Genomic DNA, 72,089 nt, shown 5'->3' on the forward strand with positions numbered 1-72,089 from the left:
TAAGTCTGGATGTGATTCACATTACTTTTAATTGGTAGCGTGTCCTTTGGAAACAGCATGACGAAAAGAAAAGATATGGAGTCTGGGGACTAGATTCTAACTTCTAGAATTACTTGCTAAGTACCCTTAGGCAGATCACTCTACACCCATCTCAGTATCCTGGAAAATCTAAGAATTGTTCGGCATTGGTATTTTCTGAGCTGTGTTCTAAAAACTGGTGTTCTAAAAACTGCTCAGTAGTTAGTGGCCGATTGTATACCAAGATGGCCACAATAATTCCTTCCTGCATTCCAAGAGCCTCTCTGCAGGTGACTTTATTTGTCCTTTCCACAGAGGGACATAAATTTATATACACTCTAAATCTAGCCTAGCCTTGTAACTTCTTCATCTAATATTATATAACCAAGTGATGTTGTTTGACTTTCTCGGCTAAGCTCAATCGTGCCTGTTGTTTGCCCTGTTGGGTACAACACTGTCTCAAGCCCACCTTTTGAGAAAGGCTTTTGGTGGATGAGAAACCATGCAGAAGAGGAGTGAGGCTCCCTAGACAACACCAACTGCCAGACAATCTTCCCCTTCTAGCACAGATAGCCACAGTATTATAAAAAATCATCCATCATTGTTTTTTCAGTTACTAAATTTGGGGGTAATCTGTTATGTGGCAATTGATAAATGAAATGGTGCTCAGTAAGATATATGATTGTATTGTCAAGTAACGTTGGGTTAAGTTTGCCTGAACAATGTAAAGAGATGTCTCAAACTGTGGAATTTCAGAGCTTTTACTATGCCAATAATTAATGTAAGACTCCAAAGTGTGAGAGATATTTGTATGCCTCATCTGCCAGATTTATTTCGTCACAGAATGCTGTTTTCCCTAGAAAACAGTTTAACCAGTTGTGGCTCACAACTTGGCTGTAGTAGTGACTATATATGCTGATGTAGTTGAATTCCAATGGCTCTGTCACTTCGTGCATTACAGAAATCTGCAAATGGAACAAGGAGTGTTTTGGTCACTATTTCTTCTTGATTATCTTAAAGACAAAAAAACTCCTTCCATAGTTGGCTGCTACCAAACTTCATTATTCACTTTCACTGAAACTGTTTTTTAATCAATTAACAGAGGAAAGCAGTATTGGAATTACTAATGAGCAATTAAATAGAGATTAAGGAGCTATTAACCTGCAGCTTGGTGGTGGAGACTTGCCTGTCAGGTGGCGTGGGAACCTGATGGATGTAGACCCATGAGAGGCTGTCACAATGATGAAACAGGCAAAGAGCAGACTAATAGATTTATCTATTTCATCTTGGCAGATTGTAATAGGATACGGAATTGTCCTGCTGATCCAGGGATCTAGAGAAAGCTCCTCATAAAAAGAATGTGATTAAAACAAGCAGAATTGTCTATTTGTACTATATATACTCCACAGACCTGCAGGATAGTCACATGATCAAACTGTGTGTTTCATGTTTGTGTGTGTCTGTGTGACAGTGGGTATGGATGAGTGTTTGCAAATACTGTTTTATATATATATAATGTGGCCACATGGTATTTATGTTTACCAGAGTATGTCTCATCTAACCTATGCATATTTGTGTGAATGCCTGTAAATGCATCTTTGTGTATTCATGTGATTGTGTGTGGAGGCAAATGTACGTGCACATACATGCGACTGGGGCAATATGCCATTGATATGAGCTATGATTCTCTTTGTGCCTAAAAGACAAAATACAGGGTGACAGAAATAAGTCCTAGCCAGAGGGAATGGAAGGTAGTCATTAGGGCACAATAGTTTTGTAGGTCAGTATACCTGCTTAATTTGTTCTATTCAGGAGAAGCTATGCCTCGTCTGGGGGCAAGTGAACTGCTTCTCTGTCATGGTGAATTCGTCCTCCATCATGGTGGGGGAAATCAGGAAGACAGTAAATGGAAATGATTCAACAAGAAAATGCAAACCTGAGAATCGCCAGTAAATCCAATCAACCTCTACTTTCCTGGCTATGACTGGCCCAACGTCTAATTGAGATAAAATGTTAAAGATTATAATAAATAAAGCTCTAATGTAGCTTAAACAAGAAGAGAAAATGCTTTGTTGTTCTCCCTACTTAAATTAACATTTGCCCCAGGTAAACTATTATCTTTTTTTTTTTTTTGATAAATTTATCCAATTCAAACTGCTTTGGATTATTGTCATTCAGTAATTTCTAAACTCTTGAATGCATAATGTGGCTTGAAGGTCTTCACTGTGAAGTACTTTGCATGTTCTAAATCAGGCATCCCCAAACTACGGCCCCCTGAGGCCATTTATCCGGCCCCCCGCCGCACTTCAGGTAGGAGCACCTCTTTCATTGGTGGTCAGTGAGAGGAGCACAGTATGTGGCGGCCCTCCAACGGTCCCTCAGACCGTGAACTGGCCCCCTGTGTAAAAAGTTTGGGGACGCCTGCTATATAGAATAGTGTCAAATACTAAATACACATTTTACATTAATTGTCTTATTTAATCCCCCTAACAGTGTGAATTGAGTAGTGTTATAATCATTGCACAGGGGAGGCAAGTGGGGCATGGAGAAATTCAGGACCTGGACCATGGTCACACATCTGTGCAGATTTCAGACTCATAGTGGTAGCAATTAACTCCAAACCCATGCTTTCAATAACTTTAGTGCACTGGCTGTCTTAGGAGGACTGCCCAAGTCTCCCTCCCATCATCTCTTGGGGTGGGCATGGAAAGGCTTCAGTTTAACTCCCTGAGACTTGTGAAAAATCTTCTAGCTATACTTCTTCACCCCATTTCTCAAGAACTTTTTGGGAAAAACTATGGGTACCCAATACATCTAGAAGAGAGGGGAGTGGGGATCTTTCTGACTTGACATGTTCATTCCATTCTGCTTCATGCCCAACTTCCAGAGAAGCAGCAGATGATACCCTGCTCCAGGAGTAATGTCTGGGAGGGTCAGAGAAAGAGTGGCTGGGAGCAGGTGACTGGTCTTATTGATCCCAAGCAACAATGTGTTGAGTTCCTGACAGCTAGGACAGGTCATGATGATGACAACGACACCATCTTAACCAAAGACAGTGATGCTTATTTCTTATGGAACAGTAATGTCCATGGTTTTCCACAGGCAAAAATCAACTGCTGAGATCTGAACAGCTTGGAGCAGAAACCACAAAGTTTAATCTACCTTAAGCAAATTTGTTAAACATGCAAATACTAAATAGGCTAGGATGGTTCTAAAGCACTAGGTGGGTATAAAAAAAATTCATTTCTGCAGAAAGTTTGGAATTATCCCTAGATTGTGCTCTTTTCTTTGATAGAATGTGATGAGGTCACAAAATGAGTGCAAGCTTCTGGTTCTGACTTCCCACTTGCCCCTCATAAGAAGCTGACTACTTATAGTCAAATGAGAAAAGGATCTTGTTGGTTAACTTTAAAGAGAGGAAAGAAAGGTGCCAACATGTATTAAACACTTATTTCATGTTAAATTACTGTGATAGAATCTTCACACACATGATCTTATTTGATGTTGAAACAGCCCTAGATGGTAAACATGATCATCTTTATTTACAACTAAATCTTAGAGGCATTAGGAAACCTTCCCAAGATGTTACTGTTGGTAGAAGGAAATACTTGACACCAACATCAGCATATTTTTTTCCACTATGCATCTGTCTAATTCAGATCGTGATGTTATTCAAATAATTTAAAAATTATTTTTTTAAACCCAATCTGCCCCAAATACATGTAAGCATACTACTTTCCTACCAAGGTGAGGTATTAAAATGACTGGAAGATAAAATAGTGCACTCCAGAACATGCAGTTAGTCCAACAGGCAGGTCCAGCAGGGTAGGAATTTTTTAGGGGAAATGAAACATACATAAACAGAACTAACTTCAGAAAAACCCTCCAGTGAGGGGCTTTGTCTTTGACATCCAGTCAGTAGGGTAGAACTTGTGATTGTCTTTTGCTCTGGACTTCGTAAGACCAAGTGGGAGCCAGGAAAGGGCTCTGAAAAAATATCTGTGCAGCAAGCCTCTGAAGCCTCCCATTGAGGGTAACTCTTAGACCAAGAATATAGCTACTCTGTTTAGTGAGCACAAGGGCCAATCAAGTCACCAGAGTAGGGGCCATGGGAGCTAGATTCCCTGCTAGAAATCAAGACTATGTCTTCAGCGCTGCCCTGTACATAAATCCTTCTTACTAACCATCTCCCGTATGGGATGTGTCAAAACAGAAATCAAGTATTCGGACATCCAGATTCTGGCATTATCTCTCATCAAGCATTTATAATCCTGCTTTACATGTGAGGAAATTGAGGGTTCTTAGAGATAAGTAGCATAAAATCAGTAAGCAAGCAATTGTACCCCCACTCTCTGGCTTCAGCCCAAAAAGTTGTTTGAAAAGGGTGTGGCAGTAGGTTCTCATTGCAGTCCCAAAATATGAAGTGAGACAGTGTGTGCAGGCTGACACGTGATTGGCACTGCAGGATACAACATAAGGATTGCCCCTGCCCTCCATGAGCTCCTGTTCTAGTGGGAAAGACAGAGCAAAAACTAACAGAGGGAAGGGGTATAATAAAAGTTTATTGCAGAGATTTACGAGCATGAAAGGTTTATATTCTCCTGGGAGGTATAAAAGAAAGTTTTATGGTGAAAGCTGGCCTCTGAAGGAAGGGCAATTTCAAGAAACAGCAATATATAGGACCTTTCAAGCAGTGAGAACAATATGAACAACAAGAGGCGTGAAGCCTGAAGGACACACTGAGCGATAAGTGAGTATTTGGGAGTCACTGCAGCAGAGGAGAAAGAGATTGGACAGGAGCTGAGACTAGAAAAATAGATTTGAATTTGAAATCAACATTAACTGATAATAGAGAGGCCTATATTGCAAGATAGTCTTGGAGTGTATTCTTTGCTTAGGACTGGATTCTTTGCATACCAGTGAGCCCCAGAAGGACTCTGAAAGAGGCTTCAGGAGCCTGATCTGGTGTCCACATAGAAAGCAGAGAACTAGAGCCTGAGAATTCAGGCAGAAGTGTGTTCACTCACTTATTTAAGCATGAGTATGACAGGTCTGTTTCTGTCTTGCTCTGATCTTTGTGTCTAATTGCCACTACATGAGATGCAGACTCAAAGGCCTAGTGTGTGCCTTTTATTGCCAATGGTCCACAACTGGGAAGTAGTGCTTTTTGTAAGCATCCCACAGGAAGTGTCTCTGTCAAAGCAGAAGGACTGACTCTCCTCCCTTAGAACCCCAAAGAGAGTCTTGACCATGTTGCAGAAAAGGAACATGACTATCAGAATAGTTGGCTAACCAGGGTCAAAACCTGCAAGGAAATACTCACCTCTGCTTCAGAAAGGTTCAGGTACTGGCTGGACACAGTGGCTCAGGCCTGTAATCCCAGCACTTTAGGAGGCTGAGGTGGGTGGATCACAAGGTCAAGAGTTCAAGATCAGCCTGGCCAACATGATAAAACCTTGTTTCTACTAAAAATACAAAAATTAGCTGGGTGTGGTGGCATGTGCCTATAGTCCCAGCTACTCAGGAAGATGAGGCAGAATTGCTTGAACCTGGGAGGCAGAAGCTGTAGTGAGATGAAATCACACCACTGCACTCCAGGCTGGCAAAAGAGCAAGACTCCATCTAAAAAAAAAATTGTTCAGCTACTGGTATTTGTACTCAACCCCAGCTGGTTCCAATGCCAGGACGAAAGTTCAAGTTGAGTTGAAAATGTTCCTAAGCCTTTCTAAGCAACACAGTTTGGGCTATAGTCCTGGCTTACCATAGGATTTCATCCTACTGTTAGCCCCATTAGTACTGGCATATTCCCTTCACCTGCAATGTAGCCATTGGTAGGCGGTGTGACTTTGAGTAAGTTAACAAATTGCTCTCTGTCTCAATTTCTTTATCAGTAAAACAGGGACAAATTTCAACTCCTTCAGAGCACCGTCGGGAAGATTAAATGATATTAAGTCTGTGAAACTGCTGAACATAATGTCTCAGCATTATGACACTTCAACAATGCAATCCTCAGATAATGAGGAATAGAACGGAGAGTGGCATTGCTTGGGGATGGACTCAGAAGGTTTGGGTGAGGGTAGAAAATATGATGATCACTTTTCTCTCCCTAGGGTTGATCTCCCTGCAAAATATTTAGCTTCCAGGCTCTGGGTCATGATCCACTTTCAAGACTGTGTTGTTCAAGGTGGATTACAGCACGTGGCTGCTCAGGGGCCTGCCCAGCCCTGGATGAAGGATGATGACATCTTTCCTGATACCCTTTCATTCTTCCCTGTGTTCTAGAGTGAAACAGTTGCAAAAAGTGAGGATGGGAGCCATCTCACCAAGCATATATATCAATAGTTCAGGCTGTGTCAGGCACCTTTCCTATGTGCTCCTATAAGACCCTGTATTTGCCTCACCAGAAGGCTTATATTGCTCAGTAGATTCTCATAATATAAATTCCTGTGAGTATGATCTCCATGAGAACAAGGAATATGTTGTTTTCCATGTTGTATCACCTAAGAGATTCTGGCACATAGGAGGGGCTGGATGAGTCCTTGCAGAAATGAATGCATGACTAAACCAGAAAGAAAGGATCCAAAGCATTCCACAGGCAGGGAACTCAAAAACAGATGGAGGGCAGGTGCGATGCCTAGTGTATTCCCTTGAGGTTAGGGTTTAGAGAAGACACATTTTCTCAGTGTTTTCCGCACAGGAAATTCTGAGGTCTTCTTATGCTGCTATGATGCTTTGAGAGTGACACGGTTTAGATGTTTTGTCCCCTCCAAATCTCATGTTGAAATGTGGCCTCCACTATTGGAGGTGGGCCTTGTGGGAGGTGTTTGGGTTATGAAGGCAGATCCCTTGTGAATGTCTTGGTGCTGTCCTTGAGGTAACAAGAATGAATTCTCACTCTGTAAGTTCACATGAGACCCGGTTGTTTAAAAGAGCCTGGCATTGCCTCCTCTCCCTCAATCTTGCTCCATCTCCTTCCAAGTGACACACTGGCTCCCCTTCACCTTCTGTCATGACTGTAAGCTTCCCGGGACCCTCACCAGAAGCAGATGCCAGCACTATGCTTCATGTACAGCCTGCAGAACTGTGAGACAAATAAGCCTCTTTTTTAAACTACCCAGTCTCAAAGTATTCCTTTATAGCAATGCCAATGGAGAAAAACAGAGGACAACACTGATTTTGTCCCCATTACTTCAGCTCCGGCTCGACTCTACCTCTCAATTTGTGTGACCATCACAAGATATCTTAACCTCAATCTCATTGCTGCAAAATGCAGCTGTGTTCCTGCACCTGGCCCCATGGCCCTTGTGGAGTAAGATTATGTCCTGGTGTGCTGGATGACGGTAGGGACAGACAACAAATGGGGCTGAGGAAAGCACACATTGTATTCTTTCTCCATCTGCCTGAGTTAATTTTTAATAAGGCAAACAATGAATGTTTGAGCTTCCTTCCTAAAATATTTTGACTAGCAATTTCATGAGTGGGAAGGTTTTAACCAGGCTGTCTTCAAAATAGTAAGAAAAACAAACTGAAACATGCTAATTTCGAAGAAAATTAAATTACGACATGGCTGACATCAAGCAATTTGGTAAAATATTAAAATACGAGAAATGAAGAAGAAACAGCTTCCAAGAATTGTCCTGCTGGTGTCCTATCTTACCACCTAGGATTTGGCCTCCTTTGACAATCTGGGGTATTATTGTATCATGCCGCATAACTGTTTCATCAACATCTTTTCAAAATGAGGACAAACAGCCCCAAAGCCAAAAGGACCTGGACACATTGAGTCTCAAACCTCATATCCATCAGGTCCTCTGTCTCTTTCCCATGTTCATTTCAGTCTTTTTCTTTTGCCTCATTGCACAAGGTACAAGCCATAAACTTTTCTTTACCCCAAGTCTGGAGCTTAGAGACTCTGATGACCCTTCTGGGTTCTGACTGCTGAAGGAAACAGGCGGTTTTTAAGGTTTGTGTCTTCTCTCTTCAAGCTTGAAAGGCCATGTACACTTTTGCGGAGTGCTGCATGTGGCTAAATACATTTCAAGCTCTTCCTAAGTAAAGCAAGCTACTGTCTTTTAAAGTTCTTTTGTTCTATATTTGAAGGTTTCAGTATATATGCAAAGATGTTGATCTTACAGTTAACCTTCTGGCCCAGACTTTTCTATGAGCATTGAAGTATTAAAATGCAAACCCTTGAGAATCGCACATATGGTGACACTGCCCAGTTCTAAGTTCCCCACTTCCTAAGAAACCTTAGGTGTTTCCATGAACTCTCTGGGAACTCTTACCCCTGGAGGACAAGCCCAAGCCAGCATACTGAAAAACAACAGATGTGTGGCCCAGTCACCCTGTCATTCTGCCCAATTGCCAGCTAATGCCAGAAAGGAGAGGAAAGCCACCCAAGACCAGCCAGCCGTCTACCACCTACCCACTGACAAAGACCTAAGCAAATCGGAAGGCATTAGTGGTGTCCAGCACAAATCAACAGAACTGCCTGTTTATAAATTTGTGATCTGTAATAAACACCTGCTGTTTTAGCCCTCTAAGTGCTGGGGTAGCTTATCATGCAGCAACAGATAACCACAGGCTAAAATATGCAGCTATCTTCTCTGTTCTTTTCCCTTGCTTCTCTGTCTGCCTCAAACATTTTTCTTTAAATCCATGAATGTCTCTACTCCAGCCCAGTGGAGTCGGAGAGAGTGGCTGGGCAAGTTCAGAGGGAACAGCTTTGCAGCACAGATGGTAGCTTCACACAGATTTTTTTTTTTTGGTCAGTTTTTCTGCCTCCACCTACTTGTTAAAATTGTCATAGAGACCCACAAATCCCCTTCTCAATTTTTGGGATAAATATGCAATCATTTCTAATGGTCTTTTCCCATCTATCATCTTAACTTCAGGAAATGTAGTAGTTAGGAAGAATAATGAGAAAGACTTCTTGGAAGATGTAAAATAGGTGCCTACATTCTGAGAATTGGCTAGATTTAGTTAGGTATTAAGAAGAAATTTCCTCTCCAGGGAAGGGATAATGAAGCAAGGAAGGCATTGATTGATTTATCCGAGAAATATAATTGAGCTGTTGCCTCAGGTCTAAGTCCACTCTAGGAAATGCAGGTAAATTAGTAAACAAAACAGATAAAATTCCTGCAGAAGGAACAGAAAATGAGTGAAAAAATAAGCGAAATTGTGTCAGATGATGAACAGAGCTATGGGGAAAAATAAAATCCATATTTCTTGGAGTTAGGGAGTAGGTTACAATTTTAAATAGTAGAGTCAGAGAAGTTGACATTTCATCTGTGTTCTAAGAGAGGTGATATCATAAGTCCTGCAAATGTACGTGGAAATAGGCTTCTGAGTAGAAGGGACAGCAAGTAGCACACAGGATCCTTGGAATAAACACGTGTGGGGATTACTAGGAAAAGTAAGGAGGCAGTGTAGCTAGAGTGAGTTGATGGTGGAGGGGTCAGTAGGCGAAGACATCAGAGAAGAAATAAAAGGGGCCTTTGAACATAGGATAACATGATCTAGGCTACATTCCAGAAGGATCAACTGGCTGCTGTGTTGACCACAGACTATTGGGGAGCAATGGTGGAAGTAGGGAACCTATCGGGAGATCCTTAACATGATCTGACAGGTAATAGTGGCTTGCACTCAGAACTAAGGAAAATTTTGGAGGTAATACTGAAAGAATTTGCTGATAGATTGGATGTACTTTGTGAGCTAAAGAGAAGGGTGAGGATAAATCTGTTGTCTCTTAACTTGCCACTTACAGGGAGGGACAATCGGGTTTTGGTGAGATGAGGGAGTTTGGTTTGGGACAGGAAACCATGTTTCCAATTACGTCATCTAGATATCACAGCTTAGTCAATTTGCTGATAGATTGGATGTACTTTGTGAGCTAAAGAGAGGGGTGAGGATAAATCTGTTGTCTCTTAACTTGCCACTTACAAGGAGGGACAATCGGGTTTTGGTGAGATGAGGGAGTTTGGTTTGGGACAGGAAACCATGTTTCCAATTACATCATCTAGATATCACAGCTTAGTCAATTTGCTTTGAAAAGATGCAATAGGCATACAGGCCTGTCATATAGGGAATGAGAGTGGTGGGATATAAGGTGAGGGATTTAGAGGCAAGATAATGAAAATTTCTCAGTGTTTTAAATACCAAAAAGAAGAGTTTGAACATTTATCTGACTGTGGAGATGGAGTCATAGAGGGCAAGTAAAATTCTTAGAAACCGGTTATTCACTAGAGGCCCTTGGAGTGTGGTTATGATGGGAGAAGTTTCCAGAAATCAGGGGCTACCCATGCAGAGGTTGACAACAGCTAGGCAGGGAATATAAATGAGTGAAGCAGAATATAAGAAAAGCAAACACACAAGCACTTTGGTAAATGCGCGGACACTCAGTGGCAGAGGAACAATTTAGAGGGTGATGGGGTTGTGCTCAAAGGAAGTCCATGCCTCATCCATAGGGAAATTTGCTACTCACCTCCCAGGTAACGCAGCCGTGTGTAAAGGCAGTCTCCGCATTATCATCAGATTTTTAAAACAGAAGCTAGAAATGTGGATTTTTATATGAATGCTGTAGATTTGTATACGTTGCAAGTTATTTATTTATATACATACTTTCTCTCTCTCTCTGCCAAACAAAATGCAACTCTAGAAATCTGAGGCCCATGGTCTGCTAGTTGAAATCTCTCCTACAGAGGGTGTACATTCCTTGCTCTCCAGGAGATCTGGATTTAGACTTCCTCCAGTCCTGAGGTCAGATTCTCAGGCTCCTTAAGTGCATCCTGCTTTTCTTTGCCTTGCCTTTCCCATCAGCCACCTTCAGAAGACTGGTTTATGGTCCTGGCAACTCTAAAAGAATGATACAGTCCAAGTTCTGATGAGATCATCAGCTCCTTCTTCTCCTCCCTTGAGGGCTCACACTTGTAGCAAGGGTGGTGTCCTCCATATACCCTCAGTACACAGCAGTGCTCTATTCCACAAGCACTTCTCTGTTGTGTTGCAAAGCTTTCTCTGCATGCAGAAGAGTTCTGGGGAATGTGAACCCCTAGGCAAAACCCTGTGCCAATAACAAATGGAATTTGGTAGATATCCACTGTAGCTCCCTTGTTTCTTCAGTGGGACAACTTTGAGGCATGCTCCACACTGTCCCCGAGAGATCCCCAGTCAGACTGAGCCCCAGTTGCCTATAGACACAACCTGTTCATTAACACAGCCTGTATTGACTTCGTTGCTTATCTGTTTCCTCACTCGCGAACCGGTGCATTCTGGGATAACGACTTGCATTCAAGTCACCGTCTTGGGGTCTGTTGCAACAAAGCTTTATACAAGTCCTTCCCACTGAGCGGCCAGAGCAGGAGTGTTACTGGGATGAGTACCGACATTTGCAAGCCCTTCTGCTGGGGTTGGATTCTTAAGCATGCAGGGACTTTGTGACAAGCAGGCTGATTTTTGCCCTTTCCAAGCCTGGTTTTATTGACAAATGCATAAAAGTCAGCTTGAAACAAAATGTTTTTTAGCTCTGTCGTAAACAAGCTAATCCACAGACAAAGCACTCCCTCTGCTTTCTCTCCCCTCAACCCTGGCACAATTTGTTTAGGATCCTTGGTTGACCTTTTAATTGTATTTCAGTGGAGGATGGTCAGAAAAAAACAAAGTCTCACATTTGCATCTGTACAAGCAAATGGCTGCAAACTTAGGAGAAAATCTATGATCAAAGAAGGGGTAGGATGCTGGACCAGCTGCCTGAATAAGCCAGGGAGCTATAGAGCCCTGCATACCCACTGCCTCACCCCCCTGCATCATGGAGCTTTTAGGGGATTTCATTAGCTGGGCTAACTGGGGGCTACTTGCATCTTGTTCATTCTACTTAAGAAGAAAGAGAAGGAAATATGAGAAATAACACCTGAGACAAGCACTAGACTCAGACTAGACTCTTGTCCTGATTTCTGGGACATTGAGAGTGGCTTCCCCAGAGGGCATTCTCGTTTAGCCCTGCCTTGCCCAGTTACTCTTTCTCTGGGTGTTCTAATGCTGGATTTTGTCTCAGTACTGTAGCAGGTGCAGTCATTAGTTTAGCAAGCTAGACTATAAACATTGTAAAAGCAAAGATCATGTGTGTCTTATTCTCTGTTGTGTCCTCAGTGCTTCATGCAGGGTCCGCAAAATAGTAAGCAGTTAATCAATATGTACTGAATCAGTCTATAAATCAATCTATCAATAAATCTTAGGGAAATGGAGTTGCTATATAAAAAGAACATATATAGTTTAGAATAACAAAACAAACTAGTGCTTATGCTGTTAATCCTTGATACATTTAAACAAGGCTGGGTGCAGTGGCTCATGTCTGTAATTTCAGCACTTTGGAAGGCCAAAGTGGGCAGGTTACCTGAGGTCAGGAGTTCAAGACCAGCCTGGCTAACATAGTGAAACCCCGTTTCTACTAAAAACATAAAAGATTAGCCGGGCATGGTGGCATGCTTCTGTAATCCCAGCTATTCGGGAGGCCGAGGCAGGAGAATCACTTGAACCCCAGAGGTGGAGGTTGCAGTGAGCCAAGATCAGGCTATTGCACTGCAGCTTGGACAAGAGCAAAACTCTTTCTCAAAAAATAAATAAAAATAAATAAATTTAAACAAACAACACACAGCCAGGCACTCACACACAGACATATGCAACACATACACACTCTGGTTCTGGATGTGAGAAACACAGCAATATTTCAGGTACTGAAGGAAGGTTCAGCAAGTATCTTCTCAGTCAGACAGGGATATTGTTGCTTCATGTGTCTCTTCTTCAGCATATTTCCAACAGTTATAAACAAGTTTCTAGCATTTGAGGATCATGCTATAATCATTTTTTCCTATTTGCTAAATTGTTAAGCCATGTTTGCCTCTGATTACCCAGCTCAGTGATTACTCAAACTCCCTCTCACTCTGTTTTCTCACCTATAAAAGTAGTTATAATAGTAACACCCACTTCAAAAGATTTTAGGGAGATTAAGTGGCTTATTTCAGAAGAAATGCAGAGAACAGGATCTGATACATGGTAAACTCTTTAAAAATCTCCTAGCTATTGTAGCTACCTGACTTCTGAGCAATGGCAGAATGAACAAGATGACATGAATTTTTCTCCACTCTAAATCCCATCAAAATATTCTTAAAACCCTCCAAAAATGTCATTTCTCTGCAACAGGTGTGACTAAAACTGGTGACAATAACTTTACACATTTCAGCTCTACAATTCTTCACACCAGAGGACCCACATTATAAGCACCTCTCCTCCACTCACTAGCCCACCTCCATTCTATCTGTCACCTCGGCAGTGCCTGTTTCAAAAACAAACTCTCAGTGCAGCATAGTTGTACAGGTCTTTAGTCCCAGCTATGCAGGAGGATTGCCTGAAGCCAGGAGCTCAAGACTCTGATGTACCATGATCAAGCAAGTGAATTCCAACTGCACCCCACCTATGGGCAACATAGTGAGGCTAGGGAAGGGCGAAGGGAAGGTGAAGGGAAGGAAAGGAAGCAAAGGGAAAGGGAAGGGAGGAAAAGGAAGGGAAGAGGGAAGGGAAGGGGGAAGGAAGGAAGGAAGGAAAAGGAGCGGGAAGGGGAGAGGGGAGCAGGACTCTCTGAGTAAGACCAAAGGCAAAGCAGCCCTTGCAGGCAGCCCCCACTGCAGTTCCACCGTGCGTCTGGCTGGCAGAAGTGCATGGTCCATGGACCGATCTCTCATTCCACAAGTTGGGGAGAGAGAGCTGCTCAGAGCACGCCCTTTCAGACAATCTCCCTAGGGTCTCAGAAATTTCTTAGAGGGCAGCCTCCTATCCTCAGACTGAGAGGACATCCATCTGATAAGAAAGAGGCCTGGGAACAGAAAGATGCAGGCAAATATGCATGACTCTCAAGAGCAATCCCTCATCTCGACCCTTCAGCCTCTGTGGAACTAGCTGTATTCAGGACCGCTGAGAGGTAAAAGCTTCAGTCTGTCTTCTGTCTCTTTCTGACCACAAAAAGTGAAATAACACTCAGCAGGCCAGGAGGCTTAACCCAAATCAAAGGAGTCCACTCTGCCACTACAATTGAAAACCTATACATTGGTTCTGGGTTTTGTAAACATAGGTGGGTGGGAATGAAGAGCTTTCCAACTCTGTGACTAGTCTTCTGTGATCTTCAGATTATCTGATGAGCTCTGCTCGAATTCAGTCATGAAAGAAGCTTTACTGATAGCCAATGCCAATCTACTTTTGTTAAAAGGCAACCCTGTGTGTGCCACGTTCCATGAAATAGATTTATTGTTATAGTGCTTTAAAAGAGAGAGAGACTAAAAAACAGAGAAGCATAGAAAGAGACAGAGAAACTTGACTAGATTTCTTAGCAAGGCAACTTGCCAAACTAAACATAGAATTAGCTACTTATGAATTCATACACTTAAAATTTAAGCATAAACTTAAATAAAACAAATTCCAGGGAGAAGTCTTGGCCTTATCCTTCAGGACGGATAATTAAGAGGACCTAAGAATGTTGCTGCCCATGGTGTGGCTTTGGTTAGGGGGAAATGAGGCACTGTAATGCACAAATTCTCTTTGAATTTGTATTCAAGCTGTGTATTAGTTTCCCAGGGCTCACCAGAACAAAGTACCACAGACTGGGTGGCCCAAACAGCGGAAAAGTATCGTCTCACAGTTCTGAAAGCTAGAAGCGTAAAGTCAATGTGGACTGGGAGAGGCAGACCCACCCTCAATCTGGGCAGACACCATCTAATCAGCTGCCAGCATGGCTAGAATAAAGCAGGCAGAGGAACATGGAAGGACTAGACTTGCTGAATCCTCTGGTCTTCAGCTTTCTCTAGTGCTGGATGCTTCCTGCCCTCCTACATCAGACTCCAAGTTCTTCAGCTTTTGAACTCTTGTACTTACTTACACAGTGATTAGCCAGGGGCTCTCAGGTCTTTGGTCACAGACTGAAGGCTGCACTGTCAGCTTCCCTACTTTTGAGGTTTGGGGACTTGAACTGGCTTCCTTGCTCCTCAGCTTGCAGATGACCTATTGTGGGACCTCACCTTGTGATCATGTTAGTCAATACTTCTTAATAAACTCCACTTCATATATACATATATCCTAATAGTCTTGTCCCTCTAGAGAACCCTGACTAATACACCAGATAAAGTCACATTCACAAGTCCTTGAGGTTAGGATGTCAACATCTTCTTGGTGGGTGCAATTCAACCCGTAACAAACTGAAGGCCTCCTTCCCACTTCAAACCAATGTCCACAAATGAGTAGTACAGTGAGCCACTCTTACCTTACAGAAACTCATTTAATCAAATATTGTACATTAAACAAGATTGTGTGGTTTTTACTTTTGCAGAGCAGAGTATTCTAATATGTTGGTCAATTTAGAAACTTTGCAAACTTTCTCAGGGACCATCTGTATTAGTTTCCTATGGCTGCTGTAACAAGTTATCACAAAGTTGGTTACTTAAAGCAATATATATTTATTCTCTTACAGTTCTGGTGGCCAGGGTCAGCAGCGGGTTTCAATGGACTGAAATCAAGATGTTGGCAGGGACACACATCCTCTGGAGGTTTCAGTGGAGAATCCACTTCTTTGCCTTTTGCAGCTTCTAGTGGTTGCCTGGATTCCTTGGCTCGTGGCCCCTTTCTCCATCTTCAAAGTGTATTACTTCTATCTCTGCTTCCTTTATCACAATGTCTTCACTTCCTAGCAAAATCTCCCTCTGCCTCCCCCTGGTAAGGACATTTGAGATTACATTTAGGGCCCACCCACATAATCCAGAATAAACTCTCATCTCAAGAACCTTAATTTATTCGCACTGGTGAAGTTCCTTTTTCCATATATGAATGACAGCATTCGTAGGTTCTGTCTACTACAACCTGAATCTATTTGGACGTTGTTATTCAGCCTACCAAACCATCCGTCCTAGATCAACCCAAATTACAGTCTACCTCATTTTCACAAAGGAAAACCTTTCCATTAAAAGAGCATTGGTTTCCGAGATATTTCTTCAACTTCCTCTGTTTTCTCATGTACTCCATCGTCAATACCTTCTCAAAGAAGCATCTGGTTTTAAGTATAGCCGTGCCTATTGATCAGTGCATGGAGACATTTGAACTTTAAGAATACTTGAAACTACTAACAATCTTTTTTTTTTTCATTCTGAAGACATAGCTTAATTTCTGATGTGTTACCAGTTTTATAAAATATGCACCGTATGTTTTCCACTAGACTTGGGGAATGCAGCGAAGTCCTCTTGGCAAATCAAATAATTTTGAGCATTACAAATTAGGGGTTTTAAGCACCTCTTCTTTTAAATTTACCTCTTAACTATTTAAAGTGATTTTTACATAAACTCTGAGCATGTCCCTGCCATAACGAATAAAAGGATAAATTGCCACATTGCCGCTTTAGAAAACATTCCCTCCTCTCTTCATCCCAGCCCCCGTGGAGAGTCTACCCTTGGACGTTGAGTTTAACCCTGTGAGTGGCTTTTAACATATGAATATCAGTGGAAGTGGCAGTACATCAGTTCTGAGTTTAAGACTCTAAGAGAAATAACATGGTCCCACTAGCTCCAATGGGAGCTTTCAGACTTTAACTTGAGAATGAACTACTCTGGGAAGCCAGCACAACACCAAACCAGGCTTAGAATGAGTTGGGTGGGGCAGCTATCTTATAGACCTCTAAGCATGAGAATAAAAGTTCATTATTGTAAGCTGCTGAGCATAGATTTACACAGCATTTTATAGCAATGGTAGATTATTAAGGCCATCATTTATGATTACTATATTTTTAATCATTATTAATGAGGAGTAGCTTCAAACACCAATTGATGGCCTGTAATTCCAGCACTTTGGGAGGCCAAAGCGGGCTGATCACCTGAAGTCAGGAGTCCAAGACCAGCCTGCCAACATGGTAAAACCCTGTCTCTACTAAAAATAAAAAAATTAGCTGGGCTTGGTGGCAGCTGCCTGTAATCTCAGCTACTTGGGAGGCTGAGGCAGGAGAATCGCTTGAACCCAGAGGCAGAGATTGCTGTGAGCTGAGACAGCACTGTTGCACTCCAGCCTGGGCAACAAGAGCAAAACTCTGTCTCCAAACAGCAAAAACAAAAACAAAAAACATTTGGGCCAGTAATTAATTTTTAATTAACATATGGACAAGAAATACATCAAAAACACTCACCTTCAATCAGTATAATACCTATTATGCCTTAAATTATGTTTATATATTTTTTTATTAATGCAACTTATTTTTAAATTAAGCAAACAGATGTAAAGTTGTATATACAGTGTGATCTTGACTATGTAAAAATTATAGAAAAATAACAGTAATTTATTTGAGGTAAACTTGATTATCTGAGTACTTTGTTGTTCACTGTATATAACCTGTACTCTAGATTTTAGATATCCACTGTATATCATTCTATAGTATGTTTGTGCTACTATAAGTAATAATAGTTGAATAAAATAATTTTTTCCTGAGGAAAAAGAATTCAGAAGTTCACTTAGAAAATTGAACCTAAGTAAAATTGTGAATATGATAGTAATTACAGTGGGGAACAGAGAGGTGTGTGCATGTAATGGACAGTAATTTTGAATGTATAGATGAGGGGTTTTGTGTGTGTGTGTGTGTGTGTGTGTGTGTGTGTGTGTGTGTGTTTTGAAATAGGGTCTCAATATGTCACCCAGGCTAGAGTGCAGTGGTGCAATCCTGGCTCACTACAACCTTGATTTTCCTGGCTCGGGCAATTCTCTCACCTCAGCCTCCCAAGTAGCTGGGACTACAGGCACCCACACTACACCAGCGTATTCTTGTATTTTTGGGAGAAATGGGGTTTCACCATTTTCCCCAAGCTGCTTTCAAACTCCTGTGCTCAAACAGTCCTCCCACCTCAGCCTCCCAAAATACTGGGATTACCATCATGAATCACCGTGCCCAGATGAGGGGGATTTTTAATATCTTTTTTTTGAAATGTTGGCTAATTAAGATAAAATGGATTTTCATTTTTAAAAATCAAATATTTTCTTTTTCTAATCAGCAGAAAGATAATGATGTGCAATACATTTTCAAATACTTTCAGAAATACTGTCCTCAGAAATTAAACTATGACTTGGTTTTTATTTTTAAATAACTGACTTTTTAACACTTATTACAGCATGCCCACAGAAAGTAAAAGAACAATTTTTTCAATCTTAATTATATGAGTTTTCCCTTTTTCTTACTGAGAAGCAGGTAGTAAAACAACAACAATAACAACAAAAAAAAACTTCTGCATATTTTTATGGAGATCAAGACTCTGAAATGGTCATTTGCATTTAACACCTTTTCATTCAGAAAATGAGGGGGTGTCACACTCTGTGTTAGTATAATAAACTACTGAGACTAGGTAATTTATTAAAAAACAAATTTGTTACTCAGAGTACCAGGAGGCTGGGAAGCCCCAGTCAAGGTGTGGCAGGCTCAGTGTCTGGTGATGGCTGCTCTCTGCTTGCAGGGTGGCTTCTAGCTGCTTCATCCTCCCGAGAGGAGAGGACAAGTACTGTGTCTCACGTGGCAGAAGGGACAGAAAGAGGGGAATCAGCTCTCTCAAGCTCTTTCAAAAAAGCCCTAATCCCATCCATGAGAGCTCTGCCCTAGTGATTTAATCATCTCATGAACTCGTCACATCTTTTTATTTTCCTTAAAAAAATTCTTCAGGTCGGATGGGTAATGTGCTGATGTTGTAACAAGGTTCAAGGGTGGCACATCTCACACAAGCGTGTGAACACCCAATCATCATACTCATGAACTACAAAAGGATCTAACTCTTCACATCTTAATGCTATCACAATGGTGATTAAATCTCATCATATGAATTTTAGGGGACACATTCAGTCCACAGCAGGGGGCTTTGGTTTTCTGAATATCCAAGAGCAGGGAGCCATTAAGAGAGAAAGGCGATGGATTATCTCAAGCCACATTTCAAAATTATTTTGAAAATTATAATTTTCCTATATAAAGGCATATATATATTCATTCAACAAGAATTGATTAATTCAAAAAGAATCATTTTAAACACTGAGGACCAGAGGTAAACAAGAAATACAAGTTCCTGGGCTGGGCATAGTGGCTCATACCTGTAATCCCAGCATTTTGGGAGGCTAAGGCAGGTGGATTGATTGAGCGCAAAAGTTCGAGACCAGGCTGGGCAACATGGCAAAACCTCAGCTGGACTAAAAATATGAAAATTAAATCAACCAGGCGTGGTGGAGCATGCTTGTAATCCCAGCTACTCAGGTGGCTGAGGCAGGAGAATCACTTGAACCTGGGAGGCGGAGTTGCAGTGAGCTGAGATCACACCACTGTACACTCCAGCCTGGCAACAGTAAGCTTTTGTCTCAAAAAAAAAAAGTTTCTGCCCTTACAAAGCTTAATTTCAGTTTAAAAGCTCATTGCCTTTTTGAAGGGTGAAGATTTGACTGAGAAATAGACAGAAATTCTGATCCCAATTTTGGGATGGTCTCCCCATTTGAAAGAAAGAAAAAAAAAACTAGCTGAAACCTTTGGAAACCACTTAAAAGAAAAATGATTCAAATTGTGGAAAATTACCTTAAATTAGAATTTTTCTGAAATGTTATTAAAACTATAGATTTCTAGGTTACATCCAAGTCAACTAAAGAGGGTGGGACCCACAAATCTCTAATTTTAACACATTTGTCAATTGATTGTAAGATCGTACCAAAAAAACTTGAGAATCTGCAAATAGAAGGTTGGAGGACAGTCCAGAAAAAAAAAAAAAAATCTGAATTTACCAATTTGAAATTTGATTTTGGTAAAATTAAAAAATTTAAATGTTTAAAATTAACATCTCTTTTCATTTAAATAATGCACTAGTATTCAGGAACTGTAGGACGAAATTTGCAAAACTGCATTGAAGTAAAGTGAAAGGACATAAAAATGGTGACACATTCCTCAAAAAGGAAACGTGTATATTATAAAGAATGGAATTATCCCGATTAATCTGAACTCTTCATGTATTTCCAGTCCAATTAACATATACTTCTGAACTCCTTTTGCCAGTGTTTTTGGATTCATATATCTAGCTCACATCTATTTTATCCATTTGTTAAATTTATACCTTTCTCTCTTTCACTCTGACTTCAAGGATAATTATTCAAGGTTGCTGAATTAGTCAGTTTAGGCTACTTGTATTGCAATAAAAAAAACCCTAAAAACTTTTTAGTTTAATTAAGTCCCATCGTTTTATTTTTGCTTTTGTTGCATTTGCTTTCAGGTTCTTACTCAAGAATTCTTTGCCTAAGCCAATGTCTACAAGAGTTTTTCTGATATTCTCTCCTAGAATGTTTATGGATTTTATGGTCTTAGATTTAACTCTTTGATCCATCTTAAATTGACTTTGTATAAGGTGAGAGGTAAAAATCCAGTTTTATTCCTCTACATGTGACTTGCCAGTTTTTCCAGCACCGTTTATTGACTAGGTCCTTTCCCTGGTTTGTTTTTGTTTGCTTTGCTGAAGATCAGTTGGCTGTAAATATTCAGCTTTATTTCTGGGTTTGCTATTCTGTTCCATTGGTCTATGTGCCTATTTTTATACCACTATCATGGTGTTTTGGTAACTATAGCCTTGTCATGTAATTTGGGTAATGTGATGCCTCCAGATTTATTCTGTTTGATTAGTATTGTTTTGGCTATGCAGAATCTTTGTTGGTTTTAATATGAATTTTACGATTGTCTTTTCTAGTTTTGTGAAGAAAGATGATGGTATTCTGGTGGGAATTACATTGAATCTGTAGAGTGCTTTAGGCAGTATGTTCATTTTCACGATATTGATTCTACCATCCATGAGCATGGGATGTGCTTCCATTGTAACCTATGATTTCTTTCAGCACTGTTTTTTAGTTTTCCTTATAGAGATCTTTCACTTCCTTGGTCAAGTGTCTTCTTAAGAATTTTATTGTCTTTTGCAGCTGTTGTAAAAGGCACTGAGTTCTTGATTTGATTCTCAGCCTAGTCATTGTTGGTGTATAGCAGTGCTGCTGATTTGTGCACATTGTTTTGGTATCCTGAGACTTTACTGAATTTATCTGATCTAGGAGCTTCTTGGATGGGTCTTTAGAGTTTTCTGATATAAAATCATAACAGTGAACAGTGACAATTTGACTTACTTTTGTCCAATTTGTATGCCCTTATTTTCTTTCTCTTACCTAATTGTTCTGGCCAGGACTTCTAGTACCATGTTGAATAGAAGTGACAAAAGTGGGCATCTTTGTCTTGTTCCAGTTCTCAGGGGGAACGCTTTCAACATTTCCCCATTCAGTATGATGCTGGCCGTGTGTTTCTCATAGATGGCTTTTATTACTTTGAGGTCTCTTCTAGCCTATTTTGTTGAGAGTTTTTATCATAAAGAAATGCTGAATTTTATCAAATACCAATAAAATGTGTAAAATCAAATTTAATAAAGAAAATAAATTTAAACAAAAATATATATTTTTGAATAATGAAAACAGGTGTATTATCATTTACCTATGATAAGGATATTATATGATGTGGAGAAAATTTCTAATTCTATGTATTTCAAATATTTAATAACATTGAAAAAGATAGGAAGCATTTCAATTTGTTTAGTAGATTAGTATAACCCTGATAATAAAATTTGACAAATAGTACACTATGAAAGAATCTACAGATTAATCTTTTCACCAAATATAAAGGATACATGAAATGATTAAAATTGCAGGCTTAGAAGTTAAATAGAACCGTATTTAATTCTGTTTATGTGATGTATAACATTTGTATCTTACTCTATTACACAAAAATATTTTGACTTGACCACTTAACCATATTAAATTTTTTCTAGAGTAGGATAGTAATAGTTTTCTTAAGAATATTTGTGAGGATTAGAAAATGACGTAAATAAATTTCAAAATATTGCATGCATTCAGCTTATGTCTGATAAAGCTTGCTTATGTGTGATCATGAGGAAGAGAAGGATGGTGAAATTGCTGCAACATCAAAAACCAAATTTGACAGACCTGAATCTTGGAGCATGTTATAAAACAGAGTCAAGATGTTGTATAGGGTTTATTCCAGAAGTGCAAGGAGAATTTAACATTAGAAATATTTTTAATTCACCACATTATAGGTGAAAGGAAGAAAAAAATGCATGAACATCTCAACAGATGCTAAGAAAGGATTTTGTAAATTTGAACATTTGGTCCTAACCAAGCGGAAAAAAATTCTAGGAAAACTCAGAACTGAAAGCTACTTACTTGGTGTGATAAAGAATACCTATCAGAAGTCAATAGAAAAGACTGGCCATATCTTGAAGCATTTCTATTATAGTCAGGAAGAAAAAAGGAAGCTTTGCTCACTGTATGGGCACTACTGAAGCAAGTGTAAGTTAGTATAACCTTTCAAAGGAGTAATTTGCTAATGAGTAATTAACAAATTAAACATATGGCTGATTATGCTTTAACTTAGTAAATTAACTTCTAAATTTACACCAAGGGCATAATTGGACAAATTCACAAAAATATACATTCAAGACAAATCATAAAATTTAGCAAGTAGCAAAATAATATGTCCAATCTAAATGCCTATTAATAAAGGACTGGCTAAATAAAATGCTATCAGTCCACGGGATACTAGCTTGCATTAAAAATAATGGTTCAGAGCTCATTTTATTGAAAAATGTACTTGTGTTTTAAAAACAAAATTTGGGTGCTTTCACAATAAACATGTTCATAATATTACTTTTAGAATCATAAAAACAAAACTTACCTATGTATTTTGTACTAATTTTGGTGAAAATATAGCAAAGCAAACCCTCTCATTAGAGTGTTAATTGGTTACATCATTCTGAGGGCAAGATGCTTCACATTTATTAAAAGCCTTAAAAAATGGTCATACTTAGACAATTGCACTTCTAAGATATTGTCTTAAGGAAATAATAACACTTGAAAATTCCTAAGAGAATAGACTTTAAATGTTCCCACCACAATAAAAGTAATAAATATGTGAGGTAATGGATATATTAGCTTAATTATCAATTTCAAAATATATGCACATATCAGCACATCATGTTGTACACCATAAATACATATAATTTTTGTCAATTTAAAATCAAATTAATATATAAAAATGAAATCACTAGCAAAAGAAAAGCACAAACAAAGATGTTCATTATTTATTGAGGAAACAATTGGAAATGCCAATAACAGCCCAAGTCCAGTGAGTTCCTACAACGTAAGGCACTGTGCTAGGCACTTTGTAGTTGTGACTGTATGTCCCTTCTGTTTCCATTTACTGCAACTCCTTCAGACATGAGAGCCTTCTCTTAACTGCAGACCCCGAAGGGTTAAGGTAGACGGATGATGTGTGTTCCCAGGACCCCCTACAGTTGTTAATCAAACCAGATGATCAGATGGAGGCTAAGCAGTTTGGGATACAAAGAGTCACTTCCAGAAGAACGGCCTGTGGGTGCTTTGCTTCACGTCACCTATTGCTTATTCTCACCTACAGAAATTCAAAGGGCCCATGGTCCCTGACTCAACTTCACAGAAGTGTCTAGTACCAGAAGGAAAAGGAGACCCATGATGCCACCCTCCCCCCACCCCCGCCAACTTCCTTTTCCTTTTCAGCTCATGATTTCTCAGTTTGGGAACAGTGACAATAACTTCATAAACATACCTATATATATGCAGATTTATCTTCTGTCTGCTTAGGCCAGTAATACTGGAATTTAATTGTCAAGTATTTTCAGTCTTTGTTTTCTGGTTCCAGAGAGTAAGGTGTCAATCACTCTGAAGTAGGAGGGACCATTATAGAATGAAAATGAAGAAACGCAGTGAGAACAGAAAGCAGGGTGGAGGGAAGGCATACGAGGGACAGCTTCAATACTGCCCTGCCACACAACCATTTTTTATTGAAATTTATATTGATAGCATATAGTTAACATATGCATATAAACCATATATAGATAATGTGTATTGGTGCTGTGCTGTATTTCCATTTTGCGAATCAGGAAAATAGAGCTTAGAGAAGCCCCTTGTTCAGGGTCACACAGTCTATAAATAATAGAACCAGTCTTTCAAACTCAGGCTATCAAAACTCAAAACCAATGGATTTCATCCCTACTCTATACTAAAAGAATATAAAGGTCAAAAAATAGGTTACCAATAATCCAGTTTATAAAGAAAAAAATTTAAAGTTATTAAATCTTACCTAACCCTTCAAGGTAATTGCTTAGAAGATAATTTAATTGCATTGCATGAGGAAATGTCACAATACATAAAGTTTAAAAAATGAGATCAATAATTGTTCAAAATATGATATTCATGCACTGAAAAAATACTAAAAGCATACTGTGAAAGGTTAATATTGTTGAGATTTGGTGACTTTTATTTGATTTATATTTTTAAATTTATATAACACTTATTAATATTTGTGTATCTGAAAAACAATAATAAAAGAACTGCTCACATTTGCTTTTCTGGTAGCTACTATGAAAATGTCAGCATGAAGCAGGGTAAATAATTAGACCTCTCACTTTGGAACATGTTTTCAAATAGTAGACCTGGAGATAACTGAGCTGAAGGAAAAATATAAGAATTACTGAAAGTTAGATTTTCAAGGGATTTTAGCAATCACTGCATTCAGCATCTTAGTTTTTCAGATGAGGAAACGGGAGAAGAATAGAAGAAAGTCAGCATACGTGACCCAATAAATCATCATCCTCTTAACAGACTTGAGAGTGGACATTAATTTCTTAGAAGATTTTCTATCTCTTAAAAAAAAAGAGCCTTATAAAAATGTGATCTTTAGCTTCTGCCCTGGATACGGAATTTAACTAGCATAAAAAATAGGCATTTTGTAGAATTCACTTTCCTTTTAAAAGCTTTAAAGATTTAAAACACCAAATGTTCTCCCATCCTTGCCATCAATGCCAGGTTGTTCTTGCTTCCATTGGCAGAGAAGAAAAACACCATGGCATGTGTATACTATGTACCAAACCTGAACATTCTGCACACGTACCCCAGAACTTAAAGTATAATAAATAAATTAAAAAATAAAAATAACATCTGAGAAAAAAAAAGAACTCCTTGGAAAACTCCCTCTCTTCCACCCTGCCTTCTCTCTTTCCTTTCTTCCTTCTTTCCTTCCTTTCTTCTCTTTTTTCTCTTTCTGTTTTGTATTATTTCTGATTAAAAAAACATTAGATATCCATGGCAGATGTTGAAAATGGTATAGAAAATCCTAATTGCATATGATATTGTCATACCAAAACAATGATAGTTAATAGTTAACAGAGTTTCAGATTCTTTCCTTCTCTCTTTTCCGTTCCTCTTCTCCTTCAACGTTTTTGTTTTGTTTTGTTTTGTTTTGTTTTGTTTTGTTTTGTTTTGTTTTGTTTTGTTTTGTTTTGTTTTGTTTTGGTCAGTTCTTTGTTAGTCCACTCCGGGACACATCTACCCAGCTCTGGGCTCTCTGATTATCCCCTGACCCACTCAAGCAGGATCTTGTGGGGAGGGAGATGGTTTCCATGTTCAAAATCACTCACTGCCTCTCCCCAACCACAACCTCCATGGAGTAGGAAGTTCCAGCCCCTGGATATCAGACATAGTACATGATTTGCTTTGGCCAATAAAATGTTGGCAGATGCCATACCAACAGAAGCTTGGGATGTGCTGGCACTCGTGGCCTTTTCCTCTCCCACTTGTGCCATTTCCATGAGAAAAATTTCCTCCATTAGCTGATGCCCCTTCTGCCTGAGCCCAGAATATAAATGTCCCAGGCAACCTGCAGACCTGAACCAAGAAGGAGATTCACCCCAGCAGCCCCCAACCAGAGAGAAAGAATAAACGATTATTGTTCTCAGCCACTAGTGTTGCTAAACAGGATCCACACAAAGAAAGGTTTCTTGAAGCTGAATGCCCACCAAAGTTTCTGAACAAGGTCCCTAATGGTGGGTTTTTTCATGTGAAGAAGGAAACATTCCTCATTTAAAATCTCCTCAACTTTTTGTGGATGGGTGGTACTCATCGAAGTAGATAGCTAACTGCCTGCTTCCAGCATGGACCAGTTAGGGTTATCGTCTTCCACCAATCATATTCCGCTGTCTTTTCTAGGGTAACATAGTGGTCCAACAGATGTTTAATTCTTCATGGTAGTTATTTCTTTTAACCTGACTTTCCTCAGATTATTTATTACTTTGACTGAGACAGTTCATCTTTTTATTCCGTTTTTATTTATTGCTATAGTCTTGTGTCCATTTGAAGAAGTGAGCCTCAATTCCAACAGGCAAGGCAGACATGAAAGGAAAATGGTGGCAGAGACTGTGAGACCTGAAAGAATAGGAGTCCTGTGAATGTATGTAGTGGAGAGAACTGCAAGCTGAATCCCCAGGGTCTGTGAGAAGGCAGATGGACTCAAGACTGGGCAGTGACCATCCCACCAGAGGATACAGGCTCTGGCAGACCCTCAGCCTTTACAAGCCCATGCATGGACATCTGGTAGTTTTTTATTCTTCCCAGACTGGTTATTCCCTTCTTTTGGTGCATGCACCCCAATCCTTCTTTAGGAAAGTATTCCCTTTTTCCCTTGCATATAATCTTGGCAAGACTAAACCAGTCAACTCCAGCCTACGCTGAACAAGTGTTTTGCTTGTAACGTAAGTTTGGACAGTTGTATTCTATCACTTAAGACTTTAGTTCTTGCTCCCAGTGACCCCCAAGAGGAAAACAATCTTAGTGTATTCACCCTAAAGTACCAAGAAATTGAGCACTAATTCCCACTTTCTAGACTTCTGGGACTACTGGGACCTTTATACTTCCAAAAGACTATTGCAGAGTTTTCTCTTCAGTTCAGGCTATTCAAATTGATTATTTGATTCTTATTATTTCTCTTCCATTTTCTAGAGTTTTTCATGAAAAAATTTTAACTAATATGCCACAGATTGGCAAAAGTCCTGAGTTAATTCTTAAGCTGGAATTGCCTTAATGGCATTGTGCTTTAAAAAAAAATACCAAAAAAAGCTATAGCTTGTGTTTTTATGATCATATATTTCCTTATAGTAAACATTTTGAGTAATTTATAAAAAATAAAACAAAAACTAAATTACCCTGAAATTCCACCTGAGACCATGGGCACCAGAACATGGCTTTGGCCATCACTCCATGTGTCTTTTTACAGATCTCTACGCAATTTAACATGATTGGAATTTTATCATTTGTGCTGTTTCTATGGTGACTAACATCATAATGTAATGCCGTCTTTTTTGTTTGCTTTTGCTCATCTACCCCTGTCAATATAACTCTATTGACATCTTTTCACAGAGTTGCCTCTACCTATATAATCATATTGTATATATAGCTGCATACTGATACTTTTCTGTTATTTTAGAAAAAAAATAGAATCATATTACAGCATTTTGCTTTCTCATTGTTGAAATCTATCCAAGTTAACTTATTTCCACAGGCAGTTATTATTGAATGTTGTGGACAAGTTGACATTTATTAAGCCATTTCCACATAGAAAGGTTTTTTTTTCTTTCAGTTTTTGTTGTTTGACCATTAAATGAATAAAATAATTAACATCGCTATGGAGATGAAAAGCAAATGATTACAAATACTTTTATTGATAACATGATTGTCTAAAAGCTCTAAAAGATTCCAGTAAACAACTCACAAAATTAGTAATGGTATTTGTCAAAGTGACTGGGTACAAAGTAGATATACAAAATGAATAACATCTTTGATAGATATAAATGAAGAAAAATAATCAATTCATGGTAAAAACTGAATGATATAGATTTCTTAGGAATACATTGAACCATAAAAAGCATTTAACCTATCATAAGAAAATTATTAGACTTTAAAGAACATAAACTAATATGAAATGGAATGCTGCATGTTTTTGGATATAAGACTATCATAAAAATATTTCTCCTCTAATTAAGATAAAATTTATACATATATTTAACTCAATTCCAATTAAAATTCCAGTTTTATGATTATTCTTTGGAAACAAGATAAAATGATCTTTCAGAAAGTATAAAATAGTCTGATAGTGTTCAAGAAATGTATAAAGAAGATGAATGGGAGAGAACTTGCTTAGCAGATGCCGAAAATGCATTATGAAGTCACTGTACATGAAGCAGGATGATACTCTCATAAGCTTCCCTAATCTCACCAAGCGCAACTAAAACTTCTATACATTATATATAAAACAAACATAAGACGATTCTGAAAATTGGAGAAAAGAAGGCAGATGGGCTAAAGGTCTCAGGACCCAAAGAATAACATAGTGGCGAATTTCCTGGGTTTTCTTTTTGCTTTCTATACCACAGAATTGGAGTTGAAGAAGCCAGCAACCCAGAAATGCCCATGAGCACGGACAAGAAAAGCCCCCACAAAAGTTTGTATTCTTTATTTGAAAGACTGGCAAAGACGAAGCCTAGCAAAACAGAAAAGTATTAGAAAATAATTGTTTTAGTCCCTCAGAAACACCACAGAAAAAGCTGTACCCTCATCCTAACCCTTTCCAGGAATGGTCAAGCAGAGAGGCTTGACTTCCCCACTACCAGGCTGAGAACAGGTCCCCCCTAACATCATCCCTGCCACACTCACCTTCATGATTATCGGAAAAGGCTGAGCAGGGAGCCACGACACTCACCTCTGCTGGGCAGTAATGATCATCCCAAACCCCAACCCACTATGGTGCACACGTGGATAACCTGGACTTCCATTGACAACTGGGTAGAAGCGTTCCTCCCACTTCCTACTGGAAGCCTAAGGGAGAGTCAAGACTGTTACTACTCCTAAGTATCATTGAGGCCACCCTCTTATGCTGTCAGTGGAGGCCACGCAGGAGGATTAAGGAGGCACTCTTATCCCTCCCAGTAAAGGTGATGTGACCCATTGTAGAACCCCTGCCTCATGCAGCAGAATCACAGAATCCTCCGCCACACACACACACACTCTGAAGGTTACAGAGTCCTAGTGGGAAGCTGGGCTTCCACCCCAACTTGGTAGCAGCTACGCCATGCACTCCCGTCCCTTGCCAGAGCAGTGTCAGACAAAGCCAACTAAAAACAGAAGGTTTAGACAAGACCTAGCATCTTATAACCTAATACTCCAAATATCCAGTTCCTAATAAAAAATTACCAAGAGCCAGAAAAATTCCACTTGAATAGAAACAGGCAATTCACAGATGCCAACACCAAGATGGCGGAGGTATTAGAATTACCTGGCAAAGGCTGTAAAACAGCCATCGTAAAAGTGCTTCAGTGGGAAATTATGAAAAAACTTGAAAAAACAAAAAGCCAGAGAGTGTCAGCAAGTGCAGAGAAGATAAATAAAGAAACGTCAAGTAGAAATTTTAAAACAGAAAAATATAATAACTAAAATAAAAAACTTAATGGATGGTCTGAAGAGCAGAATGGAAGGGACAGATGAAGAAATGAATGCAATGTATAAAACACTAGAAATTACCCAATCTGAACAATAGGGAAAAAAGTGGGTGGGAGGGGGCAAACATCACCTAAGAGATCCCTGGGACTATAACCAAAGATCTAATTTTCACATGATAATAGTCCCAGAAGAAGAGAGAAAGAGGGCAGGGCTGAAAAAGAACTTGAAAATATAATGGCCAAAAAATTCTTAAATTTGACGAAAGACATAAATTTATAGACTTAAGTAGCTGAGCAAATAGGATAAACAAAAAGCCCACACCAAGATAAATTATACCAAATAGTTTAAAACTAAAGACAAGGGGCAAAAAAATCTTTAAAACAGCAGGAGATCAAATATCTTATCTATAAGGGGAAAATAATTTGAGCACAATGGATTTATCATCAGAAAACATGCAGGTCAGACAGAAGTGGCAGAGCATTTTTCAAGTGCAGAAAAAACAACAACAACAATTAACCCAGATTCCTGCAAATGTTGAAACTATCCTACTGAAATGAAGGGGAAATAAGAACATTCTCATATGAAGGAAAACTAAGAGAATTTGTTACCAGCTGACCTACCCAAAAGAATGACTAAACAAAGTTCTTTAAGAAGGAGAAGTGATCAAAGAAAGAATATTGAAAGATCAACAAAGACAGAACATGATAAACAAAAGATATGGATAAATAAAATAAACTTTCCTTCCCCCTTGAGTTTTCTAAATTATGTTTGACAGTGGAAGCAAAAATTACACTTTCTAATGTGGTTCTAAACATACACACACGACATACTTAAGACAATTATGTTCTAAACAGAGGCAAATAAAAAGACAAAGGTAGGTAAAATTTCTAGATCACATTGGGGAAAGGATGAAACAAGCAGACTGTGATGTTAAGTACATAAGGTAATATGGAGAGTAGTCACTAAAAAAGCTATTCAAGATGTTTACTCAAAGTCACGATAAATAAAAATGGAATGCTAAGAAATGTTAATACAATTCACAAGTCAGATAGCACATGAAAGTCCAACATAATTAGCCATTAGAGTAATGAAAATTAAAATCACTACAAAACATAATTGCATACTATAATGGCTAAAACAAAGAACAGTGATGCCAGGCACAGTGGCTCACACCTGTAATTCCAGAACTTTGGGAGGCCATGGCCAGCAGATCACCCAAGGTCGGGAGTTCGAGACCAGCCTGACCAACATGGAAAAACCCTATGTCTACTAAAAATACAAAATTAGCTGGACATGATGGTGTATGCCTGTAAAGCCAGCTACTCAGGAGGCTGAGGCAGAAGAATCACTTGAACGTGGGAGGCAGCAGTTACAGTGAGGCGAGATCATGCCACTGTACTCCAGCCTGGGCAACAAGAGTGAAACATCATCTCAAAAAAAAAAAAAAAAAAAAAAGGCAGAAAAAAAACACAAAACAGTAGCAACACCAACTACCAGCAAGGATGCCGAGAAACTGGACCTCTTGTGATGGGAATGTAAAATGGTACACTCACTCTGGAAAAAGATTTGGCAGTTAAAAAAACAAAAACAAAAAACTAAAGATGTGACTACTAAACAACTCAGCAATAACACTCTTGGGCATTTTTTTTTTTTCCGGTGGAATGAAAACCTACAATCACACAAAATCCTGAACATGAATGTTTATGGAAGCTTTATGCATAATAGCCAAAACCTGGAAACGATTAATTTCTTCAGAGGGTGAATTGTTAAAGGTATGCACCATTGATATACACAAGAATCTGGATGAATCTCCAGATATTTATGCTAAGTGAAAAAAAAAAGCCAATCCCAAAAGGGTACATACTTTATATTTCCACTTATAGAATCTTCTTGAAACAACACAATTATAGAAATGGAGAACATATTAGCGATGACCAGGGATTAAGGAAGCAGTGGGTGCAGGGGAGTGGAAGGGAAGTGAGTATGGCTGTAAAAGAACAGGAGGAATTCTTGTGATGGAAATGCTCTTATCTTGACTATATCAGTGTCAGTTATCCTGATTGTGACATTGTACTCTAATGTTGCAAGACGGAAGAAATTGGAAGAAGCTGCATGAAGCATACAGGGACTGTCTCTGTATTTCTCACAACTGCTTGTGAATCTATCTTTATCTCAAAATAAAAATTTTAATTAAAAAAACTTAAAAGGAAACAGTCTTCCCCTTTGAATGTTCTTGACTTCTGAAATGGACAACATCCTGTAAGATGATGACCACCAATGGGCTTACTGCAGAAGAGAGTCATTTTCCTGAACAAAGTGGGTACTGAGAAGATAATGATATGCCAAACTGAGCATCTCTTTCCTGGTACTGTCTTCTTCACACTCCCACCATCCCTACTATGGTCAAATCATTTGCTTTTGCTTTTAATATTGTCCACATGATAGGAAATCCATGGTCCCAGGCTGTTGCTTGAACTTGCATTTTCCCTATCACTGCTAAATTTGACTTAAAAAAAAAAAAAAAAAAAAAGTAGATTAGCTATTTGTATTTCGTTTGCTTGAATAACCAGTTTATCTTTTATCTTTTATTTTTGTTATCTATTTTGCACTGATTCATAAAAGCATATTGTATATTAGGGTTATTAATCCTATGTCTAGCATTTTGATGGCAAACATTTTCTTTTAAATATTTAACTTTGTTTTTAGTAATTTTTGCCCTTCAATGGTTCAAATCATATATATTCAGATCTGCATATGTTTTTTTCTTATAGCTTTTGAATTCTGTGCTATATTAAGAATACCTTGCCTACCACCAAACCGTTGAAGTATTTTAATAGATTTTTTTATTATTGACTATTTTTTATTTAGTCATTTTATTCTTTATATATAATTAAATAATCTGTGAGATTGAATTATGCCTTTATTTTGACCTTCCAAAAATGTCTAATGCAATTTATTTTAAAATAGTTCATTTAGCCACCTATTTTAAATGCCATCTTTTCCCAAATTAATGTAACCTTAATAGCTTCATTGACCAATGCACACGGCAAGTCAATACACTGAGACACTGGATTGCAACAGAGAAGGAGGTTTCATTGTAGGGCCACTAAATGAGGAGACTGGAGGAAACCTCAACTTCATCTCCTTAAGGAGTTTGGGGCTAGAGTTTTTCAGGGGTTAAAAGTGGGCCCAAATATGGGGGTCATTTATTGGTCAAAGAGGGCAGGGTAGTGTCATGAGACAGAGAGATAAAAAATATTCTCATGCTGATTCAGTTTCTCTATGGGGGTCTTCAAACTGGTTGGTGTCAGCTGTCCCACTGGACTTCAGGATCTGAGAAACATCATAAGCAATTCTTAATTGAAAGATTTATGATTCTAATGTCAGAGATCTTATCTATACGAACAATAGGAATGCAAATTAATTCTTAAAGAAAAGCCTTACAATTCTAACAACAGAAATCTATCTACTGGAACAACAGTAATGCAAATGGTCAGTATCTGGTTGTAAGGGACTTTCTGTTTAAAGGAAGTGGGCCAAAGTGTAGCCTGATGAATGCTTAGTTATATTTCTATCCCGAATTATTCTTAACCCTGTGAAGACAGCTTTGCTGACATCTCATGTATCTAGGAGTCTCTGGACTCCCTTCCATTCCATTGATTTATCTTTCTGTTCCTAGGCTAGCACAAAAACTGTTCCTTTCTTGTCGCTTTAGGGGTCATGATGATTCCTTGGAGGGCAACAGTGGAACTCATTCTGTATTCACTGTCTTCAAGGTGTTTGCATCAGCTTTTGCATTTCCCTGTGGTGCTAAATCTACATTTCCAAACACTCTCCTCCCTTTAGTGCAGCTCAAATGCTGCCTTCTTGAGGAAACAACTCAGTGACCATTGTTTAGTTTAAGGTACTCAGGTGTGGATTCTTGCTTGGACATTTCCTTCCTGTTTGTGTTGAGAAACTCACTCCACCTCAAGGTGTTTTGGTTTTTGTTATGTTTGCCTTGATGATATGAAACATAAGGAAACATAAAGGAAAACAAAAGCAGTTAAGGCTGGGCACGATGGCTCATTCCTGTAATCCCAGCACTTTGGGAGGCTGAGGCAGGCAGATCATCTGAGGTCAAGAGTTCGAGACCGGCCTGGCCAACATGGTGAAACCCCATCTCTACTAAAAAATACAAAAATTAGCTGGGCATGGTGGCAGGCTACCTTGTAATTCCAGCTACTTGGGAGGCTAAGGCAGGAGAATCACTTGAACCTGAGAGGCAAAGGTTGCAGTGAGCCGAGATGGTGCTACTGCACTCCAGCCTGGGTGACAGAGCGAGACTCTGTCTCAAAAAATAAAATAAAGCACTTAAATCACACACGTTGGTCATGAAAATTAAGAGAATGCATTTAAAGTGCTTAGCACAATGCATGGCACATGATAAACACTCAATAAATATTGACTCTACTATTTCTACTATTACATGTAATAGTATTTTTTCCTTTGTTATTGTTAATCTCTTCTTACTTCTGTTCCCATAGTCCTTAATGCTTCTACTTGTACACTAGTAATATTCTACCCTGAGGTATTTTTGAACGCATCTTTCTCTCACTATACTTTGGGCCTTGTGTTTTGCCCAAAGACAATACTCGTTATAATCTTCAATACCTAATCAGAATAAGAGCTTAATAAATGATAAACACATTGACAGTATGACTATAAATTTTCTTATATGGCTCAGGGGTAAAACATGTATTTAAAAATTTTTTTTCTACTCTCACACATCACACAATATTCAACTCAAGTCACTTACTTCTGGTCACCAAAATGTGTGTGGTTTTTTTCCTCCAAACACCAAGTAATACTCCAGTTGGACACTAGTCAGATATGCTATAATTCAATTCAGTTCTGACACTTTCTACCTAAAGATAGAGTCAGACCCCCCAGGTTAAGAACTCAGTCCCAAATATTGCCCTCATTTCAGATGCCAATCTCAGATTTGATCTCCAGAACTTCTAATCGACTGGCTATGAATTGGGGGGTTCCATGACACCTTCCTCAGGTTTGAGTAATTTGCTAGATCAGCTCACAGCACTCAGGGAAACACATTACTTATGTTTACTCATTTATTGTAAAAGACATTATGAACAATACAGATGAACAGCCAGATGGAGGATAGGCAAAGAGCGAGGCATAGGGAAGGTGACAGAGCTTCCACACGCTGTCTGGGTGTGCCACCCTTTGAGGCCTCGCCACGTGATCAGCACTTCCAAAGCTCTGTGAACCTCATCCTTTTGGGCTCTTACGGAGGCTTCATTACTCGGGCACGATTGATTACATCATTGGCCATTGTTAATCAACTCAACCTTCAGCACCTCTCCCCTTCTTGGAAGTCAGGAACTGGGATTGAAATTTCCAATTCTCTAATCACATGGTTGGTTCCATTGGCAACCAGCCCCTATTCTGAGGCTCTCCAGGAGTCCACCAAGCATTTCCTCTTTACAACAAAAGATGCTCTTGTCATGCAGGAAATTCCAAGGGATTTAGAAGCTCTGTGCCAAATGATCCTATCATTCAGGAAATTGCAAAGATCTTAGGAGATCTCTGTCAGGAACTGGGGTCAAAGATCCCGTATCTGAACAACAGATTCTCCTAGTATTCCCTATCTACAAAGGTTTTAGGAGCTTTATCGTACACAGAGGGAGGTGGTGGTGCTAGAACTGTGTTTTCTGGGGGAAGCTCTGGCTTTTTATTGGAGCATCTGCCTCAGAAGAAGACCTCAGTGTTGTCCACGAACTTCTTGTCCTCAAATCTGCCAATACAAAGGGGAATTTCTGCCTGCAGAAGGAGCTAGGGGCCTTGGGAGACCACACAGGAGCTGAGCTCTGTCCTGGGCAGTACCAAGGCAGTACCAAGGTCCTCTGGTCATCCCTGAATCTAATGCCCATGAGGCCTGGAGTCAAGGAAGTAACAGAAGATAAAGCAAGAACTTTAGGACATGAGAAAAGGAGGAAGAGGAAAGGAGAGAAAAGAATGAAGTGAAATGAGAGGCTAAGAGGAAAGGAGAAAGAGGAAGGCTGTGAAGGGACCAGGAAGGAAGTGGAGTCATGCACTGGGATCCTTTCAGCCAAGACCTTTCTCAAAGGCCCCAAGTACTAACCCTCTGTGCTTTGCCTCTGATAAACTACACTTACCAGATTACACACAACGAGGCCTGCTGTCCTGCCTTGTGTCATGGTTACCCTTTGAATTTTCTCTTTATCAAAAGCCCAGAAACAAGCAAAAAATAATTGCTTCTCAGTTACCATACTGGTCCATATATGGCTCAAGCCAAAATCCTCTTTCATGTTTTTTTTTTTTTCTTTCCTCATTTCCACTAGTATACTCTGAGTAGCTCCTTAGACTTGAGGTGGAACTGGGATCTTCTCGCTGATCAAAAGCCCTTTAGGAACTTCCAGACTGAGCAAGGGGAAAGTGGTCATAAGGTATTAGGGATATTATTAAAACAAAGGCAAGAGTCCAATTGTCTTATATGCTAAAAAAATATTACTAAATACTTTAAAACTTAGTATTTAGATTACTAAATACTTGAGAAAATTACTAAATATTTTAGTGGAATGTTATAGCATTAGTAAAATCAATAGATAAAATGTTTGGAAAATATTTACAACACAGATACATGATAAAGGAGTAATATCTATAATATGTCAAATAAAAGATATGAAGAAATTTATAGAAGATAAAAATTAAACAATAAACATGTCACGATATTTGACCTCACTAGGAAAAAAGGAAATGCAAGTTAAAATAACAATATCTCTCTATGTTCATCTGGGATGGAACAATCACAGAACAAGTTTGGCTAAACTTGAGTTTCTTTGTCAGGAAACCTGTTTTTAAGGCTCTGTGGAATTATGGTCTATTTGCTTCCAACCAGTCCATGAAGCAGCAGTCTCAGCCAGAGAGCTTGACAAATATCCTTCAGCTGAGATGGGTCTGGGGCAATTAGGCTCTTGGTGTTAGATGTTGGCTATTGGTCCATCCCTCTCCATCATAATACTCATGATCCACCTCACACTCTGCCTCAGCAAAGTTTGAAGCTCAAGCCAAGGAAGGGAAGGCACCTCACATTTCCTGCTTGACAGAAAGCAGTGTTGCAGGGTGTCTTCAGTGTGCCAGGCAGAGAATGCAGAATTGGAGGCAGTTTTAAAAGACTTGTATGAAGTTGTATTTTTGTGGATGTAGAGGAGGCAATCGGGATCATCCTGCATGTCAATAGTGTCCTCTTTCCTATGTCAAGTCTGGCCTGTCTGTAACTTGAGGTCAGCTCTTTCACTGTTACAAGGTGGTGGGTTATTTCATACCCAGTTGATTTGTACTGCAGGCATCATACTGAAAGAGTCTCTGTTAGTTCTTCCTGCCTGGGGCCTCTCTGTTCCTCCTCAGGCCAAATGCAGAGTAAACTTCTTTTTCTTGTAGGACTGAGAAAAAGCAGGTCTCCAAAGCACTCTCATGAAGCTGGTATCCAAACTGATTTTTCAATAAGTCATACCTCCTGGTATTCTTGTCCGGTGTGGTCCTCCAACACTGAGTTATAAGCAGTCTTCCAGTTTACAATTGGACCTCTTGAAATATTAGGAATACTCTTTCTTAAAACCCTGCTGTTGTGCTTTGGTTATATCATGGGAAGACACTCCAGTCAACAGCCTAACAGAGCTCCCAGAAAACAACCAGCATCAGCTTCCAGCCCTGTGAATGAGCTGTCTGGATGTACAACCCAGCTGAGCTCTCACAACCCAGCAACATGGCAGACCCCAAGCAAGAACCACCAAAGTGAGCACAGCAGAGGAAAGGAAAATCTATGTTCCAACTTTCCCAAAAGTTCCTTAACTCCTTTTAAGTTCCCTGAATGCATTAAAGGGCCCCCAAGGTGGATATGCTAATTGGCTCAAAGTGCCTGGAATCTGCTCCTAAAACTGGGATGGGTCAGTCCTACAAGGTTGGGAAATGTGGAGCTCTATCAGGAAGGAGAAAAAGGGGAATAAATTTTGGACAGGCAATTAACATCTATTTCTCAGCAGAGAAATTTTTAGTGCTCAGCCCTCACTGCCATACTATTGTGCCCGTGGTGGGGACAGACACCTCCTCTTCTTCCTCGCAAAGGCCACTCAAGAAAAGACAGTATTTGTTGGCCATGCTTGGAACAGGATACTTTCTCATACTGTTCTGAGCATCTCTTCTTGATCACACTGTGCTCTTAGCAAAAACAGACCATCTGTGTACAGCAAGGGAGTCCCTTGCTTCTGCCTCCTTTCACTGATTCCTTCTTCTGACATCAGAACCTTTACATTACCCTGTGCTAGCTGGTGGGGGGCTCTGCATCCTGAAGTCCCTGCTCAGATCCATACACACCACTTGGCTAAGACCTTCCTCCCAGAGAATGAATGGAACATGCCTAAGTGCTAAATCCTCCTGGCACCAAACCCAGAGTCTTTCTGACTCCAGGTTGTGATTCTGATTGTGAGTTCAGGTAGATATGTATTTTCCAGAGTAAAATCGGTTCACACAATCTGTAGCCCATAAATCCCTTCCCTGCTGTTTGAGGAGAAAATCCCACACTACAAATGATACATGCTGTTTCTTGGTCTCAATAAAACATTTGTCTCTCTTGTACATAATTAATTGTTAATTGAAAGTATGATGAATTGTAGCTGCTTATAATTAATTTAGGAAGAGACTACAGTGAAATACGACTCTGAGTTTCTCTCCAGACTTATTTTGTTTTAGAAAGCAGAGGCAGAATTAGATCATGTGCAAATTCTTCCATGGCCTGCTGTGTTGTAAACCTTACCGATTGTTAGGATGGGGCAAGTTGGGGGTAAAGGCGTGGATGGTGGCATAATGTAAGCCTGGACTCACTGCGGACAGCATCTAGTGTTCGTGCTATCCATCTCTTGCTGCACAAGGGCAAGTGGCTTAAGGGGCAGAGAACTTACCTTGGACCCTAGATGGGAGCCTTCAACTGGGATACTTTTAAGCCACAGAAAGAGGTGTCCTATGAAGGCAGAATAAACCTGATCTTTTATGGATATCGGTTTGTAATGAGAAGGTAGTACATGAGTGAGCTAAAGCAGCTCTACATTGGTCCAGACAGACTGCAGAGATTTGAACAAATGTCCCTAAAGACAAATTCCCCAGTGTGTGGGATTGATCTGTAAGGTCTCATGAGTTTATTAGATAACATGCCACAAAAGCCCCTCAGAGGGATGATCAACTCAGTATTCTTAGGATGTCCTGGCCCAATAGCTGCCTGGCTCTGCTTGGACAGCCTCCAGTGGCAAAGGGCTGACTCCCTCCTCTAGAAGCCTAGTTTATCCTCAGAACTTCCAAGCAAAGAACAGCATCAGGAAGCAGCCAGAGAGCTACTTTTCATCATATTTTATCAATCACAGTATAATTAAATTTTCCCTTGATCTTTCAAGCCATGAATCCCTTTTTATCTCCCCATGTTGCCTGTGTATTGATTATGTCTTTAATTTATGAAGCTTCCTTGTGGTCAGTTCTGTTCATAAGTCTCCTTCTCTCCAGGCTCCCCCTCCATTCTCACACATCCTCCTCTCTATCCTGAGGTCCCTTCCAGTCTTCCCACCCATTTTCCATGAATACAAGCTCCTCCCTACACCTAGCTCTCACTCCATTCTCCACCACTGCATGTCCTTTTCCCCATCTTCACTGTCTATTTCCCATCTTCTCTTCACCTCCTACCACACTGCTATGATAGCCTTTCCCAACCTTACGTGGGCATCTGAGCATTAAGGGGGAAAACCTGAATGATACGTGCTTTTCCAAACCCCATCTCTTCACGGGACTCTTGTGATATTTGGGGGGCAGATAAAGACTCATGTCATTCTTCAGTATCATTACAGTTCTCAGAACAGCGCTAGATGGAAAATGCACTGCATAATCCTTACTGGTGAAGAAAGACCCTGACAATCCTTCATTTTGTCTTGTTTTTGAGAGGATCTCACTCTACCTTTACTACCTTCCTAAGCATAGAAACACTTAAATCACTAATTATCACAGTTCACATAAACTGCAAAAATTATGCTATTTCCACCATGCCAAAGTCAGGCATGCTTTCTCTCCAGCAAAGCAGGTGAAAGAGAGAAGCAAAAAGCATTTGAAGCAGGTGGTTTAAAATAAGGAGAAGTGATAAACAGCCCTGAAGACTTCTGGTATAAAATGATGACTTGCAGCAGCTCCCACTTCAGCTTCTTTCAATCTCTCACTAAAATATAGATGAGAGCATGGGGAAAACATGAAAATACAGCAATCTAAATAAAGTCACATAGACCAATGCTAGACTCTGGGAATAATAGATTCTAATTTTGAGGTAGAGAAAACTGACTTGAGAAAATCCTACCAAGGCTTCTATCAAAGGAAAACCCCACTTTAACTTTATGAAAAACAGACCAACTTCAAAACTGTACGGGGAAAAAAAATGAGTGCCTTCTTCTCCATTTGTTGCTTGATTCAGAGACATGAGTCCAACAAGAAAACTGGGAAACAATCCAACCCTTTTTACAGAAAATGGTGCCTCATAAAATAGGCTGAACACGGATCTAATTTTCCTTCTTCCAGACAGGTATTTTTAACATACGGGTAAAAAATGCAAATTAAAAAAATATCGAAGGAAAATAGTGGGGTAAAGGAAATTGTTGCTGCTGGTGCTTTCTGGGAAGTGTAGTGCCTATAAATGAAGTGTTTTAAATAAAGGCTAGTATTCAAATGTGATTATTATCAAAGTAATATCCAACTATAATTTCTGGAATTGTGGTTTTTATTACCTCATTGTACAAGGTTCTGGGACTTGGAGAAAGGAATTCACTTAGTAGAGAAAAGAAATGCCAGATGAAAATATTCACACTAGCTTCTCAATCTCGTTCTAGCCCTATATCTAAATAGGGATTCAGGAATCCACTCACCCTGGAAGTGCAATCAACTTGGCTAGCCAGCATATCATTCTGTTCTACAAAGCTTGCTACCAATAAATGTCACTAGAGAGATTCTCAGAAGCTGATGAATTACATGGAAATGTTGCAATTTCAGGATTTACTACTACCTGTCTTCCCTCAGACTCTGCTCCTGGGAATATAACATTCATTACTTGTTATGTCTGTATCTCCCTACATACAATGCACCTTTAGAAGACTGTTTCCTTACTCCACAGTGGAATTTGTCTCTGACCTATTACAGCTGTGAGATGTGAGTTGTTGGGCACACTGAGGGCAATGACATTGTTGCCATCTCAAAGATTATCTCCTACTGTGTAAACTACAGAAGAGTAAAAGTATTAGAACAGCAATGGACCCACTCAGTCTGGGCTTGGTTTCTAAAAGGAATACTGTTGGATGCAGGATCCCACATTGTCTTTTCTGGTCTCAGGCCCAGTTGAACTTGTGCTAGTGAGGAAGATAGATTAAAATAAACTGAAATAACAAAATAAATAGGAAAATTGAAGGGCTGTTATATAAAAGAGGATTCCTTTTGAGATTCTCATTAAGGTTTGTAAACTTGTTCCAGGAGCACAGCCTGCTCCAGAGGATACCTGCAACATGTGATCAGTGATGATTATATGCCCAAGTCATGATACAAACACCAAACTCTCTTCAAATCTGGGAGCAGGGCTCGGCTCTTACAACCAGGACAAGAAGAAATAACACCAGTAGAGAGATCATTTGGCCAGCAGCAGGGTTGAAAGAGCCTCAAACCCTGGAGGAACAGCATGGCTCTTGAGCAGAAAGGCTTCTGGCATTGAAGAAGCCAAACAGGATCCCTGAGATGGAAAAAGCCAGGAGCTTAGGGGACTATCTTAACCATGATATTTACAATCAGTCTACCCCTTTACACTTACTCCCATAATGGCACACCCGTAGGAGCCTCAATTGCAGTAAGAAGGGGTTTCTATCTTCTGGAAATGAATACAAGGTGCTCCAGGACCTAGGCCCCTTTGAAGTAGAAATCAATTTTGATCTTTTGGCCTGAGTCCTGAGACCCAGTCTCTATCTTATGGACAGGCAAGACAGTAGGAATGCCAGAACGACAGAAGAGTTCAGCCTAAGGTTTTTGCACCTTGGAACCCCAGCCTCACTTGACTCTTCTGCTCTATCCCTGCCCTTGAAAACCCCCTGTTTGGGTGCCTGGTCACAGGGATTTTCAGAACTGTCACTAGTATAATGGAGGTTAATAAGATGCAATGACTGTCAATCCTGACTGCATATTAGAATTACCTGGGGAGCTATTTAAAAAAATCCTCCAGACCAATTAAATCAGAGTCTCTGAGGTTGGGATCCATGCATCGTATTTTCATAAAGGTCCCTAGTTTGTCCTACTGTGCAGCTGGCATGGAGGAACCCTTACCTAGTGTTACCCTCTCCCAGTCTGTCTCACGTGGTCTCCAGCCTGCACCATCCCGGTGTTTCTCAGACTCACTTTCACCTAACAAAATGCCCATAAGAGTGATTTCTGGAGTTTGAATGCTAAGAGCTATTTAACCTAGAGGCCCATATTATTCTGTCGCTTATAATTCCATGGTATTGTCCCACATTATCGCTTCATGTTCATGTTATTATTGTAGTTTAATACAGTACACTTCATCTTTCTGTGCCTTATGAATTCAGCCAAAAAGCACAGCATGAATAAAAATAAAATTAAAAAAAAAAAACAGCTGTTCTTTCTGTTTTGCCTCAATTTTCTTGGGAGAGCAACTAAACTCAGAGCCACTAGAAAAATATGGAAGAAAAAGAAAAAACTCAGGCAATCTGAGTGAATTGGAGATATGACAAAATTAATTAAGGTTGTGTAGGTTGTAATTTACCAACCTGTCAAAAATTCCTTAAAGGATAATTTAGACTGTAGTTAGCAGGACCTGTAACTAGGTACTAGAAAGTCTGCTCTTTTTTTCTTCTGCCTTTTAAATATCTTAATCTGTTACATGCTACAGCCTCTTTATTTGCTACAGTTTTTTTTTTTCCAGGAATATTCCAGGCACATATAGTAAAATCAAAATATCTCAGAGACTTCAGTTTGCTTTCTTCACTTGTCCAAGTCTGTCTAGAGGTGTAGTACGCAGATTTATGACCCCCAAATATATCTACATCCTAAGTCCAGGAATCTGAGTATGCTACCTTACATGCAAGAGCGACTTTGCAGAACTGATTAATACCTTGAGATGGGAATATTATTCTGGATTATCTGGGTGGGTCAGATATAATATCACAATTCCTTAAAAGTGAAAGACAGGAAAGAAGCAGGGCGATTCTGAGCAACTTGAGAAGAATGTGCTGACTTTGAAGAACGAGGAAGCAGATCATGAGCCAAAGACTGCAGTAGCCTGTAGAACCTGGGGACTGCCGGCAGCTTACAGCCAGTAAGAACACAGGGACCCAGGGCTGCGACAGCTAAGAATGGATTTCTGCCAAGACCAGAAGAGCAAGGAAACGACGCTTTCTTGGAGCATCCCAAAACAAATGCAGCCCCATGGACACCTTTATTTTAGCTCAGGAATACCGGTGTCAGACTTCTGACCCACAGAACTGTAAGACACTAAGTTTGTCTTATATTAGCAGCTAAAATTGTTGCATTTTATTACAGTAGCAATGGAAAACTAATACAACAGAGTAAGCTAAGCTGGTTTGCAAATTTGTAAATGCACTGACTGAATGCCAACAACTGATAAACCAAAGTTCATAAAATTCTGGGACTTTTATCAAAACCGAGGCAAAGAGGAGAGCATGAGCTAAAAATGCTAATTGGGTGTTAAAACATCCTACACTTTACCTTCAGTCTTATTTGTCTTTACTGAAACATAGTAAGGGAAGATGGGCAGGTCTGTGCAAGGACAGTGGCCCAGTCACTCGGGAGAAACAGTGCTTACATACCTGTGGGACTTACACAGGGTCTCACTCAGAGTTTGGAGCAAATATCAGAAAAGGTCATCCTTAAAATTTAAGAAAAAGAAAGGAATTAATTATCACATTTATTCCACAAAGGTGCAGATACTCTACAAGGTGTTTTATGAATGTCATCTTATTTAATCTTCACAGAAATACAAAAAAAAAAAAAAAAAAAAACAGGACTACTGTGTCCATTCTACTGCAGAGAAACTAAGGCTCAGGAAGATCTAGTAACTTTCCAGAGGCTATAGAGAAAATAAGATCTGCCTGATTTCAAAGTGGTCAAGGGTGAAATTAATGGATTTAGCAAACAAAACAAACAAACAAACAGATTATCCTTAAGGGGCATCCAGAAATCTTTATCCTGAATTTGTAAGCACAAAACACCTTTCTAGGATGTAATTTTACCTGCTTGAGCAAACTGATGCCCTGCCAGGTTTACCATTAATGTAAGTGAATAAACTATTTAGTGGTACCTAATGCGTGCCAAGCAGAGATTTGTGTTTGACCTATTATTCCTCATTCTCACAATAATTATATGAAGTAGGCAATCTCTGCATTTTCCAAATGAGGAAACTAAAATTCATAAAGATTAAGGCCTTTCCCAAAATTAATAAACTAATAAATGGCAATGCCAATATTTCAATTCTTGACTGTCTGATACAAACATATGCTACCTTTAGGTAGGGCCCTATGAGTCTGGCTAAAGTGAACTTCCTCCATACAACCTCTGAACTCTGGAAGAACTGACAGATTCAACTGACAAATTCAACAACTGTCACTCACATCTGCTGCGATGACCACACACCAGAGTTCATTCAGCCATTCTCTAAAGTCACATTCGAAAGAATCAAGCCATCGAGATTCCTGCCACCTCACCTTCCACAAGATGGGGGAAAATGTGGTGTCCTTGAGATTCCATGGAGAGCTGTGGCGAGAAAAGCAAATGGACCAATCTATTAGGTAATTCAATTAGTCATTTCATTCACCAGATTTAAAGGATAGAAGGGCAAACTCAGTTGATGCAAACATTAACACGGTAATTCGAGCTTCCTCAATACACACTGCAGGTGTTGTGTACCATCTTTGAATACAAGGGAAATATTATACGACTACATAAAACATGTAGCACTCTGTTTCCAGAACCAGAGTTCCCTCTGCCAACTACTAAAATCCTGCTAATTGATACACTGTGGTTTTTGGCCAGCAAGGGTCTTATTTCCATAATGTCAGTTGGTGGTTTAGTACATTTTGTTTTTTTAAGGTTTGCCTGCACTGTTCACTCTGGGTATAGAGCCAATTCATCCACCAGAACATTTAACATAAATTTTTGGCCAACTAGCAGTGGCATTTCAGCCTCTGTGTTGATTTCAGACATAGAGGTCAATTATTTTGTGCTAATTATTTTGTGGGTTTTGCTTATTACTGTTAAAAAAAAATCTATAAATACAGCTGGATTTAACCTCGGAGCAAACTCCTAGGCAATGACCCTTTAATAGAGGAATAGGGAGGGAGGAAGCTGCTACAGAAGCCAGAGAACAAGGCCCTTAAGAAAGTCAAGTAACAGGCTTAGTGATTAGTTATTCACAAGTGTAACATGTGATTCCAGGAATTAAAAATTTCTCAAGGCAGATTTATTTGCCTATTTAAATCTGAGCTACAGTAATAGTTCAATCCCAGAAGGCCATTATTTATAGTTAAGTATAAAATGGACCTGATAGTCCCATACATGTGAGTATTTTTCTTCAGGCTGCCCAAATGAGGCACCCAGATCATTTTTTTCTCAAGGACACAGGAGAATCAAATGAATGCAACTATTACCCACTCAGAGTCAATGTTTTTAAAATGTTATTCGAAATATAAGATTTATGGAACCAACGTAAGTTCCAGTTTTCTCAAAAATTAATGTTTATCAGCAAGGCAATCAACAAGATGGTGTAAACTCTGTATGTGCAAGCATATCTATATTGTCAACATGATTTGGAGGGAAAAGTCATATCCAATGAAATTGACATTTTTGGTTGAATTGTGTGCAATTTGGCAGTATGTTAACTTTTTGCTATGATAACCTTTTTTTCTCCTAAAAGTTTAGAAAATAAATCTTCATTATATCTCCTGAAGATCAGACACCCATCTGTCAGTTCATTATAGTGGTTGTAGAGAAAACATTTGGAAGGGATGATTTAACAAGAAGTAATTCTTGGCTAGTGGGAACTCCCCAACTGCAGAGAAACAGAATGGATTGCATCTTGGAAAACACAGAAGTTGGAAAGAACTCAAAACCCTGCTAGAGAGGAGACCAACCTGGAAAAGCCTCTTCATACTCAGAATAGCACTGCTAAGGCAGCAGATGCTGGAGAAGAGTAGACAGCTGCCAAATATGGGGGAACAATAGCCAAGGTTGTAGACATGGCGTTTTGGAGTGTGTTGACAAGTCATCAATGAATATATGGCAACTGGGAAAGAATGGATAAGCTGGGTTCTGGGAAACAACATCAAGAATTGGAGAGAATATTGAAGACTTGTCCTTTCCCAGAACCCAGGTTGCTGAACACAGGTAGGGACCTAGACTCAGAGTCTCCTGCACCCAGAATAAGAGGAAACCACCAGTAGACTGATTTTGCTTCTGTCTCCCTAGTACCCAGTTTCTCTTCTTATAATAGTACCCTCACCCCTGCCCCAGTATTTTCTTTTGTGAAGTTACCCTTCCCCCTTGCCTTTGAATTGGATAGAGCTGATCTCATCTTAGATTGAGCTGGATTAAGCTGATCTCATCTTAGATCCAAAGATGGGCATATGACCCTAACCCATACAATGAGGAAATCAAAGTCTCTATGACATAATATGTGCAGAGGGTGTGGTAAACCATAACTCAGTCTGGCCACGAAAAGACTTTATGTGGATATAAATAGAAACTTTCTGGGCACTACTATTTAGCGCAGAAAAGGGGAGGCTGTCTCCTCAGGGCTAGCATAGCAAAAATCTTGAGGTCCAGAGGGTATGCTTTAGTCACTCATTGCTGGTCAACATAATAATTCCCTTGGATCATACCAGAAATATTTTTCTGGATGTTAAAGAGGCTGGGTGAGTAAAAGGCATGTGATCCTCTGACCCAGGAAACATTGCCTCCATACAGATTCTTAAGACTGAGTAAAACAAGAATGACAATGGGGAACCTCATTCACACCCATGCTTCCTTGTCTCAACTATATGTATGATTTTTGCATGACTTACTTGATACTTTGTATGTAAAGCAAGGTAAAGTACACTTGAATTTAGTCCAAGGTGATATTACTACCAATCCTTGAACCCAGGCTTTATTTAGTGCTGAACCTAGCACAATTTAGCACATGAAAGATCAGAACCAATAATAGATGCCTCAGGGAGGTGGAGTGGAATAATTGAAATGGAGAGGAAGTATCCCTATTTCTGTTATTTTTGTTAACTGTGAAGTTTTAAATCTGCTGAGAAAAATCTTGCTTCCATATTAAGAGATCATAGCTAAAAGTAGAAAAAAAAAAAAAGGAAAAGAAAAGCAGAGTGAGAGATGGAGAAAGACCAGGTCCTGGTGAAATCATTTAATCCATTACCCAAACCTAGCTATACTGGGACTCTTCAATTATAGAGGCCAAAAATTTATTTTTTGCTTAAGTTAACTTGGCTTCGGATTTTCTTTCAACCAAAAAGAGCCCTAACTTATTTTGATTTGTGGATAGTATTCTGGAGGGTTTTCTTGAGGATTTCAAGGATTAAGATTCCCAGTGGTACCAGTTACTTATCCAGTCTTTCTCAGCTCTGAGACCATCCCTGCTGTGCTTTGTGAGTGTAAAACTCAGAGTCCTCCAAACTACACTTCCCAGAATCCCTTGCAACTGTTTTTTTTTTTTTTTCAGTGTTGACCAATGGGAGGCACGGGCAGGAGATTAAAAGATTGGTAGCGGGGCGCGGTGGCTCAAGCCTGTAATCCCAGCACTTTGGGAGGCCGAGGTGGGTGGATCACAAGGAATAGATCGAGACCATCCTGATCAACATGGTGAAACCCCTTCTCTACTAAAAATACAAAACATTAGCTGGGCATGGTGGCGCATGCCTGTAATCCCAGCTACTCAGGAGGTTGAGGCAGAAGAATTGCCTGAACCCAGGAGGCGGAGGTTGCGGTGAGCCGAGATCGCGCCATTGCACTCCAGCCTGGGTAACAAGAGTGAAACTCTGTCTAAAAAAAAAAAAAAGAAAGAAAGAAAGAAAGATTGGTAAAGGGAAGAAGGGACTCCTCTGGCCTACAGATCTGGTGACTAGAGCAGACGGCCATAGGCCCAACCTCTAGAATCTTTTGGCACTCTCAGCTCCAACCACTGTCAGTAGTGCCTCAGCAGCTGCACAGCTTCCTCTTAGTGGCTGGAGCACTGACACAGGTGTCCCACCAGCAGCAGCAGCATGGCAGCCCCCTCATAACTCAAGTGATGGAGCTGCAGGGGCCTCTCCCCCAAGCTCTAGTGCAGCTCCAGTGTCCTCACTAATCTTTTGTATCCCTATGCTCATGGGATAAATGAATGCTTTTGCATTAAACCACCAAATACGGGGGCAATCTAACTAGTTTAAATCCTTATATTAAATGTGGTCTTCTGTTTTTCCCTAATGGGCACTGATTAATACACCAACTATCCCTGCTAAAAGGAGCACAGTGGGAACTGGACAGATTGATGATCTTCAGTGAGGCCATGAATGTTAATAGGTACATGACCCTAGAACCAACCAGCCACTTACTGTATAAGTTACTAGTCCCCCACCTGCTAATTTCCTGGGGCTAGTCCCCCTAAATGGTACATGGTTGTCTCCAAGGAGGCATACTTACTCGTGATTGCAGCATTATTTACTCCATCCTGTCAACTTAAAGGAATCAAAAGGGTCAGAATCTGTTCTTATTCAAGCGCAACACTTGAGGATGGCCACCTAGAAAACAGATTCCAGAGAAAGGAAGTCAGTGTTCTGAAGTGTAAAAGTTTGTCATTACTTTTATAGACAAAGTTTAGAGAACCATGACAGAATTTTGACATCTTTCTCTGCAAGGTTTAATAGTTACTATGATTTAATATAGTTGAGGGGTCTTTTTTGGAAGAAAGGTATATCTAACATTCCACACTGAAGACATAACAGTCATGAGGTTTTTTATGACATCTTGTCTGACTTAGGTTCAGGACAATAAAGGGAGCAGGTAATCTATAACAAAGATCAGTGATTGGAAGGGGAAGAGGTCTGGTCTCTCCTAGTCATTTACAGAAAGAGAATAACAGGGTAGAAATAATTAGCTATAATCTAAGAAGAATTGCAAACATACATGTGACTGAGTCTCCAGGGCTTACCTTCCCCTTGGCATAATAAATTTAGAGGGTCCTGAAGTTTTATTTTCTTTTACAGCTCCCACCCCCAGTAACTAGAAATACTCTGCTTTGCCATGTTCTACAAACGTAGATCAAGAAGTGTTCAATGTGTAGCTACCACTATTGTACAAATTCTAGTTTTACCCACCATTCTAATCATCTACTGCTGAACTATAAGCCACCCTAAAGTTTAGTGGCAGAAAACAACAACCATTTTTTTATGACTTCATATTCCATGGGTCAAAAATTTGGATCAGGTAGAGCAGAGGTGGATTATTTCCCCTCCACAATGACTGTAGCCTCAGATGTGAAAACTTGAATGGGTGGAGTTGATTGAAGTGGTCTCATCTGAAAGTCTCATTCACTCACAGGTCTAGAAGTTTGGTTCAGAGCACCTACTTGGGACCTATCCATCATAGCAGCCTAAGAGTAGTTAGCTTTATTACACAGTAACTTGGGATTCCAAGGGTGAGTAGTCCAGAAAATGAGATAGAAGCTCATGGCCTTGATAACCTAGCCTCAGAAGTTGCACAGTCTATTCTGCCAAGTTCTTTTGGTTGACACACTCACAAACCCATCCAGATTCAGGAGGATGGGTCATTTACATACCTCTATAGGAAGATTGTCAAAGAACATGCAGCCCTGTTTCAAAACGATCACACTCACCACTCTCTTGAGGAAATAATGTGCAAACGAAGTTATCTCTTCTTTCTCAAAAGTCTTATTTTTATTGTTTTATCAATACTTTGAAGACTCTGTTCTAGCTGTGGCTCCAGGAGTCACTAGGATAACCTAAAGAAGATGAAAAACAATTTGGTCCTCATATTCTTGAGTGGCGTAATTAATCACATGGCACTCTCTGGAAACAGCCGTAGGCAATGCTACATCTCAAGCCTAGATTTAAGCCACTATTTCCATAAATGTTTATGATAATTGAGCTACTTCTCCATAGTCCATCATCTTTTAAAAGCTCTTCCTAGCATATTGCTCTCATCCACAAAATGATACATATCCCACAATATGGAGCAGTTTCATTATCTAATGAGATGAATGAAGTGAGCCAAAAAAATTAAGACTTGTCACTGATTGAGAGACATTGGTCCTTAAGAGGTCTTGAGAAATGATCACAACCTAATTGGGGGGGGGGTCTCATGTCACTTAGAGAAGTCACCCCTCTGTTCTAGAAAAATTAAACACAGCTGGATTCCCGATGTATCTGGGTATTCCTGCCAAGAATATTGCTTGGATCCAGATATGTCCTTCATCACATTCAGCAGCCACACATTAGAGATTTAAATGAACAGTAAACTTACATAAACCCTGCACATTAAATAAAGGAATGGGAAGGAAGCCCAGCAGTATCTAGCTCTGCTTATATCACAAGTGGAAACTATAAGTGTGTTCTAAAACAAAATAGGCTGTGGATTATCACCAAGTATCACAAGCCATAGAGAACAGACTGTGGGCTGTTCAGGGCCTGTCCACAGAGACAAAGTGGTTGAGTATGAAGGCCAAAGTAGTTTGGAATATCTACTGACTTCAGACTTTTTCCCTTGAAAACTTTCTCATAATGCTGCTACCGATCCCTATTCTAATTTATTTAAGCCTTTCTGACATGGTCATTATGAAATTTGGATTGATTACCTTTTGCCTTTGCCTCTAAACTCCATTTTCAGATCACAATCATTACCACTGCCTGGATATTTGTTATTGAAAATCAAATTTCCACAAGGTTTTCTAGCATACAGAGCATAACTTTGACCCAAACTACCACAAGTTTCAAGAGCACAATCAATGATCTTTTTTGAGTCCCTTGTCCCCCACTCCCTCAATTTGTTGCAACAAATGCCCTCAATGGTGCTCTTTCCTTCCCACCTCTCCTTCCTCCCTGCTCTTAGACACCCTCTGAAGTATATCTGGAGGAGGCTAGACAGCACCAGCATTGTGTGGGGAACAATTGGAGTTGAACATATCTCACCTGAAGATGCTCAGAAGGTACTCATAGGTGGATTTGCAGAGCCAGACACAGTGGAAAAGGCAAAACAGAAAAATCAAATATAACAGCTCTGTTCTAGGATAATGTTCTGTTTATTTTGTTTTTCCTCTAAGGAGTGCAAGTACCTTGCCCAAGGAACGCACTGCCATTTCTGATAAATTGCCAGAAATACTCCCTGCAAGACTCAGAAAGCAAAATCTCTATTTGTTTCTAAGGAAACCTCAGCTTGACACGAGGCCCCTTAGACTACAGCAATCTACAGATGCTAACAAGACCTGGCCCATAGAACAGAAGACAGTGGGGGAAAAAAATGAAGGACAAGTTAGAACTACAAAGGAAAATTAGAAATGAACTCTCAGTCCCAAGGTCCCGGAAAGGCATAGTGCCTGGCAAATGGTGAGGATAGAATTCCTGTTTATAAGATGAATAATTTATTTTCCCTGCTGCAGTACTTATATATCCATTGTGTCTCTCCAAACACTGGCCTTCTCCTGCTAGGATCCTGGTACTCACCTTTTTCCTCCACAGAGACCCCACCTCCTGCCCATTTATGCCACACCTGACCCTAACAGAACACTTAACACAAAGCTTCAGGCTTGATGATTGCTCTTTGATACAGCCTTCAGCAGAGGCAGTAGAGCAAGCCTTGCCTCGCCTGCTCATAGGTGCTGCTGCTGTCTTTGCAAATACCCTCCCTATCTCTTTTATCTCTGCAGCTGCTGCCTTCATCTTCTGGGGAAGCCACCTCTCTCCAGACTCCTTGCTGTCCTTCTTGAGGTACCTTGTCAGTAAAGGTCTTCATCATGATCCTCTGCCCAGGGTCACTCTACTCTAGTAGCCTGGCCCCCCCGGGAATGACAGCATTACTTCTCTTCATCCTAGGTAGGTGCAGCCACCCACCTCAAGACCAGCCTTGCACTAATCTTGAATATACATTTACTTCACCATCCCCAAGCAAGGGAACTAATTCCATAAACAGGAATTGGGCCATTTTTCCTCCTTACCTCTCTCCATCTACGTTTTACTCTTGCCACCATCTAAACTAATTCCGCACATCCTGCATCAAGCCCTTATCTTTATACTCTATCAAGCCCCTGTCAATACAGTCAAGAGGCAACAGAGTTCACCTACAATGATAAGAATACATTTCTTTAAGAAACACAAAGCTGACAGAGCATCAAGGGCAAAGGCTCAGCTTTAAAACTCTTGATCTGAAGGAAGTTTGAACGATTTGCTGGGTAGTGATGACTGGTGAAAAGAAATTTTGATGCAAAAATTGAATGTCAGCCTCCTTCTTCTTATTGTGAAGTTCTCAATGTAGCAAAATGAACTCTCTCGGGGCTTAAAATAGTGGATCTCAAATCTTACTGTGCATCAGAGTTATCTGGAGGGCTTGTTAAAACAGACTATTTGGCTCCACCCCTGAGCATCTGATTCAGTAGGTCTTGGGTGGGGCCGAGCATTGGCATGTTCTAACATGTTCTCTTGTGATGCTGGTGCTGTTCAGTCAGTGGACAGTTTGAGAATGACCATATATTGGCTTGGCATTTGAAGAAAATGTCCTTGCTCTTTGGAGAAAGGAGCATCTGCAAGTTAGGAGGAAATGGTGTAGAGTCCTCCAGGAAAGAGAACAAGGTACCCCCAAATCCCTCTGGGGGAGAAAAAAAGAAATTCCTGTAGGAGAAGGGTGTGCACTATGATAATGGAATTTGATGCTCAGGGAAATGTCCGTTATAGTATAAATAAGCGTGGCAGTTTTTCAAGAACAGAAAGTGAGCCTGTCCATGAGTTGTAGAGCTAAGGGGTTTCATGGTTTGAGGTCTGTAACGCGTAAGATACAAGATAATAGTGGAAGCTGAAGTTCAATCAAGTAAAAGTTAACTGGTAAAACTGGAGGCCCCCACTTCTATTTCCCATTATTAAAGTAGTAGAAACTTAAATTACACTCATGTGTGTTTGAGTAGTTGAAAGATAAAATGAGATTAGTCCATTTCAGTTAGGTGCATTTTCACCAAGCAGCTGCAAGGTTCTGTGTCAGATGCTAATGACACATAGAAAAAAGCAATTGCCACCTGCCCTCAAGCCACACACTGTCTGTTTACTTAAATATGGATGGTCCTCTACCCCCAGGACTCATAATTGAGAGGATAGTGTAAAGGTTAAGGGTATGGACTGTGGTGCCAGAAACACCAAATGTAAACCCTGGCTCTACAGCTCACTAGCTGTGTGGTTCTGAATCATTTGATTGATGTCACCAAATCACAGTTTCCTCACCTTTAAAATAGGGATAATTTCTTTCTAACCGGCTGTTAAAGAATCAATGAGAAAATGCTTGTACAGCACTGCACACCAGGACTGGCACAAAGCAAGATAATGGGTGGGGTTTTTTTTTCTTGGCTCCTGTCCTTTTTCGGCTGCCTGCCCAAGGCTGACATCTAAAACAGGAAAGCTGGGAGCCGCAGGCCATATCCCCCATCTAACTGCACCCTGAAAACTTAATCAAGTGGAATAGTAACAGGTTGAGCAGTTTCACTTTCAAGTCAGCCTGGATGTTGCCTCTATCTGACTCTGTGCCTAAACTACTGTTTTCAGACATGTCCTGCACTTTCCCCCATTCAGCTGGGTCCTTGTCTTACACCTCTCTCCTCCCTAGGTCTGAGATCTCATCTCAGTTTTCTACTTCATCACCCATGCCATGTGGAATTATTGACATGCCTTGATCTTTTTCTTTTTTTCTTTTTAGATGAATCCAATTTCTGTGGCCCTAGTAATAAGTTCTGACTCACTCATTCACATATGACTTCCTGTCTGCCTCTTAATTTAATTTGATTGGGCGTGTCCCCAGATACTGGGAACCACTTGTTCTGTCTCAGTCGCAGAAAAAAAAACAAGACTAGCGAGTGCTCTTGTCTCTGTGTCAAGTGAGGGAGGGAGCTTCAGGTGACAGCGCATGTGGATGAGCTCAAGGTGGACCAGAGACCTCTATTCTGGAATTCTGTGGCCAGCTTTGAGTCTTGACCCCAATCCCTAGACCACATGTTGAAAGCCACTCAACAGTGGTGACAATGAAAATTGGGTGAGGGAAATTTAAGAAATAGACCAGAAGTAATGTGTCAATGGGCTATGGTGGGTGGGGGGGGGGCAGGTACCTTCTGGATACTATGTCTCCCATGGAGGATAGACATACAAGGTTGGCTGGGGTATCTCACATGATGCCCAACTTTGGGTCTGGAGATTGTCTGCAGGGTGCTGTCTTTTAATAATAAGATAAGGCAGTGGTTTTCACAGTGCAGTTTACAATCTATTTGAGGACAGAGAATTCAATTTAATGTGTGGCAGCCACCATTAAAAAAAATAGATTATAATACAAACTACCATGAACTGTTTTATTTATGTGTGTACATCTATACATAAATATGTCAGTATTGTGTAAAGTTGGAAAGCATAGCTTGTATGTGAGTCAAGTTTGAGAATCCCTGAGATAGGAAATACTAGAAGAAACAGCCTCCTAATGATGTCCTTACTTCTAATCTCTTCCTCCATTTCATAACGACTTTCCAAAATATCACTCTAAACATGAAAATCCTTTAAAATCTTTTGATGGCCTCTTCCTCTTTACTACAGGGCAAAACCCAAACACCTTGAAAACTCTTGAAATGTGCAGGAAGTTTGAATGATTTGACTCTGCTGGGTGGTAATGACTGGTGAAAAGAGATTTTGATGCAAACATTGAATGTCAGCTTCCCTCCTCTTATTGTGAAGTTCTCAATGTAGCAAAATAAGCTCTTTCAGGGCTTAAAATAGTGGATCGCAAATCTTAGTGGCTCCTTAAAACAGACTCTGACCCCAGCCTTTCTCTCAGGTGTTAACTTGTAACATTTCCCTCACCAATACCCTTCCCTCAAATCAAAAAGATACATTTCAAGTCCCCAAATTTGCCTTGATGTTTCTGGTGTCTGTCCTGGATCGTGCCCTGTATGTAATTTCCTTTGTCTGAAATTTTCAACATTTAGACCAACTCACATTCCACGATCCAGCTCTTCCAGGGGTAGGAGAACATGACCACATATTCATCAAGGTTTCCCCTTCCTGAGCACATAATAAATAACACTTTCCTGCCCTTTTGTACTGAAGTGGGCATGTGATCAGCTCTGGCCGGTGGAATGCAGGTAGAAAGTATACCACTTCCAGACCAAGTTCCAAAATATTCTGTGCTATCCTCCACGTTTTCTCTCTTTCTTCTTTAAACCACCAGATGGAGAAAATCTCTGGGTCCTGGTGGATCTCAGAATAAGTAGAATAACACCCCCAATCCCCAAATTTTGCATGAACCCCAAATAAACTTTTATTGTTTTAAAATATTAAGATTGGAGGCTGTGCATTTTACCTACCCTAACAAATATGCCAGGTTTGATGCCTCACCATTTAACAAATCCTCTCATTGTTTTCCAGAAGAGAGATGAGGAGATAGGAAGCTCTCTTATTACTGAACTCTTATTACAGTCTCCACTGTTCCCAGCCTCCTCGCGTATGTCCAGAGTCAACAACAGGCCCAGAAAGTTGGAAATGGAGGCAGCAGAAGCCTTTGTTCCTTCAGGATTCAGGATGGCAATGGGGAACAAGTGTTCATCCCTATATTGCACACGGCACTCATCCTGTTCACAGATCCACAGAAAACAAATACAGCTCATGTCAGTCCTCACAGGCCATGATAAGAACTTGGAATTTGATGCTGAACAAAATAGGAAGCCATTCAGGACTTTTAGCACCAAAATAGCATTAAATTGCAGAGTTTTAAAGATGTGTTCTGGCCACTGTGTTAAGAATAGACTGTGCGTGATGGGAGGAAAGAGAACGTAAAGCAAGGATATTGGTCTGGACTCCATTGGATGACCCACAATGAGGTATTAATGGTAATGTGATCAGAGATTTGGCCATGAAGGTGAGGAGAAGCATGTATATTCCATATATAATTGGGAGGTAGAGCCAAGAGCACTTTTTGCTGCAATTCCCCTAGGTCTTATATTTTACTTCTTCACTTCATTTAGCCCTCTGCCCAATTATAATCCCCTTAGAGAGTTCCCCAAACACTTCATCTGAAATAGCTCTCTCACTCTCTGTCACCTTACATTTAATCTTATTTTATTTGTCCTTGTAGTCTCAGGCACCTGAAATTACATTGTGTATGTACTTATCAACCTATTAATTGTCCATTTCTTCCAATATAATGCTCTCTCCCTGATCACATGGATTAGTCCTTGTCCTCACTGATTTCCCAGAGCCTAGAATAGTGCCTGACTCAAACTTGGCACTCAAATATTTGTTAAATGAGTAAATTAACTAATTAAATTAGTCTTGCTGGAGAAGCAAATCTTGTTCTTAACACATGAAGCAATACACGCAGGCCCTCCACTGTCCATGTGTGCTGTGATTCAGGCCATCTCGGTGATAAAGAAGTGGCCTGACCTGCAGACTGGCCCTAATTTGATCTTAATACCCAGAGTCTGGTCTCACTAAAAGGCTCTGGCTCTGCATACTTTTCAAATATTTTCTTTTCCTCATCCATCTTGTTCAATAGCATACAATTGATTTCCAATTTTAGTCTATGACCTAGGAACTCCAAGATTGGAACCTACATTGTAATACTTTTAGGTTGATCTTTTAATTGTCAGCCAAGCATTTTAGGAAGTATCAATGCTATGGAAGATTAATAAAAGCTGGCCGAAGGTGACCCCAGCCTCTGGGTACTATGTCTCTCATGGAGGAGACTTCCTGATTTGTGAAGGATACATTCTCAATAGGACCAAGGCCACTGGCCTCACTGGCAGCAGCTTCATCTGGAGTTGCAAGGGATACATGGAGCTGCTTATCAACAGCCGAGTCTCCTTTATACTTCAGCCTTGTTCATTGGGCATCACCTCATTAGCCTCAATGAAAATCATCTTCTGAGAATTGGTGACCCTGCATAAATTAATGAGTTAACAACCACAAATGTCATCAAAAGGGAGCGGCTGGGGAAGAAATAACTGCTTTTGTCAAGATGTTTTACTGCAGAAGACAATAAGACAGTTTGACCCATTGAGACCCTTGAAATTAATAATCTAACTCATATGCACCTTGTCCTGAACAGCTGTCTGCCCTCCTCCACTTCTTCCTTTCTTCCCTGCTTTTGCCTGCCTAACCTCACTGAAGACTCTTACATCAGAAGCAGGAGACAGGCTGGGTGTGGTGGCTCATGCCTGTGATCCCAGCACTCTGAGAGTCTGAGAAGGGTGGATCACCTGAGGTCAATGAAAGCCTGTAATCCCAGCTACTCAGGAGGCTGATGCATGAGAGTCGCTTGAACTCACTCAGGAGGCAGAGGTTGCAGTCAGCCAAGGGAGACTGTCTCAAACAAAAAAAAAAAAAAAAAAAAAAAAAAAGAAGCAGGAAATATATTGAAAATTTACTATATGCCAGGTACTGACAAAATTTTTATTATTTCTTTTAGTCTTACAAAATCCATACAGTAAGGTACATTTATTACCTCAATTCTCACATGAGGAAAGTAACTTTCCCAGTTATACAGCTAAGTAAGGGAGCAGCACCGGATCGTTACTGATCTAAGATCGGCATGTTGATACCTATTACAGAGAATCTTTTCTTTTTTTTTTTGAGACGGAGTTTCACTCTTGTTACCCAGGCTGGAGTGCAATGGTGCGATCTCAGCTCACCGCAACCTCCACCTCCTGGGTTCAGGCAATTCTCCTGCCCCAGCCTCCTGAGTAGCTGGGATTATAGGCACGCACCACCATGCCCAGCTGATTTTTTTGTATTTTTAGTAGAGACGGGGTTTCACCTTGTTGACCAGGATGTTCTCGATCTCTTGACCTTGTGATCCACCTGCCTTGGCCTCCTAAAGTGCTGGGATTATAGGCTTCAGCCACCGCACCCGGCCAAGAATCTTTAATTATTCTTATAAACTAGTCCCCCAGTCTAAGACTTCAATATGGTGTAAGCTCACCTCTCCAAAGACAAGGCCAGGCCAAATTCGCAACAACCCAGTCATCATTCCCCACCTCTTCGTCAGGAGGGAAACTTCAGATATTTGACTCTAAACTTCCAAGGGTTCCCAAGGCCCTTAAAGCCTTTTCAGTAAAAATCAGATAACGCCTCTTTTAACAAGTATTTGGGTGTGCAGTATGGTATTATTAACTCAGCATTATGTTGTACAGCAGATCTCTAGACTTGTTTATCTTGCATAACTGAAATTACATACCTATTGAACAAGTCCCCATTTCTCCCTCTCATTTTTACCACAACAAAACAGCCAACCAGAAACAAAACAAAGAGGCAAAAGGAAAGGTTTGAAATTGTTGGATATGTTTATTACCTTGATTGTGGTTATGGCTTTATAGATGGATCTATCCACTGGGCTAAACTCATCAAATTGCATCCATTTAAATATGGGCAGTTTTTGTATGTCAATTGTATCTAAATAAAGCTGTTTTTAGAAAAAAAAAAGATATCACAGATATTAATACAAAGGGAAAAAGACAACATAAAGAACCTCATTTTGTGTGACGGACAGGCTTTGACTGGTGATCAGGTCAGAGGGAATCTCCACGTGGCTCCCCATAGCAGAGTACAGGGCCAGGCAAGGTGAGCAAGAGCTACTGGAAGGGCTCAAGCTTCCAGTATAGCTGAGCGTGCAGCTCCCACTGCTGTTGCTTGCTGCAGCTGTCCACACCTCGTGTGTCATCTGTATCCCACTGAGGCTTCCCAAACAGCTTCATTCCAGGTGTGCATGATCTGGTGCACCAGAGCAGTCAAAGCAAAAGGTGGTGTTTAAAAAAAGTTACATGCATACGTTGTTTTATTGTGCTTTGCATTATTGCACTTCACATGTATTGTATATGTTACAAATTGAAGGTTTGTGTCAATCCTGTGTCAAGCGAGTCTGTAAGCACCAGTTTTCCCACAGCACGTGCTCACCTCGTGTTTTGGTAATTCTCATAATATTTCAAACTTTTTATTATTACTATATCTATTAGGTGATCTATGATCAGCAATCTTGATGTTACTGTTTGGGGGCACCACGAAACACACCCATATAAGACAGCAAACTTAAATGATAAGGGTTTGTGTTCTCACTGTTCCACCTACTGGCTATTCCCATCTCACTCCCTCGCCTCAAGCCTCCTGAGACACAGCAATGTTGAAATTAGACCAATTAATAACCCCATAATTGCCTCTAAATGTTCAAATGAAAGGAAGAGTCACAAGTCACTCACTGTCAATCAAAAGCTAGAAATGATTAAGCTTACTGAGGAAGTCATGTCAAAATTCATGATAAGCTGTTCATAATTCTTCTGATAGATCTTTACAAAGTAAATTGAAAACTTTCTGGAATGGATTCACCATTCTAGATGCCATTCAGAACATTTGTGATTCATGGGAAGAGGTCAAAATATCAACATTAACAAGAGTTCTGAGGAAGCTGATTCCAACCCTCTACATGGTTTTGAGGGCTTCAAGACTTCAGTGGAGGAAGTAACTGCAGATGTGATGGAAATAACAAGAGAACTAGAATTAGAAGTGACTGAATTGCTGCAATCTCATGATCAAACTTGTACAGATAAGGAGTTGCTTCTTAGGGATGAGCAAAGAAAGTGGTTTCTTGAGATGGCATCTAATTCTGATAAGTGCCGTGAACATTGTTGAAATGACAACAAAAGATTTAGAATATTTTCTGTAACCTTAGTTGATAAATCAGTGACAGGCTTTGAGAGGATTGGCTCCAATTTTGAAAGAAGTTTTACCGTGGGTAAAATGCTATTGAACTTCATTGCATGTTACAAATAAATCCTTCATGAAAGGGTCAATCAATGGAGTAAACCTCATTGTTTTAAGAAATTTTCACAGCCATTCCAACCTTTAGCGATCATCACATTGATCAGTCAGCAGCCACCAGTCTGGAGGCAAGACCCTCCACTAGCAAAAAGGTTACAACTCACGGAAGGTTCAGATAATCATTGGCAATTTTTCACACACAAAAAAAATATTTTTAAATTAAGCTATGTTCATTTTTTTTGGACACAATGCTATTGCACACTTGACAGACTACAGTAGAGTGTAAACATAACTTATACATGCACTGTGAAACCAAAAATGTATGTGCCTCACTTTATTGTGATATTTGCTTTATTGCTCTGGTTTGGAATTGAATCCACAATATCTCTGTGGTATGCCTGTAGTTTAGTGATGGTATTTTTTTTTTAATTAAAAAAGGCAAGGTAAGATCAAAGAAAAATTCTCCACAAATCCTCAATCCACCTAATTACTCTCACAGAATGATTTTCCACTTTCCTCCTTTATACATATTTTGCATGGTTGTCATCATAGTGACCTCAGAATGTTTAGTCCTTTATTTTACTGAATATTCTATTATAAATTTGTTCTTCTGTTGTAAAGTCCTCGAGATACCTGCTTAGTGGTTTCATAAATAGCCTCATGTCAGGATAATATAAATGTTAAACAATCCTCTAAGTGTGAGTTGATTCTTTTTTTAAAAATGTTTCCCATAATCATAGCTTTTATTAACTAATAGAATGGTTACAACATACTAGACACTTTCTAAATACTCTATATTTGTGAATTCATTTAATCATCACAACCACCTACTATTTAGGCTTCATCATTCTTATCCCCGTGAAGAAACTGAGATGCAGAGAAGTCACATTACTTCGTGAACTCACCAAGTAGTTGAGTGAGAGACTTGTGAGTCCAAGCGCATGGATTCCTCAGTATATACACTAAACCACCACATCCTTCTCTCTGCTGCAACAAACCTATCTGTGCAAATATGGAGGGTTTTTTCTAGAAAATATTTCCTTAGGATAAATTCATAGGGTCTGAAATGGTTGGGTCAAGAAATATGATTACCTTTATGGTTCTCACTAAATATTCCTACAACACTATTCAAAAGAGTTCTTTCCAATTCATACTCCACCAGCAGTGAATAGTAATGCCAGTAGGAGAATAAACTGGCCAAGTTCTGTTATTTTAAGTTCTGTGCTTCTTTAATATCTGCAAAATGACTTTCACGCTGGTCTTTTACATTAGCCACTTTTTGAACTCTAAAAGTTATGGGCACTTTCCGATCATTTATTTGCTACTTGTAGATGCACATTTGTTTGTTCATATTCTTTACACAGTAAACTATTGTGTTTTTGTGAGTGCTCGTGCATTTGAATAAGCCCTTTAAGCACTTTATCTCTTATTCTTAAACCATCTTATTTGATATAAACATTTTCTAGTAAGTAGTCCTTTTCCTGTCAATTTAATTACATTTCATTATACAGAGATTTGTTTAGAATTTAAGTATCTTTTATATTCTGTTGCTCTATTGATTCTAAGATGAGGTAGTATGGCAACTTAGCACCAAAGTCTCTTTTTATACTCAAGATTCTTTTTAGAAAAATAGGAATAATGTTGTATGTGTCATATGGTAGATGACGAGAAAAACGAAGTGCCTAAAACCACCTGGGTATATTTATCTTGTTTTCTATTACTTTGAATACTTTTATTTATTTATTTATTTATTGTATTTCACACCTCACCGATGGTGATTAGAGCGAAATAAATCTGTTCAGTTTTGTCTCCCTTTTATTATGCCACTCTTCTACATTTTGAAGTATAATAATAATAGTTCTTAAAGTGATTGCTTTAAATTTTTGAAGTAGTCATGTCACCTGCAAATCATCAGTTAAGTTTGTTTTATTTAAATATTTATCTCTTATTTTTCATGTATTATTACAAGAGTTTTCAAAACAATACTAGCACCTGTGAGGAACTGTGGTCATCCAAGCACTAAGAAGGCTGCTCTCCATCCAGTGAAGGCTGTGGGCTGGTGTCTGGGGTGTCATCTCTCTCCTTATCTGCACCTGTTTCCCTTCCTGCCTTCTCAGTCAGCAGCAGTATTGCTCCATTGAGGAAACCTGAACAACATACAAGCAACGAAGAGGCTTCTGGATTTTAAAACCCCGAGTTTTGAGAATCTCAGCCTCCAGCATTTATGTCATAAACTAAATATTTGGACCATTGATGGAGAGATCTTTTCCCTCAGGCTCGATTAAGATTCACCAGTCAAGAGGAAGGAAAGTAGTAAACCTGGCCCTAAGGAAATAGCTCAGCCTTGAAGAGGGGAATAACAGAACCTCAAGATTGGGTGGAAAAATCCAAGAGCACTTTACTGAGTTGTGAGGAGGAGACTCATAGAAGCCTCACATTTCTCTGACTGGGGTCAGCAGGTCTTCCTCCCACACTCTGCCCAGCCAGATTCTTACTTGCATTTGTCTATGTGTTCTGTAGTCTCCTTCTGCAGCCTCAGGAAATCTCCCCTCAACTCTGGGAACTCAGGATGGGGCAAATTTCAGGAGGAGAAGAATACAAGCAATAAATGTTAAGTCCTCCAATCCTTCTTGGCAGAAAGATGAGGAGCAAAGTTCCAGTGACTCAGGATTAGTGGTAGAAGTTGTTGGTCCGTGGGGAAAAGAAGCGGGCATCTCCAGCTCTGTGATCTTTCTTCCAGGCCCTTGACCTGCCACCATTTTAAACACACACACACACACACACACACACACACACACACACACAGAGTTATATTCCCCAAAAATACTCCCCAAAGAGGATTTCCAGAGTACATTTAGATCCTTTGACATTTCCAACGTCTCCTCAGGGATTTTTTTTTTTTTTAAACAATCTTCACTAGAATTATAACGTCTCTGGTATTTCTTTTCAAGAAATTTCAATCATATGATTGAATAAGGTTGAGTTCTAAGAAGGTTAAGAACAGGCTCTCTGGGTGACAGTCACACTCGGGCAGCATCTGGCCACAACCCACTGTATCAGCTGCCAAACCATGGGGTCCACACAGTTTACACTTGTGGGTACACAGAGGCAGTAACAACTAGTAGCAAGGGGGCTCACTAAACAGATCTGGGCACATGGCTTCATCAGAATTCCTCCCACGCCAGCCCCAAACAAGTTACCCTTTACAGACAGAGGTTTTCAGGGGATGCAGGTAGGAAAAAATTAAACAGTGAATAACTTTATTTATTATTCTTAACCCATATCCCTCTCGGAGGGCTAGAATAAGCTCCCTGGCTCCCTGGGCCTCAGAGATGCCTATGGGTCTAGGCTGTGAGTATGCCTGTGGTTTGGGGTTTGTTCTGCTTTCATTGTGAGCCAAACCTCCAACAATCCCTACACCCTGGGTGGTTACTATTGATTTATGCTGGCTGCAAAACAACAGACTGATGCAGCAAAGTGAATGCAAGCGTGGTGGCATACTAATGCCAGGCCTAGGATATTTCTGTCATAAGAAATAGAGCTTGGAGTGCAGACTTGGCGGGCTCTCAATTAAGTATTTGATGATGATTAGTTGATTCGCTTGTAAGATTTCGGAGGTTTGTGGGCTTTCTGCATTGCTGGACTTGCCTTTGCCTTTGTCAAGAGGTAATTACGGAGCTCCGTTAAGATGCCTCAAAGGGCAGCCCCTCCCACAACCCACTCCCTTTACTGGCTTCCAGAGTCTTTCTTACATTTACCACTGTAAGAATTGTGCATTTTCTTCACTGTCTAATTTTTCCCCAAACACGCACCAGTGAAAGAAGAAAAGTCTCTCTCGCCTCCCAATGCTATAGTCTCTCACCTCTCTGAGTATTTCATGTGCTCTTTCCTCAGTCCTGATGACTTTCCTATTTCATCCACCTGAGCCTTCAAGACTCAAGGCAGGGATCCCTCACCTGCTTGTGAGGCCACCACTTCTCCTGTTGGATGCCCTTCGCTGTGCTTTGCCTGCAACACCTGCAAGCCCCTCCATCATAACCAATATAGCTCAAGTACCATTATTCTAGATTTACAAATATCTTCCCACTGGGAGCCACCAAAAGGACAAACTAAAATTATTTATCCTTGAGACTTCCCTATGCAGTAATCAAAGGAGATATTTGTTCAATCAAAACATTGTTAAATGCCAAAATGTGAATTTCAGAGACAGACTGACCTGACATTGGCAAGTTACCTAACTCTTTCTATCCAAATTGCCTTCAACTATGAAATTAATTTATTGTGAGATAAATATCCTAATTGTCCAGAGTGTAAAATACTTGGAGCTTACAATATTGTCAGATTGAAAGCTGACATCTAAATAACTAACTTGATGGGGCATGCAACATGACTCAGGTGTGTAGCCAGGAGCTGACCTTCCCTCTTCCTAAGGATTAGCGCCTTTTAAACAACGATGATGTCTATTTTGTAATCTTTCCAAGGATGCAAATACCACATTCTAAATCTACTCAGGTACTAAGAAAGCTTATTGTCATTAAAAAGAGAATCTGCCGGGCACGGTGGCTCACACCTGTAATCCCAGCACTTTGGGAGGCCGAGGCGGGTGGATCACGAGGTCAAGAGATCGAGACCATCCTGGTCAACATGCTGAAACCCCGTCTCTACTAAAAATACAAAAAATTAGCTGGGTATGGTGGCACATACCTGTAATCCCAAGCTACTCAGGAGGCTGAGGCAGGAGAATTGCCTGAACCCAGGAGGCGGAGGTTGCGGTGAGCTGAGATGGTGCCATTGCACTCCAGCCTGGGTAACGAGCAAAACTCCGTCTCAAAAAAAAAAAAAAAAAAAAAGAGAATCTAACACAATATTGAATGTTTTGATCACAGCCCTGACATTTTACATCTCAAACCAATAAAAGTAAAACTTTCATAACACGTATGTACCCTTATTTTTCATGATGCCCTGTGGTATGTTTGCTCTAGTCCATTCTATTCTCTTCTATTTCGTTTTTTAAAGAAATACTGATTGTGAATCCACAAAGGGTCTCTACTATAGTTGTGCCAATATCAATTGCCATGTTTTGATGTACTATGGCTACATGAAATGTTATCATTGGCGGAAGCTGGGTGAAGGACACACAGAATGCTCTGTAGTAGTTTTACAATGCACTAATACTCTTAAACTAACCTTTAATGATGTACTTAAAAAATGAATATGGGTGGTGAATGTGGAATGTGTGGCTTTATGATCCACCAAGTTTCCATGATGAGGTTAAAAAGCATTGATCCCTCAAAGTGACCTTATATAAGATAAATGTACTTATTCCATATATCCAGGAATAACCAGTTTCTAAAAATTGCATAAACAACATAAATAAGAGATGAATTATAAATGCCCTAGAAAGAGAAATGTGGGAAATTACATTTTAAAAAGCTATAAAACATTATGCAAATTAAAACTTTTTTGAGATAGTTTATAACTTAATTTTTAATTATTTGATTAGTATATGTATTTCATTTTATTCTTATAAAACTGGCCAGCTTTGAGGAGAACTTGATGAAATGATTCCAAGGGGGTAACAAAGCAAAGATAATGTCTAATGAAGTTCTCTAAGCAGAGTAATGAAGCAGAAGCAACAGTGATGTGCAGAGCCACATGTACCAGCTTGTGAGAGCATATTGTTAAATTTTCAGGAATTTTGTGATCTGGTTGAGGTCACATTGGTAGCTTGAAATCAATGGGAAATTTAATTTCTCATGGTAGGTTATATGGAAAAAAATTTATAGAAAACTACCTAAAGCTAAAATAAGAGAAAATTCAAATGAGTAAATAAGTTAAACACTAAACTTCACAACTGTTTTAAAATGTGTAATAAAAATTAACACAATTGTAATTAAATATTTAACTTTGGAATAACATTTTAAATTTCAAATTCAAAGAAATAAAAAACATAGATATGTTGCTTAAAAATGTACAAGTTCTATATTTGGCTCTAATTTCTGTATTAATGATTAACACATATCCACAATTAATAATTCCAAAATCAACAATTACAAGTATATTTAGAAAAACATTTGCAACAGATGGCAGACAAAAAAGTTGTCTAATCCTAACATATAAGTGACTTGTACAATAAATAAGTAAAAACACTAAAATTCCAACAGATAAATGGAAAAAACTCATGAACAAGAAAGTCGTAAGCGTGCCAATTGCCAGTAGCTGGGCTTCCTCCCTTCCTGCCTTCCCAGGACCTGGCTTTAGCAGTACGTCCTCCCCATCCAGTATCACCAACCTCTCCTTTTTTCTGGATCCTTCCCATCATTATTCAAATGTTTTCTAGTTTCTCTCCTTTAAAACTATCTCCACTGGTTTCCACAATTCCAAAGTCCTTTTCTCTCTTTGCAGAAAGCATTCCTTCAGATTTATCTACACATTTGACCTCCACTTACTTACATAGTCTTCATACTTCAACTCATTCCTATCTGCCTTCCACTCCTACTACTCCTTCAACAATGCATTTGTAAAGTTAGCCATCACTTGGTTATTGTTTAATCCTATGGATACTTTTCAGTCCTTTTCTTTCTTGACGGCTTCTATTCAGCAATTCATACTATGACTCTTAGAGAGCACATTTTTCTCTGGGCTTCCCTGACACCACACATCTCAGCTTCCATCCACACCTCTGATCATTTCTCCATCCTTTGCTAGCTTCTCTGTCTCTAAGTGACCATTAAACTTTGGAATCATTCAGGGCTTTTTCCAGGCTCTTTTTTCCTTCTTACTCTACACTTGTTTCTAAGTCATCCCACCAACTTCTATGATTCAAAATATCATCAGTATTCTAGTGTGTATAGTGACCCCTTACATAGTAAGGACCACTTATTCCATCCCAGACCTCTTATCTTGGTTTTAGCCACATTTTTTTAACTCACTGCTTAACTTTTCCCCTTGCATTTTTCAGATCAAATTCATCACCTTCAAATCTGAAGTCCAATTCCTTTCCTTAACTATGCCCCTCCCGCATTCCCATTCATAAAAATCTACTCCATTGTTGACACCAAAAATTTGAAAATTGTATTTCACATATGCTTCTCTTTACTTTCACCTTCCAAGGACATTCAACTGCCCTTCGTCTCCTACTTCCTAATGATAACATCTCTCTCTCTCTCAATCTCAATCTCTCTTTCTCTCTCTCTCTCTCTCTCTCTCTCTCTCTCTCTCTCTCTCTCTAAAAGTATTTAGTGGACATATAATACCACATGGCTGGGGAGGCCTCACAATCACGGTGGAAGGCCATGGGGAGCAAGTCATGTCTTATGTGGATAGCAGCAGCCAAGGAGAGAGAACTTGTGCAGGGCTAACTACTGTTTTTAAAACCATCAGATCTCATGAGACTTATTCACTATCATGAGAACAGCATGGGAGAGACTTACTCCCACGATTCAATTACCTCCCACTAGGTCCCTCTCACAACACATGAAAATTCAAGATGAGATTTGGGTGGGGACACAGCCAAACGATATCAAGAGGTGACATGTGGATAGACAGGATGTACTGGGGTTATATATAACTAGTTCTGACCAGTTCCATGGAACTATTTTCTGATCAGAAAGAAGCATCATTAGATTATGTGGAAGTAACTAAAAGTTACAAGGAAAGAACCTAGTTCTCCTGGGATATGTAAACACAGGACATGCTTCTCAGGATTTTCCTGGATTCTCTCTCTAAAAACCTAGGCTTCTTTTGTATACTAGGATTCCTTTTGCATTCAGTATAGGAGTCACTCCTACATGTAGGATGATCATGCCCAGCAAAGGTCTAGAATTGTCCCCAACTGGGATAACTCCTTAAGTAAAAACTCTCCCATCTCTGGAAATAGTCTGTAAATACAGAGGCAGGGTCCCTTGTACCTGTTTGCACCAGGTCACCCTGATTTCTTGGTCATAATGAAGGGACTGAGGGGTAAGCCACTTATTATTAGAAACTCTTCTTTCAAATTTTCCAACTGGATCTAACAGATGCAAGTCACCCAAGGGAGTGGAAGATTAGGTAATTATAATCAACTGAATTTCTCACAATCTGGAAGAAGTCAGTTTGTGGTAGGAGATGATAAAGAAATAAATTAAGGGACAGAGACCAGACCCTGGGAACATGCAAATCTCTGGTTTCAGTTGCCCTGGGGATCAGTTGCATCCCTGACCTTCCCACAATTATATGAACAATACCCTGAGACTCCCACAGTAAATGGTACTCATACCTAAGCTTGAATGGTCATATAAGTTTTACTACAAAATAGCACTTTCTTGGGAGATTCTAGGTCCCCCAAAGAAGATTTTTTGAGAACCTTTAATAAGAAAGCTAATTCAAATTGAGACTTGAGACTTTGCCACTTCGATTTTTTTTTTAATTTACTGTATTATGGTGACCTGTCCAATGCCTTTCTCAAAATAAATGAGCAAGCCTCGAAGATTTACAGCAAAGCAAGATAACAAAGAAATTCCAACTAATTGGCAATGTGAGGTGTTACACAGGATATTAGATTGCTATTTCCAAAAAAAAAAAAAAAACCACTTTGGAAGTAAGGAAGCGGAGGTCCTAAGATGGTAAGCAATATCTTTGAAGACAGTCAGGTGCCAAATGATTAATGTGGGAGTAGAAAGCAGGCCTGTTTAAAACCAGAGCATGGGTTTCTTTCTCCAAACCACTCCTACTCTTTTGCCTACAAGAACAACCTCACCAAGGCAGGCTCCTGGGTTTGCTGTGCACACTTCACAGTGTCACTTCACCTATAAGCTAAGATATTGCTGGCTGACATAGAATCTTTGGGGGGAAGATAACTTTTATGACTTTCAGTGGTGATTGGACCCCAGGCTGCTGGAGCCATTCACAATGAATCCCAGTTAGAACCATCAGTGTGTGATGAGGCATTTAATTTATGTGTGAATCAGGGAGCAAAACCAAGGAGTATATACAAGATTCCTTCCAAGCCTACAGCACTTCTTGGCCCTACTAAGTACTCCCTGCCCTGCCAAATGTTTCCATAGAAACAGATGCCTGGTGCTATGAAAAGGCTGATTCAGTTCTGACTGATCTACAGGAGGAAGCCCCTGGGGCATAGAGAACCATCAGGAGAAACATAGGCTTCTGGGAGTCATCCTGGCAAGCAGCTGAGTTGGACATTGGGATACAGTGGAGTCAGGAGGAGGGATCATAAATTAAAGAGGTGATGAATTTGATTCAACAACAGGTGTGCTTCTATCCTTGAGGAAGGCTGAGTGTGTCCTCCGCCAATTTCCCGGTGACCAGGGCTCTTGCAGCTGAGTCCTGGAGCCTTGGCTTCTGGTTTCCACTGTGTCTCCCACCTCTCACCCTCATAATCTCCATGCTGAGTGCACGCTCTCTTTGCCTGTTCCATCCATCTGCAACAAGAAACATCCACAGGGGTGACCCATATGTTACACTCTCTACATCGTTCACCTCCTTATGCCCAGATTTCACTGCACAGGGATGCTTTCCTGTCAAACAAAGAGATGATGAGCTCTGGCCTCCGACAGGCCTGGGTTCCATCTATAGCTGTTTCCCATATTGGTTGCAAGGAAAAAAGAGAAGAAGTTGCTTGGAAGAAAGATGTGGCAGGGTGGGGGTTGGGGACTGAAGGGAAGTGGCCCTATTTGACTAAGAATGAGCAGACTTGAGTAGAGCCTCTCCCAGACACTCTACATTGTCCCCTATCCTCCAGTCACCTGCTGAACTTCTTTTCCATGCCTGAGCTGTAATTCCCTGGACCTCTATAGCCCTACCTTACCTCTCCCAGAAAACCAGGGGCCCTTAGATGCCACTGTTAGCTTATATGGGTTTTCAATCTTTCTCTAAGCATTACCATTAACCAGCCTTCTGAACGCAGCAGCATTCTACACTGTGGCCTCATGCACCCATGTATCCAAATATCATGACTCTCCCGTCCTCCAGGTCTCAATGTCACATGGACATGGTCTCTCCTTGGGGCCACTTAAAAGCTTGACTGAGACCTGTCTATCAGTCATGAGAAAGGGCACATAGGAGCCAGCTTCCTGGTGTCCCATCCTGGTGGGCACTGGCCCTGGGGAGATGCATAGACATGGCTGTCATAGTAACTGAGCACTCCTGAAGCAAGGTCCCAGGCCTCTCTGCTTTCTTGCGCACTGGCTCTGACTCTGTCATCTCTCTGTCTTTTGTTCTCTTGAGCGCTCCCTCTCTTTTTTCTCCCTCCTACCATCTTTCCCTTTGCCTTTCTCATTTTTTTCCCATACTGCCCCTTCCCCCTGCCTCTTTCTCTCCTTGGCTTTGGGTCTTTCTGGCTCTCTCCTTTCTTCATCTCTTGAAGCTGTGGGCTCTTCCCTCAAGAAGGCTGGAAGAAGGCTGCAGAGCCCCACCTGCTCAAGGCCATCCCACTCAACATTCACACTCCAGAGAAGAAACGAGCTCATCCTCTGTGCATGCTTTGTGCTCCAGGGAACCACAGATATGCCTGTGCCCAGGGAAGCCCTATAGCTCCCAGCACAGCCCACTAGGGATGCTCTCTGCACATCTGAGATTGGCCCAGCCTGGGAACACCATGTAATGGCATCCTGGACTGCAGGAGGAGTTTAAGGAGGGGGCTTTGCCAACTGCTAGCTTCCTTGCCCCCCATGTTACCCCCACCACTTACTGCTTATCACCACTCTTTGCAGATGCTGCCACACAGTGTCTCTCACCTCCTTTGCTCTTTTCTGCAGCCAACTCTATTTGGAGGGTCACTTTCCTGCAAGCAAAGCTATAGCTGTTTATAGTCTCCTTCCCAAAAGGCTCCAGGGAGAGCTGTGATCCTCGAATTGGACAGGGTATTAGTCACATGGGACCACCCACGCAGCAACCCCAGAGCATGGCTATTAGCTCTCCCTCTAACTTATAGTTTAAACATAGGCTTTCTCTTCTATCTGCTGAATTGAGGTTGAAGGACAAGATCTTCTATAGCTGTTTATAGTCTCCTTCCCAAAAGGCTCCAGGGAGAGCTGTGATCCTCGAATTGGACAGGGTATTAGTCACATGGGACCACCCACGCAGCAACCCCAGAGCATGGCTATTAGCTCTCCCTCTAACTTATAGTTTAAACATAGGCTTTCTCTTCTAACTGCTGAATTGAGGTTGAAGGACAAGATCTTCTGCCAGCACTAACCATGAGGAGCCCTGTAAGGAAAGGCTGCCCCGTCTCTTGTCTGGGGTACTGCTAATGATTTTTCTTTCATCTACAGGGACAGTATCTGGGCTCCAGCCAGGCCCACCCTGGGGCCCGCGTTGCTCTGACATCACTCCCGCCTTGCCTGACTTCCTGTTGGCCCCTCCCTAGCAGTAGTGGTATCAAAGTGGAAAGCGATACGATAGGATCCCTTCAAAGTCCCAGTGTTCTGTTGCACAACAGGGTGACTGCAGCTAACAATACTGGATGGTATATTTCAGAATAGCTAGAAGAGAGGATTTCGAACATTCTTGCCATAAAGAAATAATCAATGTTTGAGATGACAGATATGTTAAAAATCCTCATTTGGCCACTTCACAATGTATACATGTATAGAAACATCACACTGTATCCCATAAGTATGTATGGTTATTTATGTCAATTTAAATAAAGAAATAAAATTTAAAAGAGCAATTTCTCCATTCATGATGTGAAAATCCAGTGGGGAAAGATTGAAGTAAGTCCACAAACAGAGCCTCCTCCCAATTCCCAGTCCAGATCCTTCTACTGTAAGGCATCTCCCTGCAGCCTCAGATGGTACACCTTTAAAGCCCTTAAGATAACTGTGGACATGTGTAGTACATATATTTATATGCGTGCATCTATTTGTGGGTACTTTGTAAAGGACTTCTAGGATTCAATTAGATAAAAGATATAAAGCACTCACCACAGGGCTTGGAGTAGTAATTTGTCAGCTTCCTTCTTCACTTTAAGCTCTTCTATAGAAGTTAGAAAAGGGTCACCTTATAAACGTCTTTTCCTGTCTTATAATTATTGTCATTATCTAAATTACCAGAATAGATTGAAATAAAGAGTATTTTACCTCCCTGTTTCCCAACACTAGAGGAGAGCAGTAGAACAGAAATAATTAGAGGGTAGAAAAATTATTTCTCTTTCAGTAAGATAGCTGTATCCACACCAGCCTCTTTTATTTTTTAAGTTGCTGTATCAGAAAAAAAAAAGTTTTATAGAATTTTATGTTGAAGGGAAATAATAGAAAATTTCTATAGAAATCATTGACAAGCTTATTTTGTTTGTTCCAACAGGCAGGCAGTTTTCCTGTCAGATACCATAGAGGGTGAATACTTTGAATATTTTCCTTTGGATATTGCGAGCAATTTCAAAAGCAATTATTTAAAATATTTATGAAAAAAAACTGGATAAATCTGTCATGCGAAGTACGTGTTGGTAGGTATCAAAATGCCTGTTTCTGGAGCGTGGGTCTCATACCAGAAAGA

General features: G+C 40.1%; 1 long non-coding RNA gene and 1 other non-coding gene across 2 annotated transcripts; both read right to left on the bottom strand.

Moving 5' to 3' along the window:
* Nucleotides 1-18,738: 18,738 nt before the first annotated feature.
* LOC120367484 (small nucleolar RNA U13) lies at nt 18,739-18,842 on the bottom strand. Its single transcript, XR_005581862.1, has one exon. It is a non-coding gene; the product is annotated as a small nucleolar RNA U13 (small nucleolar RNA).
* Nucleotides 18,843-24,386: 5,544 nt separating this feature from the next.
* On the bottom strand, nt 24,387-49,556 carry LOC104651706 (uncharacterized). Its single transcript, XR_745130.3, has 5 exons — nt 49,436-49,556; nt 48,244-48,341; nt 44,271-44,319; nt 43,377-43,435; nt 24,387-26,385 (listed from the first exon to the last, which is right to left on the bottom strand). It is a non-coding gene; the product is annotated as an uncharacterized LOC104651706 (long non-coding RNA).
* Nucleotides 49,557-72,089: the final 22,533 nt, after the last annotated feature.

Source organism: Saimiri boliviensis, chromosome 12, assembly GCF_048565385.1.
Source record: "Saimiri boliviensis isolate mSaiBol1 chromosome 12, mSaiBol1.pri, whole genome shotgun sequence".
In the NCBI taxonomy this organism is placed as follows: domain Eukaryota; kingdom Metazoa; phylum Chordata; class Mammalia; order Primates; family Cebidae; genus Saimiri; species Saimiri boliviensis.